At 42.3% G+C, this 65,249-nt stretch overlaps 1 protein-coding gene across 1 annotated transcript; it reads left to right on the top strand.

Annotated features, from left to right (window-relative positions):
• Positions 1–12,696: 12,696 nt before the first annotated feature.
• LOC311227715 (digestive cysteine proteinase 1) lies at positions 12,697–54,347 on the top strand. The gene is made up of 11 exons (XM_084313480.1): positions 12,697–12,878; positions 14,595–14,654; positions 14,749–14,841; positions 15,419–15,591; positions 31,026–31,287; positions 32,085–32,280; positions 34,862–35,055; positions 37,983–38,074; positions 47,911–48,072; positions 51,494–51,683; positions 52,702–54,347. The coding sequence occupies exons 1-11, from the start codon at positions 12,830–12,832 to the stop codon at positions 52,887–52,889; spliced, it is 1,659 nt and encodes a 552-aa protein (XP_084169606.1). The 5' UTR covers positions 12,697–12,829; the 3' UTR covers positions 52,890–54,347.
• Positions 54,348–65,249: the final 10,902 nt, after the last annotated feature.

Here is a 65,249-nt window from a genome sequence, read left to right on the forward strand (position 1 = left end):
AGGAACAGAGGTCCCACGGAAAAGGTAAAGACACCACTTGAGCTAGTTAACACAGATCTAGCCGGTCCAGTAAATAATGAGTCCATAGGTGGCTTTAAATATGTGCAGTCTTTCACAGATGTGTGTACAGGGGCAGTGTTTGTTTACTTTCTCAGAGCAAAGAGTAAGTTCAAGTTCAAGTTCTTTAATAGTTGTCATACAGAAGTACAGAATACTTTCATACAAAATGCTTCTTACTGTTACGCTCCAGAGACTGTGCTAGACAAGATAGTATCAAATAACATAATAACATAATATAGCATGAATTTAGAAGAAGAAAAATGAGGTCACAGTGTTCGGTATAGACATATGTACAATGTTCTGAGTTACCATATAATATACAATACACAATACTATGCAGTGTACTAATGTACAGTACTATCTAGTGCAAAGCAGAAATGGGATGAGGTACAATTTTAGGTACAATTTACAGTAAGGTGTACGAGTTGTAGTGCAATCCTTCATCCATAAATATAAAGTGTGGGGAGTGGGTGCTACAGTGTGTTTGTTTAAAGTGGGTGTGTGCTATAAAGTGTGTGGAGTGGGTGCTACAGTGTGTTTGTTTAAAGTGAGTGTGTGCGTGTGGATGTGTGTGCTATGTGCGTTTGGTGGTTGTTGTTGTTGTGTAGTGTTCATTCATTGTTCGTTTAGCAGCCTGATGGCCTGGGGATAGAAGCTTCTTCTGAGTCTTTCTGTGCTCGCCTTGAGACTCCGGTATCGCTTGCCTGACCGCAGCAGTTCAAAGAGGCAGTTGTTCGGGTAACTGGAGTCTTTAATGATTCTCTTAGCCTTGCCCTTGCAACGCTTGTAGTAAATGTTCTGGAGGGTGGGGAGCCCCCCTCCAATTGTGCGTTCGGCTGAACGTGTCACTCTTTGTAGTCTGCTTCGGTCTTGTGCAGTGCTATTCCCAAACCAGGAGGTGATGTTGCCGGTCAAGATGCTCTCTATTGTACATGAGTAGAAGTTCTTAAGGATCTTCTGGCTGACTTGGAACTTCCTTAGGCGCCTGAGGAAGTAGAGGCGTTGTCGTGCCTTCTTCACAACACTGTCAATGTGTGTGGTCCATGTCAAGTCCTCGGATATGTAGGCTCCGAGGTACTTAAAGCTGTTGACTCTCTCAACCGGTGCCCCGTCGATGCTGAGGGGGCTGTAGTCCTTGACCCCCGACCTCCTGAAGTCCACAATCATCTCCTTTGTTTTGCTGACGTTCAGGGAGAGGCTGTTTTCCTGGCACCATCCCGCCAGGACCTTGACCTCTTCCAGGTAGGCCCTCTCGTCGTTGGCAGAGATCAGGCCCACCACCACTGTGTCGTCAGCAAATTTGATGATTGTATTGCTACTCCGCTGAGCCACACAGTCGTGTGTGTACAGGGAGTAGAGGAGGGGACTCAGAACACAGCCCTGGGGGGCCCCTATGTTGAGGGTGATGGATGAGGAGGTGCAGTTGCCTGCTCTCACCACCTGGGGTCTGCCAGTCAGGAAGTCCAAGACCCACTGGCAGAGGTCATAGCCCAAGCCCAGGTCCCTGAGCTTGGCTATGAGTATGGAGGGGACTATGGTATTGAATGCCGAGCTGTAGTCGATGAATAGCATTCTCACATAGTTCCCCTGCCTCTTGTCCAGGTGTGATGCTGCTGTGTGCAGCACATGGGATATGGCGTCCTCCGTGGACCTGTTGGGGCGGTATGCAAATTGCAGGGGCTCCATGTTGATGGGGAGGGAGGAGCAGATGTAGCCCTTTACTAGCTTCTCAAAGCACTCCAGGCCATTAAGCATAAAATGCTTAAGGTCCGATAACGGAACAGAGTTCACAAATAGAGAGTTTCAGTCACTGCTGAGAAGGAACAAGATCAGACACGAGACATCCTGTCCTTACTCCCCGCACCAGAACGGGATAGCAGAGAGGGAAGGACGCACTCTTTTCGAAATGGCTAGGTGTAAGCTAATAGATGGTAACTTATCTAAGAGTCTATGGCATTATGCGGTACAAGAAGCCGCTTACACCAGAAATCTGTGTTTTAACAAGCACACGGGCACCACCCCGTATACAGCACTGACAGGAAAAAGGTGTGATCTAGCCAGTGTGTTATGCTTACCAACAGGACAGAGGAAAGCTCGAGTCCAGGTGTGAAAAAGGACTTTTTGTAGGGCATGACAAGGGCAGCCCCGCTTTTCTAGTCTATTATCCCGGTAAGGGGAAAGTGGGAAAGTGCAAAAGCACAGGTTAGTAAAGTTTGTCACAAAGACAACTGAGAACGAGACACAGACACAGGAGCCAGAGCTGGACTCCAGAGTAGGGTGAGGAAAGAGAGACACCACAGCCTAGTGTACTGAGAACAGACATGCGGACAGACGGTCAACAACCCCCGGAGGATGATGACGAGAAGCACCCTAGGGTGACGTCACGTGCCTCATGCAGTGGGAGATATCCCTCCCGGGAACATAATCCCCCAAAGTATCTGAAAGACTATGCCCAGAGAGAAAGTGATGAGGATGACAGTACACTTACCAGCATAGATTACTGCTACAGAGTAGTGAGTGGTGTACCTCAGACCTTTAAAGAGGCCATGATATCCCCTGAGTCAGGAAAATGGGGGAGAGCAATGGATGAGGAGATGAGGTCCCTAGAGGACAATCATACTTTTACTCTAACAAAGTTACCAGAGGGTAGACAGACAGTGGGAGGCAAATGGGTGTACTCAATCAAGGAGGGTATTGAAGGGCACGACAAGTACAAGACCAGGTTTGTAGCTAAAGGCTACAGTCAGAGGGAAGGAATAGACTACGGTGAGACATTCTCCCCTACAGCCAATCTGACCAGTGTACGGGTAGTGATGCAGAAGGCAGCTGAAGACAACTTGATTTTACACCAGATGGATGTGAAGACAGCCTACCTGCACGCACCCATTGATAGAGATATATATGGAACAACCTGAAGGTTACGAGAAGAAGGGAGAGAAGCTAGTGTGTAAGCTAGAAAAATCCATTTACGGCCTGAAACAGTCGGGGTGAAATTGGAACGAGATGCTTCATACATGTCTAATTGAAGATCACTTCATACAGAACCAGTAGACCCCTGTGTTTACACAAAGGAGTGAAAAGAGTCTAGTAGAAACCTAGAGCAGGTGAAAGGTATGTTCTCCACCAGATTCAAAATGAAAGACCTAGGTAGGTTAAAACATTTTCTAGGCATGGACTTCGAACAGTCTGCCAGTTGTGTAAACATTTCCCAGAAGAGATATGTGGAAAAGATCCTGAATCGTTTTGACATGCAAGAATGTAGAACTAGGGAAACACCATGTGATCAAAAGCTAGACTACAAAGAGGATGCTCAGAAATTGACAGATGTAAAAATATACAGAGAAGCTGTAGGTAGCCTCATTTATTTGACAACATGTACTCGCCCTGACCTATGTTTTGTAGTGAGTAAATTATCACAGCATTTTGCTGATCCCACAGAAGAGCACTGGATTACAGCAAAACATGTTTTTCGTTATCTCAAAGGCACAGCAGATAAACAGCTTTGTTTCAGAAAGAGTAGCGAGGGCTTAGGGCTTCAAGCCTATAGTGATGCAGATTGGGTGGCAGACGCCACAGACAGGAGAAGTACCACAGGGTATTGTGTGAGTATGGGTACAGACTAGGGATGCCCCGATCGATCGGCCAGCGATCGGTATCGGCCAATATTCAGTATAAATATGAGATCGGTGAATTCCGATAATGCTTTATTTTCGCCGATCGTGAAAACCGATCGAAAAACATGATCCAATTCTTAGCGGAGATCTCACTCGCTCTCAGACACACAGAGCTGCAAACTGCCGCTCCTTCTCCTCCTCCTGCCTCTCCCGCACCCGTGTAAACACAGAGGAGGCTCCTCTGCTCTAGTCTATAATATAGTGCATGGGACCGTGAGCTAACGTTAGCTACCTAGCTATCGTTACTGTTTAAACAGAATGACCCAGTCAACTATTCACCTTTAGTACATGAGGCATTGTCTAACGGTATCTAGCCGGCTAGCTACTGATAGCTCCTGATATCAACAAATGCTCCAGCAATAGTCTAGTAGTGCATGTTGATACCTCCGTTAGCTCACGTTAGCTCACGTTAGCTCACTGTTCAAAACGAAATGTCCCATTAAGCTAAATAGTTCACTGAGGCGTTGTCTTAACGTTATCTAGCCGGCTAGCAGTAGCTACAGATAGCTCCTGATATCAATGTCTTATAACATTGATTCGATGCGTATTCGAGCCCCTGGCTTCCATCGCATGAGGGCAGAGTATAGGGCCCAGCTGCAGCGCCGGAGAATCCTTGCTGGAGCTGGAGGCTACTCGAGTATACACAAAGCAGAGTATACACACAGTGGAGATAGCGAGCATTTTGACTTGTTGCGTGGTGGCGATGTCTCGCAGATAATACAACTACAAGTATAATTATATAATATATATATTTTATAAAAAAAGAAATATATATATATATATATTTAAAAAAAAATATATAAAACCAAAAACGATGTATCGGCCGATATGGCTCAAGACGATCGGTGATCGGTATCGGTGGCAAAAAACATGATCGGGGCATCCCTAGTACAGACAGCTCACTGGTTTCATGGAAAACAAAGAAACAGCCCACAGTGGCACTATCAACTTGTGAAGCCGAATATATGGCTCTAGCTTTGACAATACAGGAATGTATTTGAACAACTGCTCGAAGGAATGGATACCTATGTATATAAGAAAACTGTTGTTTATGAAGACAACCAGGGAACCATTGCACTTGCTAGAAACCCTGTGTGCCAACAGAGGTGTAAACATGTGGATATAAAATATCACCTCCTTAGATCTGTCATCAGAGAAGAAAGGATGACACTCGTTTACTGTCCTACAGACGACATGGTTGCAGACGCTATGACCAAGCCTGTCTCCAAACTGAAATTGAAAAGATTTGCAGGGGTCATGTTTGGTGTGTAAAATATTGCCTGTTATGTAATATTGACTGCCATGTTCTTTTGATGTTTTGAACTGTATTTTTTCTTGGAAAAGTTGTACAGTATACATGTCATTCATAAGTGTGAGTGTTAAATGTAAGTAATAATATGATTGAATATAACTGCACTGTTCCACAAGAGGGCGCTATAGGCATAAGGAGACGCAGCTATAGCAGCTGACGTCAGGTAGCAGGTATGTGTGAACACTTAAGGTAACTAACTTGCGTTCAGCGTTTCGTTCAGCGTTTCTCTGATTGGCCACACGCCCACGTGACCGCGCTAGCACGCCCCCTTACGGCCCTAGCACACTGCTAACGAATGAACACGGACGGGCGGCTGCCGCTTCACTTCCGCTCCCCATGTTAACGGACGCTACTGTGCACACTGGCCGCAAGCGGGAGGGCGGCTCGCGGACGGCAAGCTATCTTTTCCGCTTCAATCGGATTCGAGGCGGCGCGGGAGGCGTGCGCCACGCGCATTGTCACAGAAATACTCTGTTGAATGTGCATTCCTCCGTCCGTGCACCGCGGCGCCTTCCGGGAGGTGTGCCTGGCCAGGCGCGCAATCCCGCACGGAACCCGTGCGTGAAATTCATGCGCGTTCAGTGTGCTAGTGCCATTACGGCCCTAGCACACTGCTAACGAATGAACACGGACGGACGGACGGGCGGCTGCCGCTTCACTTCCGCTCCCATGTTAACGGACGCTACTGTGCACACTGGCCTCGCGGACGGCAAGCTATCTTTTCCGCTTCACGGCCCGAACTCACTGCTCACGAACGAACACGGACGGACGGACGGGCGGCTGCCTCTTCACTTCCGCTCCCATGTTAACGGACGATAGTAGGCACACTGGCCGCGAGCGGGAGCGCGCCTCCCGAGTGGCTCGCGAGCGGCAAGCTATTTTTTCGCCTCGATCCTATTTGAGGCGGCGCGCCACGCGCATTGTCACAGAAATACAATTGAATATCTGCATTATTACCACAGATATAGATGTTGTTCAACCAGCTGTGTCTGTATCTGCAAATAAACGCCTTGAATGTTTGTCTGTATGTTTGTTTATTATACCTATAACTATTCCTGATGAATTGAAAATGGGGGACCCGTCTTTCTCTGGTCTGCATCCCCTTAACAATTGTGTGTATTGAGCTGTACTGTATTGTACCCATTCTGCAATCTGTTAATAAAGTTTTCAATCAATCAATCAATCACAATGTTGCATAATAATAATAATAATAATAATAATAATAATAATAATAATAATAATAATAATAATAATAATAATAATAATAATAATAATAATAATAATAATAATAATAATAATAAGCTCTTGCTGCTGCTGGGGCTACACGCTGCTCTTTCAGGAGTACAGTCACACTGATCATCATTCTAAAATGACTGACTTCGCATATAGACTAGGCATTTACAGCTGTCCCAATGTAAATATGCCTTCCTCGGTGCGCTTCCGCACGCTCAAGTCGTAGGTCCAGTGTGCCTGACCAGGCGCGCGATCTCACGAGGGAGCCGCACGTGAAATTCGTTCGTGAGCAGTGAGTTCGGGCCGTCAATCGGATTCGAGGCGGCGCGGGAGGCGTGCGCCACGCGCATTGTCACAGAAATACAATTGAATATCTGCATTATTATTACCACAGATATAGATGTTGTTCAACCAGCTGTGTCTGTATCTTTTCCAATGCAAATAAACGCCCAACCCCCCCTGTCTGTATGTTTGTTTATACCTATAACTATAACCTACAATGTTGCATGATAATAATAATAATAATAATAATAATAATAATAATAATAATAATAATAATAATAATAATAATAATAATAATAATAATAATAATAATAATAATAATAATAATAATAATAATAATAATAATAATAATAATAGCAGGATATAGCAGTCATTAAGTCAATCCACCTTGTCACCTATAATGACAAACGTTTTATTTGTTTCCTGACAGCTAATTATGGTAATTATGATTATGATTATTATTATGATTGAACAGCAACCAGTAGGCTTGATATCAGTGTATATTTTATTAACAGATTGCAGAATGGGTATACAATACAGTACAGCTCTCTCTTTTTCTCTCTCTCTTTATTCTCCCTGCCTTTCTTTCTCTTTCTCTTTCGTTTTCTCTCTATCTTTCAATAGATGTTGTTCAACCAGCTAATGTGTCTGTATCTTTCCCAATGCAAATAAACCATATTATTATAGTTAGTACCCCGCCCTGTCTGTCTGTCTGTCTGTCTGATTGTCTATCTGTCATATTTTGGAGTGTGGTGAAGGTGAACAAAATAAAATCATCTAATTCTTTACCCTCTCATATTAAAGTTGAAAACTGTGTGATCTCTGAGCAGAGTGAAATTTGTGTTGCCTTCAATAGGCATTTTGCAGAGGCTGGTAATTTATTTAATAGGAACTATAATGGACCTTGTCCTGTTGATTCTGATTGTTTGTACCCTGGGGGCGTCACTTCCCATTTCTCCTTTCAACCTTTTACACAGTCAGCTATATTTGATGCTTTGCAATCAATTGATGCAAAGTGTTCTACAGGTGAGGATAACTTAGAGTCTTTTTTTATTAAGTTGGCTGCACCAGTTATCGCTGAACAGATTACTTATATTTTGAATCTCTCTATCTCATCAGGTAGATTTCCTCTAGTTTGGAAATCTGCACGGGTGATTCCTTTACATAAGGGAGGTGATAGGGATAACTTAGATAATTATCGTCCTATCTCCAGGCTACCTTGCTTAGCTAAAGTCCTGGAAACACTAGTAAGTAAACAACTCAAATATTACCTTTCAACTAACTCCATACTTAGCTCTCAACAATCTGGTTTTAGAGCCAAACATAGTACAACATCTGCCATCACTTTGGTTACAAATTACATTATTTCAGCATTAGATAAGAAGAAACATTGTGCTGCCCTCTTTGTTGACTTATCAAAAGCATTTGACACAGTTGATCACTACTTACTTCTAAAGAAACTATCTAACATTGGGTTGGATGATAATGCCTGTGTCTGGTTTCAGGATTATCTATCTTCTAGGCGGCAGTGTGTGAAGTTAGGTCAAGCACAATCTGAATTCTTGGCCATGACTAAAGGTGTGCCACAAGGTTCAGTTTTGGGTCCTGTCCTTTTTACAATTTATATTAATGATATTGTTTCTTCTTTGTATGGATGTCATGCCCATCTGTATGCTGATGACACAATTGTGTACTGTATTGCAGACTCTGTACAGCTGGCCTTTGAGAAATTGCAACTTTCCTTTTATGCTCTACAAGATGCCCTTACTAGTCTTAAATTGGTTCTTAATGCTAGTAAGACAAAGTTATTTTCAAGAGCAAGGAATATTAACCTTGATGATGTGAGAGGATATCTACTAGGGGTGGGAATCACCAGTTTCATCATGATACGATACGATATCGATTCTTTGGACAACGATACGATATTTGCCGATATCACAAAGTCTCTCACGATACAATACGATACGATTAGATTCAGGTGCCTGCGATCGATATGAGATGATATCATATGCCCATTTAACACAATCAGTAACATTTAGATAAACAAAAAAAAGGTAATGAAAATATCATTTGACATTTGTATTTTTGAGCTCTTCCAGACATTTAAAGGAAAATCAATCTATTGTTTTTAATACAAATATACCTCCTGTTCACTGTAAAGTGCCACGTTTTTATATATTGAGCTTTAAACTTTAAGCTAAATTTTTTGGAACTCAAAACTCACAACCTCCCTCTCCCAAACCGTTCCTACAACAATTTGTTGATGTTGCATGATCATGTATAGGCCTACATTTATTATGTATTATATTGTTTATGTTTAAATAACATTTAAACATCAAACTCCTCTGACCTCATCTGGTCTTTCCAAAGACGCGCGCACACACACACACACAGAAAGGGAGAATGCTATGCTGTAACATCTACACACACGGAGCTACTGCTGTTGTTCTTGGGCGGATATGAGACTCGCCACAGGATTTTCAAAATAAGAGTATCGATATGAATCGATCTTATTACATCGCATCGATCCGATTCGATTGTTGATAATTACATCGATGTATCGATCTGGATCGATGTATCGTCCCACCCCTAATATCTACTGTCAGTGGCTCTTGTATAGAGAGAGTCACTGAGTATAAATATCTTGGCCTGTGGCTCGACAAGAAATTAACATTTAAGTTCCATGTGGAAAATCTTGCCACTAAACTGCGACAGAAAATTGGGTTCCTGTACAGAAACAGATCCAATTTTCCTCTATTTAGTAGAAAAAAGAATTGTGGAATCAGTCTTCTTATCAGTTTTGGACTATGGTGATGTAATTTATAGGCATGCTGCGGCATCAACTCTTAAACCTCTGGATTCTGCATATCACTCAGCTCTCAGATTTATAACTGGTGACAGATATGATACTCACCATTGTGTCCTGTATGATAGGGTGGGTTGGCCTTCTCTTGCAACAAACACTGGTATTTATTTATTTTTAAAGCCCTTATTGGTAAACAACCTGTTTATATCTCCTCACTGTTAAATTGGAATATTGGAACCTATTCAACTCGATCGAATGACTGGATGGTTCTTAGGGTTCCTCAGATTTGTTCTGAGCTAGGGAAGTCAGCCTTTTCCTTTGATGCCTCTAACTCATGGAATGTCCTTCAACTCACGCTAAAATTGGAGGTTCTCCCTTCCCTTGGAATGTTTAAATGTATGATTTCAGACCATTGTGTGACTACCTGTAACTGTTTTAGTTGATATTTTAAAATTATTTTTAAATGTTTTTAATTTGTTTTACTCTGGTATTTAAATTTCTGTGAATATTGTTTTTATTATGTACTGTACAATCGTCGTTTCTGTAAATGAGGGAAACCTCAGACGCTTACGATTTTAAATAAAGGTTGAAATGAAAAATATCTGGTTGCCTGCCTGTCTGTCTGTCTGTCTGTCTGTCTGTCTGTCTGTCTGTCTGTCTGTCTGTCTGTCTGTCTGTCTGTCTGTCTGTCTGTCTGTCTGTCTGTCTGTCTGTCTGTCTGTTTGTTTGTTTATCTGTCTATATCTGGTTGCCTGTCTGTCCCGACAGAGACAGAGAGAGAGAGGGGGGGGGAGAAAGAGGGGGGGGAGATAGAGAGAGAGAGAGAGAGAGAGAGAGCGAGAGAGGGAGGGAGAGAGAGAGAGAGAGAGAGAGAGAGAGAGAGAGAGAGAGAGAGAGAGAGAGAGAGAGAGAGAGAGAGAGAGAGAGAGAGAGAGAGAGAGAGAGAGAATGAGAATGAGAATGAGAGAGAGAGAGAGAGAGATAGAGCTCTTGCTGCTGCTGGGGCTCCACGCTGCTCTTTCAGGAGTACAGTCACACTGATCATCATTCTAAAATTTAATCTCACCAAGTCCACACATCTTTTTTACATACAGTTATTGTTATGTTTGAAGACTCAAGGTGTTCCATTAAATAAACCAATTGAACACCACAGATACCACAAATTCTTCTATGAAAGAGAGACATCGAGAGGTTTTGTTTCAGATTTTTATCATCAATTACTAACGTCCTCGTATGAAACCCTCCACCTAGACTCCGTCTGGAGGAGGGATATACCAGACCTGGAAATTGATTGGCAAGAAGCCTGGGCAAATGTTCGACTCACATCAAGGAACCCGGACCATCAACAAATCAATCTTAACTATATTCACAGGACATACTTGACTCCTATAAGACTGAAAAAATGGGTCTTATACAAGACTCCAAATGCTCCTTATGTACAAAATGGGGACGAGGGGACATTTATGCACATGTACTGGGACTGCCCACCAGTTAAGATATTCTGGAAAGAGGTGACCCAGCAATTATCAAATCTCTTAACTTGGAATATACCTGTACACCCCTCTGTATTACTGCTGAATGATGTTTTTGAGTGTGCAGTACATCCACAGCTAAAGAGATTGGTTTTATCGGGTATCACAGTGGCTAAAAAGCTGATAGCATCACGATGGTTCCAACCGGAAAAAATGTGCCGAAAGGTCTGGATTATTACATATATCGATGTGATCTATCAAGAAATATCTACAGCAAGAATTTTGGGTCTCAATTAATCCAAAATGACATTGTGGTTAGAAGTGGTGGAGAAAATAAAAGCTAGCATATAATGGTAATGTCTGGTTAGGAGCGAGGGAAAATGGATGGATTATCCAATGGGGGGTCCGGGAGGGGGGGGGGTACGAGCTAGAGCATATGTGTGTAGGTTTTTAGATAACAGGTATTAAGGGTATATCCTATATAAGACAATTAACTAAAATGTGATTTCATTGGATGTGCACTGTCAACTAATGCTTGTATATCTTATTGTGTGTTGTCATGTTTGTTTATGTGTTTGTTTAAAAAATAATAAAAAAATAAAATACAAAAAAAAAACGAACTGGATAGTTGATTTAACTTCATGCTGAAGGCAGCCATTCTAAAATCAGCTATAAACGTAAACATGTGTGTGTTTCTGTGTGCGTGCCATCTCCGGTCTGGGTTCTGGAGAGGTAGCTGACTGTACCCCTGGCCCCTGGGCCCTGGCTCTCTTATCATCAGCATTATGAGATAGTAACTAAATAGTAACGCACACAGCCACTTGGAAAAGTAACTGTAATCAGATTACTGGCCTGTAAAAAGTAACAAGTTAGATGACTATTTACTGAAAAAAGTAATCAGATTAGAGTAATTTACTTAGTAACTAGTTACTGGCATCACTGTCTGTCAGATAATGTCCTTCTGCGCAGGACTGCTGACTCTGTCTTTCTTTTCCTCAAGCTGTTACTTTGGCTGAGCACAGGTCCTACACACAAACACTGAGTGTGTTGTCCCTTCTGCCTGCTCAGCTGTTGCAGTGTTCTTATGACTTGAGTTAGTGGCCTGAGACACGACTGACAGACAGAGTTCAACTCAACTAATTCACCCAGTTTGCCTGCCTGTCTGTAAGGCTATTCCAAGGCTATTCCAATATATGGATGCTAATAATAATAATAAAAAAAAAAAACTGAACATGCTGCACCTGAAACCCAGTCATTCAGTAACTAACTGTGAGGTTATAAAATAGGTTTTATAGCCTGCTAACAACCATTCCATCTCGGTGATCACTGTTGTGTGGTTTCAAGAGATATCTACGTTAATGTTTCTGATCGAAATACACTATTTTGCGTGCAAATTAGGACTTGTGTCATGATGCAAATAAAAAACAATAACTTGCTGTAAATCTAGGTGGCATATCCATACTCTGTGAGATGCTGACACCTAGTGGTGAGTTTAGCACATTTCTCACAGAATGCCCTCTTAGGCAATGCGGTGCCTTTGAGATGTTGTGAACGTGTACGTTGGCTATTTAATGATCGTATATCGATTATCTTGTCAAGCTTTTCAAGCGAGACCATTTGTTCAACGCGCAACAACTTATCAGAGAGCAATCTTTGAAATAAAGAAAGTAAAACAAAAAACAAAACAAAAACAACAACAACAACGTGATTTGTCATATGACACAAATCACATGATCGTTGGTGTCTTAAGCACCCACCTCTTCTGTCTGATTGGAGCCTATTTGTCCACGGCAATGTCTTATTGGTCAAATGAAGACGTCAATAACATTACCAATGCATTCGACGGGCGCTGCTGTATTGCATCCGAGTGCCGCATCAGCCCAGTCATATGAGAGTTGTTTGTCCAATATGAGGTTGATCGTCTGAGTTTTATTGTGCCAGCTCTCCGTCTTCTTAACGAAAAGAAAAAGGCTCAAAGTATTCTACGATAATGTGGTGGCAGTGGCACATCTCAGCTGTGGTCTTGTGGACTGCAATAGGTAAGAGACACGTCATTTTATTTGGGTATATAAAGTGGTTTTGTTATTTTGTGATGTTTTTTTTAATCTGGGTTATATTTCCAGATATTCTGTCGTTAACTTAAGTATATGAACTATGAATTGAAAATGGGGGACCCTGATGTAAACAAGACAAACGTCTTTCTCTGGTCTGCATCCCCTTAACAATTGTATGTATTGAGCTGTACTGTACCCATTCTGCAATAGTTAAATAAAGTTTTCATTCATTCATCCATTCATTCATTCATTCATATTGTCCCCAGCCGTATAATAGTAGATGAGCAGATGATCCAGCTGGTAATGAGTTTGTTCTGGGTGCTCCATCACTAACTTTTTATTTATCAGTTTGTATGGATCCAAAAGCTTTCATTGAATGATTTCTCTTGACATTTTGACACCACAGCAAACGTGTCCAATTACATGTTGTGACATGTAGTAGCCCAGTAGCAATATAGCAGTCAGTCAGTCAGAAATGACAGGCCTATTCAGACACCACCATACAGTAGCATTGGTTCAGTTGGCTACTTTCCCCTATACCTGCAAGTGCCTGCAAGCGCCTATATCTCTCTCTCTCTCTCTCTCTCTCTCTCTCTCTCTCTCTCTCTCTCTCTCTCTCTCTCTCTCTATCTATCTATCTATCTATCTATCTATCTATCTATCTATCTATCTATCTATCTATCTATCTATCTATCTATCTATCTATCTATCTATCTATCTATCTATCTATCTATCTATCTATCTATCTATCTATCTATCTATCTATCTATCTATCTATCTATCTATCTATCTATCTATCTATCTATCTATCTATCTATCTATCTATCTATCTATCTATCTATCTATCTATCTATCTATCTATCTATCTATCTATCTATCTATCTATCTATCTATCTATCTATCTATCTATCTATCTATCTATCTATCTATCTATCTATCTATCTATCTATCTATCTATCTATCTATCTATCTATCTATCTATCTATCTATCTATCTATCTATCTATCTATCTATCTATCTATCTATCTATCTATCTATCTATCTATCTATCTATCTATCTATCTATCTATCTATCTATCTATCTATCTATCTATCTATCTATCTATCTATCTATCTATCTATCTATCTATCTATCTATCTATCTATCTATCTATCTATCTATCTATCTATCTATCTATCTATCTATCTATCTATCTATCTATCTATCTATCTATCTATCTATCTATCTATCTATCTATCTATCTATCTATCTATCTATCTATCTATCTATCTATCTATCTATCTATCTATCTATCTATCTATCTATCTATCTAGATTGCTGGGGGGGGGGGGGGGGGGGGGGACATGACTTTGCATTCAAGGACAGTGAGATTGCCAGCTGGACACAAGTAGAAGGGTAGACACAGCCAGGACACATTCTGCTTCCTGACGCACAAGATGGTATTGACTTGTGCTTGTTTGCCAAAAATAATGGCATTGATTGATTGATTAATTTAACATTTTATTAGCAGATTGCAGAATCGGTACAGTACAGTACAGCTCAATACACACAATTGTAACTGGGATGCAGACCAGAGAAAGATTTTCGTCTTGTTTACATCAGGGTCCCCCATTTTCAATTCATCATAATTGTGCGTTGTGTTCATTAATACACCCCCTTCTCTCTCTCACTCTCTCACTCTCACTCTCTCTCTCCCCCAGCCACAGATGGCAAAGCAGTCCCTTCACCTCCAGATTTTGGGAATACCTATCGCGTCAAAGGTAAACAAAGGCTAAGTGGGTATAAAATACAAGTGATCCTCTCTTGTCTAGATTTCAACTGTGTCCTCACGAGAGTGTTTTGTTCGCCCTGCAGGAGTGATCTCCCTGCCCTACGCTGAGATTAAGGAGCCGTTCGAGGGCTGGTTCGACCTGGCGGATAAGTCCAGCAGAATTGACTATTACCATGGTAACGTGGCCTCCTGACCTGTGCTGCTCGTCTCCATATATACCCCTGACTCGGTGGTTTTTACCCCGTTGAATTGCTGATCTGAAACTGAGAACCGTTGTGTCAGAACAGGGTGGCTAGAGCGTGACATCTCCAGTCAGCGCCGCAAACAAAGAACTGAAACTGGTGGTCAAGCAAATGAGGAAAACCTATTGTGCAGTCATGTAACAAACTCAAACTGATCTCACTTTAGGTGGTGCGTGACTATTTTTCTGATTTCGTCTTTTAAGCTCCTTTTTTGTTTTTTTAATCCCAGATTTAAAATGAAAGGCTACAGTAGTAAACAAACACTTTGAACTGGCAAACTAGGCAAAAATAAAACCAAGGAAACTATAAAAGGACGAAGGCCGTCATCACGTCACTGAGTAGTGTGGAAAACTTTCAGTTCGGCTGACATTGAGTTGAATGGGATCAGCCATCTCCTCGTTTATGAGCATTTAAACAGGTTATTACCTCAGATGTCAGAATAATTTGCAATTAGTTGACTCGACACTCATTGAAGCAGAGATAATATTGTCTGTCCTTGGTGATAACGCAGGCCAGGTGTCTACGTACCAGCTGGGAGCTATGCAGCAGTGGGGTTCGTCCTATAAAATCACCCCTGAGACCACAGAGGTGGAGCTGAACGTGATGAAGTGCTTCCAGGTCAACGGAAGCAAGGACGATCCGATCACACCGCAGGGGTCCCTGCCCGACCTACAGGGTTTCCAGGTTGGTGTTTCCCACAGGGGTTTGTCTGTAATAATAATAATAATAATATATTCAATTTGTAGGGGTGCTTTATATTTGTGGAACAAATCTCAAGGCGCTACAGTAGAAGAACATAAAATCTAGTAAGAGGGTAAAAAGAACATAAAATAAGTAGGGCTGAAATGTGAAGGGCTAAAACTAGTAAAAGAACATAAAATAAGGGCTAAAACTAGTAAAAGAACATGAAATGTGAAGGGCTAAAATTAGTAAGAGTAAAATAACACAAAATAAGTAGGGCTAAAACTAGTAAAAGAGTAAAAGAACATGAGATGAGAAGGGCTAAAACTAGTAAAAGAACATAAAATAAAAGGGCTAAAACTAGTAAAAGAGTAAAAGAACATAAAATGCATGGGGCTAAAACTAGATAAAAATCAACAAAAGGCTCTATTAACACTTTCACTGCCACTCACGAGATATCTCGGGTTTCCGATAGTTATGTTGAAAGCCACTCACGAGATTTCTCTGAATTTTTCTTTTTAGCGATCTGAAATCATATTGCATCACGCGAGCCTACCCTAGTATACCCGAGCGCCGCCGGCGATCAGATGTGGAAAAAAGCGCCCCCTATCGTCTCCCAGATGACATAAGGGATTTTGGAATGGACTCAATGAAAATGGATGGGGAAGAAAATCCTGTACTCCACATTTTCCAGTCCACTGATGCATTATCACAGTTCATTCTGGAGCCTCTGAGACCCGCGGAATCATGTACTGCACTGTACACACGTTGGATCCATACACTTATCGATTTTTTCGAATGGTGATCAGGAATTGGAATATACCAGTTGGATACCATCTGATGTCAGGTAAGGAATCTATGTTATCAGTGTTAGGATAATCAGACTAATTTTGATGAAGAGGCTGTTTTGTGAAATGGGCTCTTTCGGTTTCACTGTAAAAGTCCAAGAGGAAATGAACACAGCGATTATCCGTGCGCGGCTCGAATGTGCTTGCGTGCACGTATAATATTGATCATCTAGCATTTATTTGAAAACGATTCATAAATAGGCCGACAAATATCAACGTTCTGGAATATTCCAGTAAAAGACGATTATCATAGAATGGTCTAGAATGAACTGTTTTTTACCTCAAAACAGGTGCTTTTCAAAATGCTCTCAAACGGAAATGAAGCGATAAAAAAACAATCTGCCTCGACAGCACTGACTGGAAAAGGATTCTTTGATAAGCGACGGGCAGATTAGACACATAGCCATAATTTAAAACATAGATTAGGCGATATTAAGCGTAACATTGGCGCCGATGGTGGCATTGAAGCGCTACCTCTGGCGCCACCTCGTGGCACTCAAAGTGTTAAAATTATGTGTTTTGAGGCCCTTTTTAAAAGCATCCAGGGTCTGTGGTGCTCTCAGATGGCCAGGGAGAGCGTTCCACAGACTGGGAGCGGATGAGCAGAAACAAGCTGTGACGGGCAAGACAAGCAGGGGAAGAGACTGCTTATATGCTGGACGAGACATTATTAAAGGTGCTATAGATAATAATAAACTTTATTTGTATAGCACCTTTCATACAGAAACTGCAGCTCAACGTGCTTCACAACAGAAAAAAGACAGGCATAAAATGAGCACATAAAGTGCAGACATAAATCACAGTTTTTCACATTAGGATCTAACATCCCAACAGGCCACCTTGTTTATGGTTTGATTCAGTTTTAAATAGACAATAATAAAAAGAGTAAGATAAAATAGACAAGAGTAAAATAGTGCAGTGCAATAAAATAGTAGAATAGAATAGATTTTTTACAGTGCAATAAAATAGTTCTGGATTACTGTTCAACAGTTCAAAGTCGTCTTTACCTTCTCTGTTTGGTATCCACAGTTTAAAACTTGACAGTCTTCCCTCCTGTTTTATACCCACTTTGACCCTTCGAACCTCCCACTCAGGGCAAACCTCCCTCTCAGGGCTCAGTTCCCTCTCTCAGGGTTCAGTTCTAGGCCTGGGTCCTACACAGTTTTAAAGCCTGACAGTCTCTTGTTTGATACCCACACTGTGTTTTTATTTATTTATTTTTTTTAATCTACTTTTTCTCCCATTTTCTATATTTTCTCCCATCCCAATTTCGTATTTAAGCATTACATCACGCGCAGGAGTGGTTTGTGAACAATAAACCATGCCTAGGGGTGGTCGTTAGACCCCCCTAGGCATGGTTTATTGTTCACAAATCACAACTGCAAGTGGTGTAAAGCTTTTATACAACTGCCAGATTCACCCAACCTTATTGCTATACAATAAACACACATTAATCGAAGATTTATTGAAAAAACCATCTGCCAGAAAAAGTAGTTCCCACAACTACAAAAAAGACAATTTGCCTCCATGTGGAAGCAGCTCGGAAGTGCATCCAACCAACTAACACATCCAACTGTGTATTATTGGAATGATTGAGAGAAGTTGCCTCATGTGGAAGCAGCTCGGAAGTGCATCCAACCAACTAACACATCCAACTGTGTATTATTGGAATGATTGATTGAACATTTTATTACCAGATGCAGAATGGGTACAATACAGTACGGCTCAATACACACAATTGTTAAGGGGATGCAGACCTACTTTCTATAGAAATTCATTCTTAGATGCTTCTATAGAAAGTAGGTAAAACAAATTAAAAAGTTTTCTTTGCCCTATAGGAAAAAAAAGTTTTCTTTGCCCTATTTTTTTATTATTTTTTTTAAACCTACTGTAGAGGGCCTAAATTTAACCAGTTGGAAACCAAGCGTACAGTAATAAAATTAGCAATCAATCAATCAATCAACTCAATAGGCCATGCTCACTTAGAACAGCGCAGCACCCAGCTCTCTCTCAGTCTGACTATCCCCCGCGTTGCAGACAGGAGTGTGTGTGTGTGTGCTTGGGGTGGGTGGAGACTGAGCCAGCGTCGGACAGTGTGAGAGTGAGGGCTGCAGTCAGAGAGAAGGGAAAATAAATTGAAAAAAAATTGCAAATTAATCAATCAATCAATCCGCGATTTTTCTTTTGTTACACAATGATTCAAGACCCATCAATTACATCATCCAACATTGTTTAAAGGACTAAGACATTCGCTGTGACAGAATCGCTTGATATTTAGTCGTTTAGTCGTTATCAACATATCCATTTGTTAAATTATTGTCCAGCATCTTGTGATCCGGCGGAGTGATGTGATGTGATTCGGTTGTGGGCGGGTCCTGGGCCAGCAGCGTGGAATTGTGAAGAATAAACACGTGTAAAATGACTTTCAGCCAATCAGAATCGAGAAATTTGCATGCCGTTGTATAACATCCAATTCAACCCTCCCCTGTCACGAACGCTGTTTCTTGCCTCCCACAAGCCGGCTGCAATGTGGACTAAGTCATACATAGCACAAGTCCCCTCCGGTACTTGAGGTAACAGCAGTCTCATCTTTTCACATGCGCAGCTCGATCTCTCAGTGGCGAGGAGTAACGCGTGGGAGGCTCACGCTGCCCCCGACACTTCCTGATTCTACTGCGCAGGCGCACCAACCGACCTGTAGGAGTCGCTGTCCACAACGCCCGATCCCCACCCATCAGTTTCCCACCCCCTAATACGGCCAATGTGTATTAGTATGAACGACCAGCTAAACTGAAAGCAATGTGGAGCGCTGGGCTCAAACAGGCGAGCCCAGCGTCTTCGCATTCGTGGCGAGCGCCTTGCCCACTACGCCACGTAGCCGCCTTTTGATACCCACACTGTTTAATACCTGACAGTTTTGAACCTGTAATAGACAGAGTAAAATAATACAGTGCAATAATATAGTAAAATTATGCAATAGAATGGACATAGTAAAATAGTGCTACAGTACAATCAACAGCGGAGTGTATTAGAAGGTGAAGAGGTAAGTTTTTAGCTTATTTTTGAAAATATTAAGATATCTAGCTTCCCTAATGTCCATAGGTAGTGTGTTCCATAACTTTGGTGCATAGTTTGCAAAGGCTGCATCCCCAATTTTCTTTAGACTGTGGCTTGGAACCTTCAATAGACCAGTAGTAGATGATCGCAATATTCTAGGAGGCACATAGTTGACAAGAGAATTTGCAATGTAGCTTGGTCCTGTTCCATTTAGTACTTTGTATATAAGGAGGAGGACCTTGAAATAAATTCTAAATGTTACCGGAAGCCAGTGTAGGTTAGCTAATATTGAACTGATGTGGTCTCTCCTCTTGGTTCTAGTTAGTAGCCTAGCTGCCGAGTTTTGAATGAGTTGGAGTCGTTCTGTGTTTTTTTTTGCGAGGCCAGTGAGGAGTGCATTACAGTAGTCAAGTCGGCTTGAGATAAATGCATGGATCAGTTTTTCAGCGTCTTTTTGATTTATAAACGGCCGTACCTTAGGTATGTTTCTAAGGTGGAAAAATTATGTTTTTGTCACATTGTTGTTGATGTGTGATTTAAAGCTTAGGTCTGAGTCTATTATAACACCAATGGTTGTAACTTTGGGTTTGATCCAAGGAGTAAGTTGCCCCATATTGCTCTGTAACATTTCTCTTTTTGTTATAGGACAGACTAGTAGGATTTCAGTTTTGCCCTCATTTAATTTTAGGAAGTTAGATAAAGTTTTTATGTAGAGTAATCTTTTTTCTTTTATTAAATAATACATCCACAGAGCTTTTATAAAGGTGTGGAATAAAAGTATTGCCCCCCCCCCCCCCCCGAAAACGATTGCTGAATGAATTTATCGTTTAAAATGTTTGTGGGTCCAAAATGAATATTGCAGGCACGCATCTCCCTTCCCATTTCCCAACATGGAATGCACCTGATTGGATAAATCACATGATGGTGCTCTAGTGTGACAATTAATGGCTGAATGTTATCTATAGCACCCATTTTAGGGGGGGGGGACTTTAGATAGCAGGTCAACAGTAGATGCCACATAGAAGTGGTGATGTCATCTGAAAGCTGGGAACCTGAAGATTCATTTGAGATGCAGTTCAGCACTATGTAAATTTTTTCTAGTCATAAATCTGTAATAAACATTATGTTTTGGTCAGGCACCCAATTAAAGATACATTTTTTTGATCCACTTTTTTCTCCTGTTTTTCTGTGTTTTTTTTCTCCCATCCCAATTTAGTCGTGCCAATTCCCCCCTCCCCTTCCTGGTCGTTGCTCGCATGTGCCCCCCACTGGTCGGTCTAGGGAGGGCTCATAGATACTATCACATGTCCCCTCCGATACATGCGGAGTCAGCCAGTCACTTCTTTTTCACCTGCCAGCGCGGACTCTCATTGGTGAGGTGTAACGTGTGGGAGGCTCACGCTACCCTCACCATCTCCCTTCCTCGCTGTGCAGGCGCCCTGACCGACCTGTAGGAGTCGCTGTTTACAACGACCAGATTACCACCCACCGGCTTCCCTCCCGCTGACTCTGCCAATTGAGCCAGTATGACGGCCGGCCAAGCCGGAGGCAACGCTGACAGCCGGATTCGATACATTTACATTTACATTTAGTCATTTAGCTGACGCTTTTATCCAAAGCGACTTACAAGTTCTGTACGACAAGACAGCAAGAAGGGTACAACTCTATCAGCTGAGTAACAATGTTCATCAAGTGTTGCGTGTTACAGTGTAGGTTAGTTTATTAGGACAAGTGCATGACAGTAAGGTTAGTCAGGGTTACATTTTTTTTTTTTTTTTTTTTTAATCATTTCAGATAATGGTTGAAGAAGTGAGTCTTTAGTCGACGGCAAAAGATTGGACGGGATTCGGCTGTCCTAACTGGGATGGGTAGTTCATTCCACCATTGTGGGGCAAGGACTGAGAATAGGCGGCTTCTCTTTGATGACCCTCCGGGAGCTTGGATAGGAGTAGGTCTGAGGCGGCCAGAAGATGCAGAGCGTAGGGGTCTTGAGGGTGTGTAGTTAGAGACCATTGACCGGAGGTAGGCGGGAGCGGTTCCCTTTGCTGCACGGTATGCTAGGTCGAGGGCCTTGAAGCGGATACGTGCAGCAATGGGGAGCCAGTGCAGGTCCCTAAGAAGTGGGGTGACATGGGCCGACTTCGGTAGGTTTGATATCAGGCGGGCCGCTGCGTTTTGAATGAGTTGAAGAGGCTTGGTGGCAGTGGCCGGGAGGCCAGCTAGCAGTGCGTTGCAGTAGTCGAGGCGGGAGATGACTGTTGATTGGATGAGGAGTTGGGTGGCTTCTTTTGTCAGGAAGGGGCGTATCCTTCTGACGTTGCTCAGGAGGAATCTGCAGGTTCTGGTTGTCGCTGCGATGTGAGCAGAGAAGTTCAACTGGTCGTCGAGGACAACACCAAGGTTCTTGGCGGTCGGGGACGCGGTCACAGCTGCATTCTCGACTGTGATGGAGAGGTCGGTCAGGGGGGAGGATTTGGCCGGCAGGTGGAGCAATTCTGTTTAGCTTAGGTTCAGTTTGAGGTGGTTGGTCGTCATCCAGGCGGAGATGTCGGACAGACAGGCCGAGATCCGCTCAGAGACGTGGATATCTGAGGGAGGGAAGGAGAGGAAGAGTTGAGTATCATCGGCATAACAATGATATGAGAAGCCATGAGATGTGATAATGTTACCCAGTGATTTAGTGTAGAGGGAGAAGAGAAGGGGTCCTAGGACCGAGCCCTGGGGGACACCCGTCCGGAGGGGGCGGGTGGCCGACAGAGTCCCTCTCCATGACACTTGGTAGGAGCGGTCGTTGAGGTATGATGTCAGCCATGTCAGCGCAGATCCAGCCACTCCCATTCCTGCGAGGGCCGCGAGGAGGATCTGATGGTTGACTGTGTCGAAGGCTGCAGATAGATCTAGGAGAATCAGGACAGAGGAGAGGCCTTTCGCTTTTGCTAAGTGAAGTGCCTCTGTGACCGCAATGAGGGCCGTTTCTGTGGAGTGGCCAGTCCGGAAGCCAGACTGATTGGGGTCTAGGAGGTCATTCTGTAAGAGATAAGCAGTAAATTGGTTGGATACAGCACGTTCAAGTGTTTTAGAAAGAAAGGAGAGAAGAGAGACAGGACGATAGTTGGCTATGACGGTGGGGTTCAGGGTTGGTTTTTTTATGAGGGGCGTGACTGGCTTGTTTTAGGGAGGTGGGGACCACCCCCGAGTTGAGTGAGGAGTTGATGGTTGCAGTTAGGAATGGGAGGATGTCCGGTGCTATGGTCTGGAGGAGTGGGGAGGGTAGCCGGTCCAGCTGGCATGTAGTCGGACGGTTCGACGTTACCAGTGTCAGGGTCTCGGCTTCTGTAATGGGAGAGAAAGATGACAGAGTGAAGGATGAGGTTCTCGATTCAGCGTTTGGAATGGGTGGGGGTTGGGAGAAGGAGCTGCGGATGTTCTCCACTTTTTCCTCAAAGAAGATCGCAAAGTCTTCGGCAGAAAAAGATGAGGGAGGAGGGGGTGGGGGGGGGAGTGAGGAGGGAGGACATGGTAGCATGCAGTTTGCGAAGATTCTTGGCAGAGGCCTCGATCCTATGGCCAGTGTCTCTGATCGCTTAGTCCGCTGCGCCACCCAGCCGCCCGCACCCAATTAAGATTTTGAAAGCTTAGAACATTATGATTGAAGTGTATGAAGGCCATTTCCATGCTCATTATGTCTCACCAGTTGCTGCAGCAATATTTGGGTCGATACCATTTGTTACACAGATTTGGTGCAAAATGTAAAAAGCTTTGACTGCTGCACGATTTTGGGAAATAATGTAATTGCGATTTTTCTGACAGATATTGCGATTGCGATAAAATTTGCGATTATAATTATTTTTTTAAGCAGCCCCACAGAGGTTTCTTGTAAAATGCGGCTTGCGGCTTGCATCTGGCCTACGCGGTGGGTCTTTTCAGGACACTAAGCCTGAAAATGTTTCTTTTTACCTGGGAATCGATACCGGTACCCAATGGTACCTTTTTTTCTGTACTTTACTCTACCTCTCTGAAGTCTAAACTTCACAACACACAATCTAAAACCCCTTACTTCCCTCTCCCAAACCGATCTTGTATCTCAATGGGACTTCCTGGTTACATTTTTTATTTTAATTTCTTTGCGATTTGATAATTGCATCATTCCAAATTTCGATTAAAAAAAAAAAAAAAATTGCTCATCAGAAACCCCCCTTATTGGGCGCCCCAGTGGCGAACCACATAGCGCGCTCAGCCGCGACACGGCCGACCCGGGTTCGATTCCCGAACCCGTCGTTATTTGCCGAATGTCTTCCCCCCACTCTGTCTCCCATTCCTCCTCTGTCTCTCTCTACTGGACTGCCCAGTAGAAATAAAGCGATAAAAACGCCAAAAAATAAATCTTATATAAAAGAAAAAACCCTTATTAAACTGGACATTGAAGAAGTCTTTAATCATTGCACACATTGACAATTTAGTCATGCAGCAACACACACATGTAATGGGTGACACACACACAGGAACACACACACATGCAATCTTTGGGTCGCCAATACAATTTTGTCTCTGCATCTTGACCCATCCCGTCGTTCTTCCCCCCAAAGGCAGCAGGGAGCAGACATCTGGTTGTGGCATGGGGACCAATGCCCACCTGGGTACCTGGCAACCTGGTCCCCAAGCTAACCTCGTTCCCAGCTTTATCTCGAGAGATAAAGCCTGGTAAAGCACTACGGCCGAAAGTGGGAATCAGGTAGGAAGTCCCGCCCCTGAAATCACGACACGGTGCTCATGAAAATGTATTCCCCCCAGAAACAACCTCGTTATCGCCTCCCTCGACAGGCTGACAGACCTGCTTGTTGTTTGTTTCGCTGGGGACTATAAACAGATCAGGGGGTGCCCGGAAACCGGAAAGCCTGTAGCCGGTATTTCTGTATTTCCGATTCACATTTTAGGAGGCATAGCTTTACCAGCCTATCCCCAAGCGGAAATCGAACCCAGGACCTTCTTGCTGTGAGGCGACAGTGTTAACCACTGCACCACCGTGCCGCGGTGTCAATATAACTAGGAAAGCCATATAATCTTTGAATGCCCAGGGCCCTCATTCATCAACGTGGACGTAGAATATGTTCTATTTCCACACGTAAGCACGGAATGTAGAACTAGTGTACGCACAGGGAAGTCGGGATTCATCACACGGTGCGTACGCAGGCTCTACGCTCCTCCGTAGAACTTTGTTCTACCGTCAATGCTCGTGCATGATTATCCATATATGGTCATGTAAGTGAGGAAACACCCCCCATGGGATGTGAAATAATGGACTGACCCGAGCGGTACTCTGAGAAACTCCACGGAGAATTCACTGCTGTCGAACCAAGAAGACACTATCGCGTATTATGGGATAAATAAAAGGCGGATTTGTAAACGGTGATGTCAGATATCAACGGCTCCCTAAGACCATTGCTGCAATTCTGCCTAGACAGCTCAAAATACTAATAAAGACCGTTCGTTGACCACTGTTTGGCGTTGGTTGTGTGTCATTATAACCGTGCTGTAATATGAATGCCTTTATTAGTTGTGTTCGATTGGCTATATGATTTTTAGAGGCATCTATTTTGTTGTCGGCTAATAAAGACCGCGCTGGAATATGACTGCCTTTTCCCGTGTTGTTTGATTAATACCCAGGGATTAAAGTTCTCCTCAATTTGATTCCAAATCGCGATGGATCTCCCGTCAATTTTCTACCTGCTGCATATGATTTCTAGAGGCATACTACAATCCATTTTGATGTCAGTATTGGGTAGCCTACATTTACATTTACATTTAGTCATTTAGCTGACGCTTTTATCCAAAGCGACTTACAAGTTCTGTACGACAAGCCATCAGGAAGGGCACAACTCTATCAGCTGAGCAACAATGTTCATCAAAGTGTTGAGTGCTACAGTGTAGGTTAGTTTATTAGGACAAGTGCATGACAGTACGGTTAGTTAGGGTTAGATTTTTTTTTTTTTATATATATTTTTTTTAATTCAGATAATGGTTGAAGAAGTGCGTCTTTAGTCGACGGCGAAAGATTGGACGTGATTCGGCTGTCCTAACTGGGGTGGGTAGTTCATTCCACCATTGTGGGGCAAGGACTGAGAATAGGCGACTTCTCTTTGATGACCCTCCCGGAGCTTGGATAGGAGTAGGTCTGAGGCGGCCAGAAGATGCAGAGCGTAGGGGTCTTGAGGGTGTGTAGTTAGAGACCATTGACCGGAGGTCCCTTTGCCGCACGGTATGCTAGGTCGAGGGCCTTGAAGCGGATTCGTGCAGCAATGGGGAGCCAGTGCAGGTCCCTAAGAAGTGGGGTGACATGGGCCGACTTCGGTAGGTTTGAGATCAGGCGGGCCGCTGCATTCTGAATGAGTTGAAGAGGCTTAGTGGCAGTGGCCGGGAGGCCAGCGAGCAGTGCATTGCAGTAGTCGAGGCGGGAGATGACTGTTGATTGGACGAGGAGTTGGGTGGCTTCTTTTGTCAGGAAGGGGCGGATCCTTCTGACGTTGCTCAGGAGGAATCGGCAGGTTCTGGTCGTCGCTGCGATGTGAGCAGAGAAGTTCAACTGGTCGTCGAGGACAACACCAAGGTTCTTGGCGGTCGGGGACGCAGTCACAGCTGCATTCTCGACTGTGATTGAAAGGTCGGTTAGGGGGGAGGATTTGGCCGGCAGGTGGAGCAATTCTGTTTGGCTTAGGTTCAGTTTGAGGTGGTTGGACGTCATCCAGGCGGAGATGTCGGACAGACAGGCCGAGATCCGCTCAGAGACGTGGATATCTGAGGGAGGGAAGGAGAGGAAGAGTTGAGTATCGTCGGCATAACAATGGTAGGAGAAGCCATGAGACGTGATAATGTTACCCAGTGATTTAGTGTAGAGGGAGAAGAGAAGGGGTCCTAAAACCGAGCCCTGGGGGACACCCGTCCGCAGGGGGCGGGTGGCCGACAGGGTCCCTCTCCATGACACTTGGTAGGAGCGGTCATTGAGGTATGATGACAGCCATGTCAGCGCAGAGCCAGCCACTCCCATTCCTGCGAGGGCCGCAAGGAGGATCTGGTGGTTGACTGTGTCGAAGGCTGCAGATAGATCTAGGAGAATCAGGACAGAGGAGAGGCCTTTCGCTTTTGCTAAGTGAAGTGCCTCTGTGACCGCAATGAGGGCTGTCTCTGTGGAGTGACCAGTCCTGAAGCCTGACTGATTAGGGTCTAGGAGGTCAACATAGGCCTACATAAACAATAATACGAGAGCTATACAAGAACAATGAATCTTACTGCCATGTATGATGTAGCAGATACGCCATGTGTAGCCTGCCTATATGTGATCAATACAAACATGAACTTGAATTCCATCATGTCTGTGTGCGGGTCACTGCGGGAACTCACAAGGCTGTTGTCACAATGTAAATAAGAACGTGCACTGAAAAGTTACAGTATGTAGTTGGTTGATCATTTGTATGACAGTCAGTAAACCCTTGCAAAAAGTATCCGTTTTATTTAATGAATTGAAAACATTCAGCATCGCCTTCCTCCCGGCATCCAGCAATAACATGTATCAGGCAAATGCGCATCGCAACATTGACTGAGTGGAATCCCTTTCTATTCACATAACTGCATTTGTGATGGAGCTTTGACAGCTACAGTAACAGTCTATTGGTCGATCCATCTCCAATATCACGATGGACCGTTCCGCGGTGGCAAAGACCCGAGGGTGGAGAGGATCTTGAATGAATTCCATCATCATATATATATGTTGTGTGTCTGTCCACTATGTTTGTTACTTTGTTATTCCCCCCCCCTATCTATGTAAAGCGACCTTGGGTCTCTTGAAAGGCGCTATATAAAATGAAGCTATTATTATTATTGTTATTATTATTATTATCATCACATCTGTGCGGGAGCTCACAAATAGACTGTTAGTCTCAGTGAAGTTTCAACGGAGGTCATCTATTCTAACCAACAAATTGAAGTAGAAAGCATTTCGTGACCAATCTTATTTGGAATCATGACACACAAAATAATTTGCTTTTTATTTGAAACAATATCTAATCGCGTTTGGAGGTTGGTGTTTTGCGTCTGCCCCCCCGTGCCAAACAAGCAGGCCAACCTCTTGTTCGCGTGTGAGCCCGTTATAATTACACTACTGTCGCTATTTTACAATGAACTATAATGAATTACGGGTCATACAGAAGTTGAACACTAATGCACGGAAGCTTATTTCCGCCTTGAAACTAATGCAGGACTGAGGAGTGCTTATGCGTAGTAACGATATTCTACCACTGGGCGCGAGGTACGCCTGGTCTGACCTGTGCGTAGATGTAAGCACGGAGTCAAGTTCAAATCGAAATTGATGAATCCCACTCTTTGCTTAGAAATGATCGTACGCACAGGGTAAGCACAGATCTGTGCGTAGAACACGTTGATGAATGAGGGCCCAGGTCTCTAGTTTGTGGTTGTAAAGTTCCATGAGGCTGTGAATATCCTAGAGCAGGGGTTCTCAAACTTTTTTATACCACAACCCCATTTTATTTAGGAATTTCTTTTTGTGACCCCACACTTAATGTATCGCGTAATTTCAATGTGGAATTAAGGAATATCAAAATGGAAGCACACGTTGTTGAACTTGATCATGCATATTTATTAGAAAATGTATCATTTTCACAATAGATGAAATTGAATATTATCAACAAAAGCAACAGAAATGTTTCTGTATACACATTTATAAAACGAGGCATATTTAGCCAAAATATGTTGCCAGAACATACATTTTTATATAAAATCCGTTCACATGCGCTTTGGCGGAGGCGGAGATCCGCTTCTACTCTGAGGTGAGATCTGTATTTATTTAGTATTAATGTCGGTGCTGAAAATCCGGCCTCACAGAGGTATGTTGATGCGAAGGGGACAAGCTTTCTCAGCGCAGCATTACACAACACTGGGTACTCGTTCCGAACTGGTATCCAGAACTTTGCGAGGGCCTGTCCACTGTCCAGTGAACTTGACTTTCAGTAGCTCGTCGCATGAAAGATCAATGAGCGCCTCCTGTTCAGACAGTGGAAGGCCTGCTGCATCATGCGTAATGAACGGATCTTGGATCCAATTGTCCGTGCTCTCCCTTCTATGTGGCCACAGATTATGGGCTTCAAATAATTTTTTGCAACATTCTGTTCCTCCAAAAAGCCATCAAGCAGACTAAATACCCCCAAATCTCTGCTGATTATCCTGTAGTGCCACAAACATAGTTTCTTAATCCAGCTCTCCATTTGAGCTGTGAGTCCAAACAGGTCTGTGTCCCGACCTTGTAGTCCCAGATTCAACGCATTGAGGCGGTCAAAGATCTCGGCTAGATATGCCAGCTGTGCCAGCCATTCATTATCGGCACATTTCTCTGCCAATGGGTTGTTTTTTGTCTGCAAGGAAAATCTGCGCTTCTCTGAGTTCAAAAAGGCGATTTAATACTCTGCCTCGAGATAGCCACCTCACTTCAGTGTGGTATAGCAGCTGGTTATGCACAGAGCCCATTTCATCGCGGCCAACCGGCACTGCTTCTGACAACTAACCTATCCATTGTGAGTGTCAGCGTTACACACAAAAGACCAGACATGGCCTCTGCGATTATACATGTGCAGGATGTAGTGAGATGTGTATTGGAATACTGTGTGTTGGCCAACGTTGATGAAGGGGCGAGACATGGCAAATACACACAGCTGCCAGTGCCAGGTGGAAAACTCGATCGGAGTTGGGCTCGTTGGTTTTTCTCAGATATATATTTTTTTAGTTGCCAATGCGTCACCTAAGTCCAAGTTGCCAAGTCACCTACCCACGACCGCACTTTGAGTCACGGCCTGTAGTTTGAGAACCGTTGTCCTAGAGGTAATTTTATACAGTGAGGTCAAGTTAAAACTACAAAAATGGTCTCACTACAATGAAATGGTTACTCTGTGGACTCTCATAATCACACATGAATATAATTGGGCTCATTGGATCCACAGGAGGCTCAGCCTTTCAGTCATACCCAATTAGTGAAATTCCGAGACTACTTAGGGATTCAAATACACAATTTTTAGAAATGGGGGAATTTGTACTGCATGCAAAAAACTGCATGGTTTTAGCCCAGATTAGCAAAGTGGCAGTGTCTGTAAAGGGTAGACTCCCTCCCTCCCTCCCTCCCTCATCTCTGTAAAGAATCCATTTCCATCCAGATATTTTGAGGTGAGAGTTCCAGGGACCCCTTTGAAAATGGCCGTGCCAGTTTTTCCCCTCACCGAAATGTAGCCTAACTTTGGAGGAGTATTATCTAGTAGTATTTTCACTCTAGCTTTAAAACAGAGCCTTCTACAGTCTCTGAAGGACAGTCTGTGAAGGACAGTGATGTCGGCTCCCCATGGGTCTCTGATGATTAATGCGTTTTTGTATCAATCTGGGAAAGTGTATCTGCGGTGGGTCTGTTTTGATATTGCAGTAGGTCGTCAACATTATGTATGGAAAACACTGCAGGTAGTTATGTGTATCTATAGTAAGATAGTTTACCCACGCCGTAACCTTGTCAATAATACAGATATCCTTTGAGAGACTGTGGGAAGTTCCATTCCAAAATCATGGTATCTGCAGTGCAGGGTATTAAAAAGTCTTTAAAATGTATTAAATTCATAATTCTCCATTTAACCTCTTGAGCCCGATCGGGCCGGTACAAGATTTATTTCACGTGAATAGATCAATACAGTCCGTATTAAGTAATGTTGCGTTTCTTTTTCAAATATAGCCAAGAGTAAAGACCCTAACCCTATCAAAACGGCAGTAAAAGTGTATGTTTTCAGCACTGTTTGTTTACCAATGATTTTAAGTGTTATTAGCTAAATATGAGCTTATAAAAATCTCTGCGCATTGCACCGGAAAACGGACGATTTACACGTGAGAAGAAGAAGCACTCATGAAATCGTTGTAGTCATAAGAAAGAGGAGACCAAGATGTATGACTTGGCCATAATAAAGTAATTTATAGGCCTGTATATACAAAACTCCCTGTAAATCATCTGCTTAGATTTTTTTTACACTTGATCTCAAGAAGGTGCTGAATGAGCTCAGTGGCAATTTTTAGCATGGTGTTTGTTATTCACAGTCAAAGATGGAAGAATCTTTTTTTAATAATAATTTATATTCTCCTTTTGGTTCATTACGATTTACTCAAGCATAGTAGTACAGTAGTTCTGACACTGGGAATACATTCCCTGAGGTCCATAGACGTCCACAGATACCTAGAACATGCATATTGACCTTTAAGGTATTTAAATGTAATTTGCACGGGTATTATATCTTTTTGGGGGGCCCCTGCTGTCGAGAGATGAAATGATATTAAATATATAAAATGTTTTCATATTTAAGTCGTTGTTTTTTGCGGGCGAGTTTGTATAGAACACGCCAGAATTGAACTGAGCGTGCAAGTTCAGTGTCGCCATGTGTTGTTTTTTTGCTAGTATGGTCGTTAAATTGGTCTTAAATAGTCTTACATTGTGTTCATCCCCAGTTCCTGAGAATGGAGTACTACGGGGGTTCTCTGTGCGAGGTTTGGCAGAATGTGACGACCGTGGGCTTCAAGAAAAACACCTACACCCTGTGGGTGACCCGGTCGGAGAGCGGCGCAGTCGGCAAGAAGGATCCCGCCGTGCCCCTCCACTATGAGATGATGGGCTACAACACGCTACTGGGATCCCATTATGACAAGTACCTCGTGGACTACAGGGAGTTCAGCACACATGTGGACCTTAAGGTCTTCTCACTGCCTGAAGGTTAGCTCCATCAGCGTCTCCAGATGTACAGTTAATAATCATATTTGTATGATCGTTTTGCCCTCTGCGATTTGAAGTTCGAGGTAACTCAAGGACTCGACTCCATAGCAATCAATGTGAGTGAAGCTTCTTAGCAGCTGGGGGCAGCTTTCTGTCATTGATATCAATGTGAGTGAAGCTTCTTAGCAGCTGGGGGCAGCTTTCTGTCATTGATATCAATGTGAGTGAAGCTTCTTAGCAGCTGGGGGCAGCTTTCTGTCATTGATATCAATGTGAGTGAAGCTTCTTAGCAGCTGGGGGCAGCTTTCTGTCATTGATATCAATGTGAGTGAAGCTTCTTAGCAGCTGGGGGCAGCTTTCTGTCATTGATATCAATGTGAGTGAAGCTTCTTAGCAGCTGGGGGCAGCTTTTTGTCATTGATATCAAATTACATTTGTTGTGTTGTGTGTCTGAGGTGTTCTTATGTTCTCTGTCTGTCCATCTGCTTGGTTCCGTTTTCTTTGTCCTGTCCATTTCTTCGTATTCTTTTTTTCTCTGGCTGCGCCCCGGACCGATGTATAAAATTGGCTGGGGGGCGCATTATAAATGCAAATACCATATCATATCATCAATGTGAGTGAAGCTTCTTAGCAGCTAGTAACTTTCTGCTCAGTTTTTGCAGTTCCGAGAGCCTCGTGTACTTGGCAGTGAACACCCTGTATGCTCCAAACCGAAAATAAACAACTCTTTCAGCCGCCTGACCTGCACCTGACACGGTTTGACTCTCTTGTCATCGTCCCTGTCCTCTGTCCATAAGGGATGAGCTGCGGAGACTTCCCTGGTCCCGGGGTGGAGCACCACATGTTGGCCAATCCAATGAAAGACCTCATACAAACGTCATCCCCGGGCCACGGCCAGCACGTGTTCGGCCACTTCAAAGAGAAGTTCCAGCGACAATACGGCGACGAGAGGGAGCATGAGAAGAGGGAGCACGCCTTCGTCCACAACCTACGGTGAGAGGAATGTGATCATCCCTATGTTCCCCCATTTCTAAGAAACGTTCCTCCCATCAAGATTAGGCCCTATGTCCCGCCAGGCCTACATCCCCACAGCACAAGTATGGCCATTCCCTAATTCACATAACGTGTTATCATCTTGGCTTCCATGAATAGCAGCCATTTTAAACTGAGGAAACATAGGGCTCGGAGAACATAGGGCTGGGGGAACATAGGGCTGTGGGAACGGAACATAGGGCTTGGAGAACATAGGGCTTGGAGAACATAGGGCTGGGGGAACATAGGGCTGGGAGAACATAGGGCTGGGAGAACTTAGGGCTGGGGGAACATAGGGCTGGAAGAACATACGGCTGGGAGAACATAGGGCTGGGAGAACATAGGGCTCGGAGAACATAGGGCTGGGGGAACATAGGGCTGTGGGAACAGAACATAGGGCTGGGAGAACATAGGGCTGGGGGAACATAGGGCTGGAAGAACATAGGGCTGGGAGAACTTAGGGCTGGGGGAACATAGGGCTCGGAGAACATAGGGCTGGAAGAACATAGGGCTGTGGGAACAGAACATAGGGCTGGGAGAACATAGGGCTGGGGGAACATAGGGCTGGAAGAACATAGGGCTGGGGGAACATAGGGCTGGGGGAACATAGGGCTGGAAGAACATACGGCTGGGAGAACATAGGGCTCGGAGAACATAGGGCTCGGAGAACATAGGGCTGGGGGAACATAGGGCTGTGGGAACGGAACATAGGGCTGGGAGAACATAGGGCTGGGAGAACTTAGGGCTGGGGGAACATAGGGCTGTGGGAACGGAACATACGGCTGGGAGAACATAGGGCTCGGAGAACATAGGGCTGGGGGAACATAGGGCTGTGGGAACGGAACATAGGGCTGGGAGAACATAGGGCTCGGAGAACATAGGGCTGGGGGAACATAGGGCTGGAAGAACATACGGCTGGGAGAACATAGGGCTGGGAGAACATAGGGCTGGGAGAACATAGGGCTGGGAGAACATAGGGCTGGGAGAACTTAGGGCTGGGGGAACATAGGGCTGGAAGAACATACGGCTGAGGGAACGTAGGGCTGGGGGAACATAGGGCTGAGGGAACATAGGGCTGAGGGAACTTAGGGCTGTGGGAACTTAGGGCTGGGAGAACATAGGGCTGTGGGAACTTAGGGCTGGGAGAACATAGGGCTGTGGGAACATAGACACGCTCTCAGAGGAATGTGTGAGTTTGAACTGGGCCTGAATATCCTCACCGTGTCATCTTACTTCGTGGCGTCATCCAACACAGGACACAACCATGTTAAAATTCCATATTATGAGCATCGCGGGCAGATGTTCTGAAGATTATATAGTAGGATAGGTCATTTGGGGGTGCATGTTCCTTTAAGACTGTGGGGACTAGCCAGCAAAGGACATGTCTGGGCCTGCCTCCTGAATCTTGTGGCAGGATACAATTTGTGTCTGTTGTTCAAGTATAAGGCTAAAGTCAGACTGCAGGTGAAAGTGGTCCAAATCAGAAAATGTTTTGCTCATATGTGACTCAGATCAGTTGTTTTCATGATAGTGTGAACAGCACAAATCACATGGAATCTGATCTTTTCAATTCTGATTCGAGACACTTTTGTATGTGGTCCTAGATCGGATAACGGGTCTGATTTCTTGCAACGCGACCAATGCAAGTCTGAACAGTCATGTGACCTCAATCTGAACAGTCATGTGACCTCGGTCTGAACAGTCATGTGATTTCCATGCAACTTTTATGTCACTTTAGATTGACCTTTGTCTCAATTTTTTATGTCCATCGGCATCTTCTCTATTGTTCATTTGCTAATGCTCATGTGCGGTGACCAGTTCACACTGGAATCTGATATTGGCCACATTTAGAAAACAATGTTAACAGCCAAACAAAATATATCAGATCTGAGCAATAAATCACAAAGGCTTGCAGTGTCACTGTCAAACGTAGCCTAAGTCACTACTTCATGTCACAGTTGATTATTTCATGCATTCATTCATTCATTCATTCATTCATTCATTCATTCATTCATTCATTCATTCACACACACACAAACACACGTGCAATGCATTTGTTGCATTAAAGCTCAGTAAATTGATCAACTGTCTCAGGAATCATTATTACATCAAATCTTGGGGGGATGATATAGTGAGTGCATTCTAACAGATGCCCACTACGCGATTATAACTGAGAGAAGCCAGCCCACAATTATCAAGCCTCCACAACAGTTTATTTTTCTTTTTTGTAGCCCTTATTTACCTAGGGGAGGTTAGCTGAGCACAGATGCTGCTTTTCAGCAATGTCCTCCGTCACACTAACAAGGACCCTTCACTGTGTACTGAGGGATGTCATGGCCCTGTGGCAGGATTGGGGAGAGTGTTATGCTTTCACTTCCTGGCCTAGATTCTTCCGTGTCACTCCGGGGGATTAAACCGGCGACCTTTCGGTCACAAGCCCCGTTTCTCTTAACCTCTGAGCCACCGTCGCCTGCCACACGCATCATGTTTCTTTTGTTTGTTTTTATGACAAAGGACTTCTCTGCCGTGTCCCCTCTGCCAGGTACATCCACTCCAAGAACAGAGCCGGTCTGTCCTTCTCCCTGGCCGTGAACTCGCTGTCGGACCGCACCATGCCCGAGCTGGCCGCCATGAGGGGACGGACACGAAGCAAGACGCCCAACAGAGGGCTTCCTTTCCCCGCCGACATCTACGAAGGGGTGCAGGTCCCCGACTCTCTTGACTGGAGGCTTTTCGGTACGTGTGTCTGAACGCAGGGGTTTACGTAAAGGGGTAGTCCACATTTTTAAGAAGTTTGGTTATTTGTCGTGAACTGAATGAGTCATTCAGTCCGAAAGGCAGAACCTGGACATGAGTCGGGGTGCGTCATGTCACCATTGATTTTCTCTTGCATTGTTAACCAATGCTAACATTTTCTTCTTCCATTATCTCAAAAACAGGTATGGGCAGGGTAATAGTAGAAAGACATAAATAATAGGCAATAAAATGTGATATGAATATAAAAATATGAGAGAAATAGACTAAACAATATAATTAACTGTGTAAACAAAGGTGCAGATGAGGGTTTGTGTGTGCCCTATCAGTTATATTATACGTTACAATAAATATAGGCACAATCATTTTAATCTTAATACATGTATATACTATAAGTTTAAAAATGTTTTAAGTAAAAACTGTTAAGAGTTTTTGGATGTGTGTGAGATGAAGTGTCCCTTTTAAAGAGAATGTCCCATCAGCCATTACGATTCTGATACCGTACTTGTGCTGTATAATGACACTACGTTTTAATCTAGTCTAAAACGGATTGAAAAAGTATTGAAAGGATTGCAAGGATTCCCAGATGAGCTTCTGGAAAATGCCAACTGTCGCTTTAACCCCTTAACACATTGAGTGCCACGGCCCTTTGACCATATATGGCCGTTCCGTGCCAGCGCTGAAGTAAATGGGAGGTCCGGGAAATTTGCGAAGGCTTAAACTATATCTTAAATTATGGCTATGGGTCTAAAACACCCCTCGCTTATCAATGACTTGCTTGCAGTCAACATGTACGAAACGGATTGTTTTTTCATTGGTACATTTCCGTTTTATACTGTTTTGAATACAAGTATAGTTTTGGAGAGTTCTAGTAATTCCAGAGAAATTCTGCGATAATGGCTCTTTAGTGGAATACACAAAACACGTTGTAATTTTTCGGCTGATTTATTAATCGTTTTCAAATAAACGCTAGATTATCGATAGTATATGTGTACTTATGCACGCTAGAGAAGCGGGCTGAAAAATCTATTATCCATGACCTGGTCAGCGCTAACGTCATACACGCACACACACACACACACACACACACAGACATGCTGCGATGGCTGAGAAAAAAACATCTGATTAACCCAATACTGGTAAAAAATAGAGTCCTTACCTCACATCAGATGTTCTGCAAAAAGATTAATCCAATTCCTGATCGCCATTCCAAATATTGATCCAACGTTATAGTCCGAAACACATAATCGACGCTGCTCTGAGGGTCCTCAGTCAATCTGGTAACACGATACTGCTTGCCAGAGATGGGAAAACCCCGGACCGGACTTTTTTTCTGATGCACATGGCCACCCAATCCAATCCAATGATGTGCATTACCATCCGGGAGACGATAGGTGGCGGTATGTGCCCTTTTCGAGCTCAGACCCATTCACAATGATAACGTCAGGCTGGATGGATGAAAAATGAATGGATATCGCTAATAAAAGAAATAACGATTAAAAGACGAGAACTCAACGCATGGCGAGTTAGCACGACTAATCTCGTCGTTGGCACTCAAAGTGTTAAGCCCGACGCTACAGGGCCGAGATTCATACCACGCCATAAATCGATCAATACAGAATGTATTAATTCATGTAATGTTTTTTTTCTAATTTAGCCAAGAATAAAGACCCCAATCCTATGAAAACAGCAGTCAACGTGTATATTTTCAGCACTATGTTTGTTTACCAATGATTTTAAGTGTTATATGAATACATATATGATTCTCAGCGCATTCAGTCGGAAACCGGCGGATATTGACACGGTAGTCTTTTGAAAGTAGAGACCCAGGGCTTTCGATGGGCTTTCAAATTTCATAAAACTACACTACTGAAGTGATTATGTCTCATGGGTCAAACAAACCTGAATGTTATTGCCATAAAATAAAACCTTTTACCTTTCTGTGAACGTCTAGAGAAAAAAAGCGCGTCACAATCTGATTTAAAATGGCGGAGCTATTTACATGTAAAAGTAACTGTACTTACAGTAGATTTCATTCACGGTATTTGCTGCCCTGTTACGGGCGCCTGGTGGTACTAAATCCAGATTGAACAGATTGAAGATTTGGCCCGATCCATATATGTATGACATGGCCATAATAAGCCGCGAGATGATTAAAAAAATAAAATAAAAATAATTATTTTTTATTTTTTATTTTTTATTTTTTTTGTCAGGCCACTGAACTTAGAAGCAGGCCAGGACAGTGTTTCTAGTTGTATTCTAAAATTCTATTCTATTGTATTCTAAAATGTGACTATATGGTTTTATATTAACTTAATAAATAAACAAAAACGAAAAATCTACTTATTTCAACGAACATTTCAAACTAAATAACTAGATTATGCTGAAAACAACCGAAGCAACAATAGTATTTTAATGAGACTATTATTATTATTTTGCAACAAGTTAGCCCTCTCATAAATAGCACATATAAATGAATAACTAACTTGAACTAACTTAATAGGATTGAAGTGATATTTGGCTTAAAAAATCGGTCGCATGGCAAAAAAAAAGAAAAAAGAAAAAGCCTGACGATGTGCATTGGGCCGCGGATCTCTGACGCCTTATTTTCTGGCCTGAAAAGTTTGGGAACCCCTGATCTATTTTCTATAGGCCTGATATTCTATATTCGAATTTCAAATAGCATGTGTCCAGATGTCAAAATTCAGTACTGTATCTACAAAAAAACCTGTAAATCATCTGCCCTTTATTCTTTTGCTTAGATTTCTTTGTACACTTGATCTCAAGAAGGTTATGAATGAGCTCAGTGGCTCATATTTCACGTCTGGTCAATGTTAGCATGGTGTTATTCACCGTCAAAGATGAGTGTGTAACTAACGAAGACTGAACAGCGAGGTGCTCTGTTGTAGGTGCCGTGACCCCCGTGAAGGACCAGGCCATCTGTGGCTCCTGCTGGAGCTTTGGCACCACTGGAGCAGTAGAGGGCGCTCTCTTCCTGAAGGTAAACAAACACAGCAGACCGCTCCACAGCCACACAACCAGTTGTTACAATACTTAAGTACTGTTTTTGGGGATTTGTACTTTACTAGAGTATTATTAGGTTTGTATACTTGTACTTTTACTCAAAGTGTTTGTTTGTACAGTGTCTCCTCCCCCCCCCCCTCAATGTACAGTGTTACTTGTTTATACAGTATGCCCCCCGCCCCCCCCCCCCCCCCCAACCACCTCCAATGTAAATTACCCAGTATGGTTGTCAATATCCCAATGTACCCAACCCCCCCCACCCAACCTCCAATGTACAGTTTCTACGTCAAATGTATATACTCCCTTTTCTTGACTCCTTCTGTATCACAAACAGTACTGTATTTGCAAATCTGGTATGTCATAAATGTATAGATGTAGCAGTACTGACTATCTGTATGTCATGTATGTCATATATGTCTATATGAATTGAAAATGGGGGACCCTGATGGAAACAAGACAAACGTCTTTCTCAGGTCTGCATCCCCTTAACAATTGTATGTATTGAGCCGTACTGTATTGTACCCATTCTGCAATCTGTTAAATAAAGTTTTCATTCATTCATTCATTCATTACGTTTCAGAGAAAAAAAACATACTTATTACTCCTTACATTTAAAAGGCAGACCTACAAAGTACAAATCTCGCAGGTCCAACAATTTCAATTAGTATATTTGTTTCTCTGGCCGAACTAACGTTAACGTTATTAATCCTGCGGCCGCACTTTATTTAAAAACAGCCAATCAAATCCCCATCAATGGAAAATTAACCAGCCCATACCCATGCTGATTTCTCCTTGTGCAAGACTATAAAGCAGGGATCTTTGATTAAACACTTGCTATCAGAAGAATAGACCGTCAGAGTGACAAGCTACAGAAGATGGCCACAAACGATATAGTACGAGTGATGAAGAGGACGAAACGGTTGGCATGGACGGACAAGACGAGCACCCATGACCCTATCTCCATGAAATGTTCTCTTTGGCCGCAGTCAACACTGATTCTTATAGAATGACGTTTTTTTACTTTAAAGGTGCTATGCATTATAAATGTCATTTTTCAGTCTCTAGCATTGTATTATAGTAATAGGAGTTCGTATCAATGTGTTTTTGGGCCTAAATACTATATTGGCGAATTCCTCAGCTACAGCACATCCCCTCTTTGCCTCTAGTAAATCAGGTCATGTTGATTTGACGACCTGGTGCACGTCACAGGGCGCTGTTTATAGCGCACAGTGATGTGATTGGCTCTGTGGTTTTAGTAATGCCCGCCTCCATTCTTCGACAGACAGACCGGCGTTAGCTCTCGGGACTCGGGAGCGATCGCTAGCTAGTTAGCACCAGCCGGGGCCGGCGTTAGCAACCGGGAGCGTCGCGGAGCATTCAGCCTGCTGGCTACCTAGATCCACTTCAACCAGCGTCGCGGAGCATTCAGCCTGCTGGCTACACAGCTTGTCGGTGTGCTAATAGCCTCTGCAAGCTAACGGTAGCTGGCTACACAGCTTGTCGGTGTGCTGGAGCCTCTGCAAGCTAACGTTAGCTGGCTACACAGCTTGTCGGTGTGCTGGAGCCTCTGCAAGCTAACGGTAGCTGGCTCCAGGCTATTAGCACATCGACAAGCTGCTGGAGCTCCCGACGCTCGGCTGGTTGAAGTGGATCTAGGTAGCCAGCAGGCTGAATGCTCCGCGACGCTCCCGGTTGCTATCATGTGCAGGTCCTCTTCTCAGACCTGTGTGGCAAAGCACTGCACACGCATCATGCAAGCTACACATCGCTGCATGTTGATCAATGGTGGCCCACTCGGTGCATCACAGTGGGCTACTATTGTGCTAACAACAACCGCGGTGTCCGGCTTGTCGGCCGGCATGAGTGCTCGATTTGGGGTGGTTCTCTCCTCCTTGTGTGCCCCCGTTCTCGCGGGTGTCCTGCCGGGGAGCTTGTGGACGCGACAACAGCGGCGGCCGTAGCGTTAGTTAGCTCATAGCTATTGTGTACCACTAGCGTTACGGCGGGCTCGAGCACCCTACGGCTGCCGCCGTTGTCGCGTCCATGGGCTCCCCGGCAGGGTACCCGTGGGGACGGGGGTGTACAGAGAGGAGAGAACCATTTTGTGTCGGGCGTGCATGCCGGCCAGCGAGCCGGACGTCGGGATATGTTGTTAGCACAATAGCTACCAAGCTAAGCTATGTTAGCTTCTAACGGTGTATACACAATATGTACAACGACACAATGATTTACATTATTACAAATATGGTAACGTGGTTGTGGCTTTTACAAATAGTGGTAACATATATATAGATAGACAGTACTGCTACATCTCTATATTTATGACATACCATATTTGTATTGCTACAGTACTGCTAAATACCAACAACTGCTATGATGGAGACCAGAGAAAGACTTTCGTCTTGTTTACATCAGGGTCCCCCAATTTCAATTCATGGTAACATATATATAGATAGACAGTACTGCTACATCTCTATATTTATGACATACCATATTTGTATTGCTACAGTACTGCTCAATACCAACAACTGCTATGATGGAGACCAGAGAAAGACTTTCGTCTTGTTTACATCAGGGTCCCCCAATTTCAATTCATGGTAACATATATATAGATAGACAGTACTGCTACATCTCTATATTTATGACATACCATATTTGTATGTAACCTGAAACCTAAGACCTCCACCTGGATGGAATGACGGGGAGATGGGCGGAGCTATTTGGTGGGTGGCTGTCACTCAAAGTATGGGTGGAGCCAAGCCAATAATAGCCTGCTTTCATGAGGCTGAAAAATGCTGGTTTTGAGTACAAGATTAGAAATATAAAACAATGATTATTTTTGGAATAAAAATTACACATGTGTTACATAGACTCACAGGAAGTGTGTAAAGTTGCCCAAATAGTGCTAGGAATAGCAGTGCATAGCCCCTTTAACTTTTTAGTACTTAAGTACATTTAAAAGTAGAAACTTTTTTACTTTTACTCTAGAGTGTTTTTAGCCAGATACTCTGACTTTTACTTGAGTACGATTTTGAGACGGTACCCATACTTTCACTTACGTATAATTTCTGGGTATTTTTTACACCCCCTGCACACAGCCTCTGGCTCCGCTCCAACCCTCATCATTCCCACTTCCTTATTCCATTTGAAGCCACGGATGTCCCAACATGGCATTGTATCTGCTTGGCTCTCCGATTGCTTTGCATTTCAGTTCTCTTCCCGTGTTATCTGTCTTCCTATGTACCTTCTGTGTCATTGCCCTCTTCGCTCAGACACTAATCTAATGTGGTACAGGTACGAGTAACTGGTAACTGGACTTATATAGGGCTTTTATCCAAAGCGCTTTACAACTTATGCCTCACATTCACCCGTCCACACACTGACGGTGGAAGTGACCATGCAAGGTATTTGTATTTGTATTTATTGGTTTAAAATACAGAGACAGTGCATTTGGGTGCCATGGGTTAAATTCATGATATACCATAGATTGCCAGCTCTATTTGTCTATGGTGAAGTACCCCTTCTTTGCATGGCTATAACTTTTTAAATTCTATTGCTACATTGCCATTATTAGGGCCCATTCAAAGTCCTATATGTATTGTTCATTGTGTAGCAACGTTAAACTTTTTCATTCACATATTCATAGTAAAGTATGGTCTAATGTATAAGTATGTTTTCATCTCTTTCTGCAGCTTTCTCCAGAAAGTGATCTATAGCCCCAAATGCATTATATTGATGATGAAATACAGTTTGATGGCAATCGGGGTGATATAAAAAATTTCAATTGGACGTACTTCTAGAATGATCTACGTATGATCTGATGATGACCGGATGGGCGGGGGATCGTTTATAATTCCGTGGGCAGCGTTATATCATTCATCTAGTGTGGGTCATATGTTCATCATAACAGTTTATATGGAACACGTTCAAAAATAACGCTGAATCTTACCGGATCTTCCTCGCGCCGTTGGACGATCAGCGTGGTGTAGACCGTTTTCGATTATGGGATGTTTATCCTGATGAACCATTTCCAGCTTGTATAATACTATATACGTCCAAATCATGTTGTTTATCGAGTTATTGGCAATGGATCGCTATATATTGTGACGAGCCAGAGTGCCGGCAGCCAAACCGAGTGCCCGGAAGTAATATGGCCGACCAGCACAACCTCCACAGCACTTCCTGTTTGGCGATTGCGCCGATCGGCCACCAGATGGCGCTCCTGAACCGCCAGAGAGCTCAGTGGGTCCTCCTGGTGGATCTCAGGCCAGCGGAGGGGAAATATGAATCCGATCACAGATTTTTGAAATATTGATATTAAAGACGCTGTAAAGCGTCCTTCGGCAACTTGAGCATGGCCGGGAATGACGCTGTAAAGCGTTTCCCGGCACCCAAAGTGTTAAGGAACATTTGACTGTAAATATGCCAGTTTAGCCAAGTTGGCTAATTTTCAACTGTAGTCTCTGGGGCAGGTGACATGAGCACAACAATAATTAAAACATAGTACAATAATTAAAACACAGTAGGAATCAGTATAGGTTACAATACACTAAAATACATACAAATAAATACATTAAAATACAACCCCTCAGTTAAAAAACATAGTACAATAATTAAAACACAGTAGGAATCAGTATAGGTTACAATACCCTAAAATACATACAAATAAATACATTAAAATACAACCCCTCAGTTAAAATGGTCACACACTTGACCATCTCTCAACCATGATTTTAAGTTAGTTTTAAATGAGATGTAACTTTGATACTCCCTGAGCCGTGTTGGCAGACTGTTCCAGGTGTGGGCTGCTCTCACGGAAAAGGCTGTCTGACTAAAAGCAGACCTCCTGTTTGGGACTACACAGTCCCCTCTGACTACAGACCTGGTATATCTATCAGCAGATGCTTTCTGTTTTATGAAAGTACAGAGGGGGGGAGGAGCCAAGCCATGTAGGATTTTATAGGTAAGGCAGGCATCTTTGAATTTGACAAGATTGTCCCAGCTCAGTAGGTTCTGGTTGCCGACCTGCTGAGTGGGAATCGAACCAGAAACCTTCCGATTACCAGACGACTGCTCTACCGGTCTGCCATGCTAGAGAGGGGCTCAGGAAAACCAGCTACTGAAAATAAATCACATGCAGTTCAGACAACAGACAGTAGTGAACTCAATTGAAGGGGAATTGTCCTTATTGACTAGATATGTAAACAACATGTGGTTCTCGTATCTAAATAACAAACAACCTCTGGTTCCTTTATCTAAATAACTTTGTTTTTCACAATCAGTTGTGATTGGAGGATCAAGAAAAGAGGGCGTGTTTGAGATAGGTCAATTGCACCCCAGTGACGTCACCAAATTAATTCTACGGCCCTTTCTCTCATACACTTTCATCGAGAATCAGTAATGGCTGATTTAATGGCTGAAGAAGAAGAAGTCTTTATTTGTCATGCAGATTAACACAGACATGCGTGATGGGCGACACACAGGAACACACGCATGCATTGAGTCGCAGATGAAATGTCTCATCCCGTCATCCAGCCGGGAGCAGACATGGGCTGCGGCGTGGGGCTGCGCCCGGCCACCAATCCATGTGCGCCTCTCCGTCTTCGTCAGGGATGCGACAGCGTTAGCGATCTGTTCTGCATGTTTTCCCATTGGGTTTTATCATAATCGGGAGGGGAAACCCTTGCGAGCACGGGGAGAACATGCAAACTCCACACAGAAAGGCCCGGGAGACGCGGCAACCTGGCAACGCGGCAACCTGCTCCCCAAGCGGGAATCGAACCCAGGACCTTCTAGCTGTGAGGCGACAGTGTTATTCTCTTTAACCCTTCTCTTGCATTTGGTCATACCCCCCTTCCCATACTATTCTCAGTCAAAATTGACCGGTGTGTTTTGCACAGTGATATCTCTGGAACCCCTTTCTCGAGGGGCACAGAGCTTGCACATGTGAGAAGATATGATACATTTATATCATTGCAGCATGAGAAAGTGAGAGGTAACTTAGAGTACATTGTTTTGTGTGTGTGTGTGTGTGTGGAGATGTGTGTGTGTGTGTGTGTGGATGTTTTCCATCTGCAGGATGAACATAATATATTCATACCCATTAATTTCCTATGGCGGTCAATTCTGACCGAAAACATCATAGGTGTGTCACTGTTGAATAAATCACTCAAAATTCAATGCAAGTGGTGATCATCAATTGTATATGTTCAGAGGCCTAGTGTGGAGGATAACATAAGGACTTGAGGCAATTGGATGAAAAACACAATATGTATGATTACAAAACGAAGTCACTCTGTCAGATTTGACCGGAAACGCAAGAGAAGGGTTAACACATTGGGTGCCAACGACGAGAAATCTCATTGTTGGCCGCCATGCGTTGAGTGCCAATGACGAGAAATCTCGTTATTTAATCGTTATTTCTTTTATTAGCGATATCCTTTACATTTTTCATCCATCCAGCCTCACGTTATCATTGGGACTGGCTCTGAGCTCGAAAAGGGAAAATACCGCCCCCTATCGTCTCCTGGATGGTATTGCACCCATTGGAATGGAGTCAATGGGAATGCATCAGAAAAAAAACTCCGGGCTCCACATTTTACTTCTGAGGCATGTAACCTGAGACTATTGCATCCACTGAGGGAACTGGAAGAAGCGTCGATTATGTGTTTCGAGGTATAACGTTGGATCAATAAACGCGATCGATATTTGGAATGGCGATCAGGAATTGGATTAACCTTTTTGCAGAACATCTGATCTGAGGTAAGGACTTTATTTGACCAGTATTGGGTTAATCAGAGTTTTTTTTCACAGCGTTCACAACGTGTCTCCTTATGTGTGTGTGTGCGTAACGTTAGCGCCAGGCAGGGCATAGATAATCGATTTTTCAGCCTGCTTCTCTAGCGTGCATAAGTACACATATACTATCGATAATCTAGCGTTTATTTGAAAACTATTCATAAATAGGCCGAAAAATTACCGTGTTTTGTGTATTCCAGTAAAGAGCTATTTTCGCGGATTTTTCTGGAATCACTAGAAATCTTCAAAACTATACTCATATTCAAAACGGTATAAAACGGAAATGTACTGATGAAAAAACAATCCGTTTCGTACATGTTGACTGCAAGCAAGTCATTGATAAGCGACGTGTGTATTAGACACATAGCCATAATTTAAGATATAGTTTATGCATTCGCAAATGTGCTCGTCCTCTCATTGACTGAAGCGCTGGCACTCAAGCGATAAATCGCGCACCCCCTGCTGGCAACCAATGTGTTAAAGGGACACTCCACCAAAAAATACAATGCTGATTAATTTTGCACATAATGTCACACACATCCAAAAACTCACTTTTGCACACATTCATTTAGTTTGAATATGGCCACCATTAATGTCAACAGGGACACGGAATCCTTGTGTTGTGTTATTTACAGCTCCATGAAATGATGTAGAATCTACATTGTAGATGAACAAATAGTAATACCTCGTCTTATAGAAACTGCTACCTTATCATTTCATTGAGCTGTAATTAACACGACACAAGGATTCAGTGTCCCCAATGACATCACTGATGGCCATATTCAAACAAATTTACTCTCGATAACTGTCAAACTAAATAGGGCTGTACCGAATGTAATTTTTTATTTTTTTTTACATTCGAAGCTTCTATTGAAGTATTCGAATGAAGCTTCGAATATCTGTCGTCATATTTTATGACGTAATCATAAAAATATATATAATATCCTCAAACTAAATCCTCAATTTGAATAAAGTGATTAATCTGATTACATTTGTATTTATTTTTGTTAAATCAACTTTCTTTAATGAATATAACTCGTCAGTTTCATCAACATAAATAATCCAATAAGGGCACGGTTGGTACGAAAATGATGGTGACGTCTTGATGGAGCGCCAAGCGGATAAATGTTTTATTCAAATTCTTATGACGAGTCATATACTATAATAGTATAATACTATAATATCTTTATCTGCAACTGTGAAGAAACAGAAGTAATAGACACATTCAAAATATATATTTCTGTATATAAAAAAATAAATCAAATGTTGATTTAGAATTTGAATGTCAACGTTATGAATGAAGCTTCGAACTATTCGGTACATCCCTAAAACTAAATGAATGTGTGCAAAAGTTTAGAGTTTATGCATGTGTGTGAGATTATGCGCAAAATCAGCATTGTTTTTTTGGTGAAGTGTCCCTTAGAATGACCTAATAATCAGCCATTAAATCAGCCATTTATTACCGAGTCTGATACTGTACTTGTGCTGTATAATGACAATAATCTAATCTAATGTAAAATTGACCATGGTTTAGTATCGTATCGATGTTTTTAGTTGTAAATGCGTTGTAGTGTGTTCCGTATGGTCGGAGCATAAGAATAAAATAACTCCTGGTCCAATCAACCAGCTCCAGATCCCTCAGATCAAACAACCAAATCTGCCTAAAAATCCCCCACACAAGACTGGTGACGAAGGGAAACCGGGCTTTCGCAGTCGCAGCACCGACACTCTGGAACAAGCTCCCACTCAACTTGAAATCTGCAAGCACTCTACGGACCTTTAAGGCCATGCTCAAAACCCACCTTTTCGCTATAAACAATCCATGAGCTAGTTTTTGTATTGTAGTATGTCTGGTGTATTATGTCTGTCTGTTCTCTATCTGCTTGGTTGGACTGAATGTATTTTTTTCTGTTTTCGTATTGTTCCGTCTTTTTTTGTTTCTTTATTTCCCAGGATGCGCCCCGGGCTGATGTAACTATTGGTTGAGGGGCGCAATATAAATAAATGTATCATATCATATCATATCAAGAACTACAGGCAGACTTCACCAAGCTCAGTACAAACCTGAGGGACTAGCTCCGAAAGCCAATCATTAGAATGAGTTTGATCCAGGTCCAGTCTAGCGTAGTTGTGATGTAAAATGGCAGATAAGGGCCTTTACAGGGGTTGGGGTCAGTGCTGTGAAGCCACAGTGGCCTCTCTTTGTGCCTTTGCCAGCACACAGGAAGCCAGCGTGTCCAGCAGCAGGAGATGACCCACAGGTGTGTCGTCCCCTGTTCCCCCATAGGCAGATTTATAAACACAGCCGCTCCCCAGGGACCAATCATATACCTCCCTTCCATAACCTCACAGCATCTACCTAGCAACCTGTAAACAACAGCTGGTGTAGAAATGGTCATTAGAAACCAGTTTGTTCTCGAGGGTCTTGTTCCCGACTCAGACTGTGTCCGCTTGTCTGTTTTTAGACTCTTGACCTTCTGCCCCACTTGTTCCCATTCGTAAAGTCTCTCTGTTGAATGTAGAGAGATCCACAAGAGATGATATGATGTGTGACGTATTGTAGGTTCAGTGGTTCATCTCTTGTTTTGTTTTTTAATAAATCTTTTGGAACTTTTCACAGCAGTTTCACAAGATGCAAGGGTGGTGATATATAGAGTTTCAGAGTGTACAGTTCAGGTTCTGCATGACCACGACCAGTTATTCATGACCACGACCAGTTATTCATGACCACGACCAGTTATTCATGACCACGACCAGTTATTCATGATCACGACCAGTTATTCATGATCACGACCAGTTATTCATGACCACGACCAGTTAACGACCAGTTATTCATGACCACGACCAGTTATTCATGATCACGACCAGTTATTCATGATCACGACCAGTTATTCATCCCCACGACCAGTTATTCATGACCATGACCAGTTATTCATGACCACGACCAGTTATTCTTGACCACGACCAGTTATTCATCATGACTGGCATCCATCTTGTGTGTCCTTCCTCTCCCAGACGAGCTCTCTGCAGGTCCTGTCTCAGCAGATGCTGGTGGACTGCTCCTGGGGCTTCGGGAACAACGGCTGTGACGGAGGGGAGGAGTGGAGGGCCTACGAGTGGATCATGAAGCACGGAGGCCTCGCCACCACGGAGACCTACGGAGCCTACATGGGAATGGTAGGACGAGTCCGGGAGAGAGGGAGAGTAGTAGGGGTGGGAATCACCAGAGGCCCCACGTTACCATGGTATCATGATATTAGAATCACCAGAGGCCCCACATTACCATGTTATCATGATACTATAATCACCAGAGGCCCCACGTTACCATGTTATCATGATACTAGAATCACCAGGCCCCACGTTACCGTATTATCATGATACTAGAATCACCAGGCCCCACGTTACCATGTTATCATGATACTATAATCACCAGAGGCCCCACGTTACCATGTTATCATGATACTAGAATCACCAGAGGCCCCACGTTACCATATTATCATGATACTATAATCACCAGAGGCCCCACGTTACCACGTTATCATGATACTAGAATCACCAGAGGCCCCACGTTATCATGATACTAGAATCACCAGAGGCCCCACGTTACCATATTATCATGATACTATAATCACCAGGCCCCACATTACCATGTTATCATGATACTAGAATCACCAGAGGCCCCACGTTACCATGTTATCATGATACTAGAATCACCAGAGGCCCCACGTTATCATGATACTAGAATCACCAGAGGCCCCACGTTATCATGATACTAGAATCACCAGAGGCCCCATGTTACCATGTTATCATGATACTAGAATCACCAGAGACCCCACGTTACCATGTTATCATGATACTAGAATCACCAGAGGCCCCACGTTATCATGATACTAGAATCACCAGAGGCCCCACGTTATCATATTATCATGATACTATAATCACCAGGCCCCACATTACCATGTTATCATGATACTAGAATCACCAGGCCCCACGTTACCATATTATCATGATACTATAATCACCAGGCCCCACGTTACCATGTTATCATGATACTAGAATCATCAGAGGCCCCACGTTATCATGATACTAGAATCACCAGAGACCCCACGTTATTTTGATTTGATTTGATATTTTTTATTTTCGTGTCTTACATACAGATGTATGCCCAGCCCATATGGGCTTACAAGACACATAACAATAAGTATATAATAATATACTTTACCAATTACTTAACAAATTACATAGACCAAGATGGCCATAAGAAAATACAAGAAAATACAATAAAACGTAATATAACACAAGCTGTACTCAATGTAAATAAACAGAAAAACAAGGTGAATTCAAATACAATTATATAGGATACAGTGTGTTTTGTCTCAGGTGCCATGCCTTCTCCAAAAATCCTGCAAAACTGAAGATGTCCTCTACAAAAAAACAACTCAACATACAACTCTCAGACTGCCAAAACAAATCTGGGTTTACAATTTGATACATGATACTATAATCATGATACTATAATCACCAGGCCCCACATTACCATGTTATCATGATACTATAATCACCAGAGGCCCCACGTTACCATATTATCATGATACTATAATCACCAGGCCCCACATTACCATGTTATCATGATACTAGAATCACCAGGCCCCACGTTACCATATTATCATGATACTATAATCACCAGGCCCCACGTTACCATGTTATCATGATACTAGAATCATCAGAGGCCCCACGTTATCATGATACTAGAATCACCAGAGACCCCACGTTATTTTGATTTGATTTGATATTTTTTATTTTCGTGTCTTACATACAGATGTATGCCCAGCCCATATGGGCTTACAAGACACATAACAATAAGTATATAATAATATACTTTACCAATTACTTAACAAATTACATAGACCAAGATGGCCATAAGAAAATACAAGAAAATACAATAAAACGTAATATAACACAAGCTGTACTCAATGTAAATAAACAGAAAAACAAGGTGAATTCAAATACAATTATATAGGATACAGTGTGTTTTGTCTCAGGTGCCATGCCTTCTCCAAAAATCCTGCAAAACTGAAGATGTCCTCTACAAAAAAACAACTCAACATACAACTCTCAGACTGCCAAAACAAATCTGGGTTTACAATTTGATACATGATACTATAATCATGATACTATAATCACCAGGCCCCACATTACCATGTTATCATGATACTATAATCACCAGAGGCCCCACGTTACCATATTATCATGATACTATAATCACCAGGCCCCACGTTACCATATTATCATGATACTATAATCACCAGGCCCCACGTTACCATGTTATCATGATACTAGAATCACCAGAGGCCCCACGTTACCATGTTATCATGATACTAGAATCATCAGGCCCCACGTTACCATGTTATCATGATACTAGAATCACCAGAGACCCCACGATACCATGTTATCATGATACTAGAATCACCAGAGGCCCCACGATACCATGTTATCATGATACTAGAATCACCAGAGGCCCCACGATACCATGTTATCATGATACTAGAATCACCAGAGGCCCCACGATACCATGTTATCATGATACTAGAATCACCAGAGGCCCCACGTTACCATGTTATCATGATACTAGAATCACCAGAGGCCCCACGTTACCATGTTATCATGATACTAGAGTCATAATATTGCTATATTGCGATTTATTACCTTTTTTCAACTGCAAATTATGTCGCCAACGGAAAACCTTGAGGGGTCAACGTCTGCAATAAAGATATATACACATCGTCTGTTTTATCTAACGGATAACATTATCAGTCATTTCACCTCACGTCATTTGTATTGCAGCAAAATAGAACAGAGTGACAGCTGGCTACTGTGAATATGATGAGGAATGATTTAGCTTCATATCTGTGTGTTCTGCCATAAAGACTGAATATAGTTGGTGATGGATACAGAAGTCCATAGGGACAAGGTGAGTGAGAGAGTGCATAAATGATACAGGACAGAATGCTGGGTAGGAAAGCTTCATAATGGGGTGCTCCAGTGGCACACCATGTGCCGCGCTGCGTTGCGGAATACCGTGCTGCGTCACGGACCTGGTTGACTCCGAGTTTGATTCCCGGACTCGCCGTCATTTGCCGAATGTCTTCCCCTGCTCTCTCTCCCGTTTCACCCTACATCTGTCGGTCATGCTTGACCAGAAAAGCGATAAACGCTAAAAAATGAAGTTTAAAAAAAAAAAAGGAAAGCTTCATAATACGTGCAGCACTATACCGAAATATGATCACTCACTAGTATGACTGACTGTTGCTGAACATGTATAATAAACAGTGGTTACAGCAGTATGAATAAAACGAAGTGTTGCTGACTAATAATTGATTTCATGTAATTTATCTTAAACGCTACAGTCAATGTAACCGGTGTCCAGGATCAGATCAATAACTCATTGAAACTCAGAAGTTACTGCACTAAACCACACCATCGCTATACTACAAGAATCATGTTTCATGTCTTGTCTGTTCGTCTACAATTCAAGACTTGGGGTTTATGGTCGGATGCAGTTACTGGATTTGAACGTCGTTTTTTTCTCTCTGAACAGAATGGTCTCTGTCACCTGAACGCATCCCAGCTGACCGCACGCATCCAGAGCTACACCAACGTGACGTCGGGAGACGCAGAGGCCCTCAAGCTGGCGCTCTTTAAAAACGGACCGACAGCTGTCGGTATCGACGCGGCACATCGATCCTTTGTCTTCTACAGCCATGGAGTCTACTATGAACCTGCCTGTGGTGAGAGCTGAGGAGTGTTCAATATAATCTACTATGAACCTGCCTGTGGTGAGAGCTGAGTAGTGTTCAATATAATCTACTATGAACCTGCCTGTGGTGAGAGCTGAGGAGTGTTCAATATAATCCTTCCATCGTCCAGCAGTGTTATATCAATATAATCCTTTATCGTCCAGCAGTGTTATATCAATATAATCCTTTATCGTCCATCAGTGTTATATCAATATAATCCTTTATCGTCCATCAGTATTATATCAATATAATCATTTATTGTCCATCAGTGTTATATCAATATAATCCTTTATCGTCCAGCAGTGTTATGTCAATAATAATCCTTTATCGTCCAGCAGTGTTATGTCAATAATAATCCTTTATCGTCCAGCAGTGTTATGTCAATATAATCCTTCATCGTCCATCAGTGTTGTATCAATATAATCCTTTATCATCTGTCACTGATATATTAATATAATCCTTTATCGTCCAGTAGTGTTATATGAATATAATCCTTTATCGTCTAGTACTTATATCAATATAATCCTTTATCGTCTAGCAGTGTTGTATCAATATAATCCTTTATCATCTGTCACTGATATATGAATATAATCCTTTATCGTCCAGTAGTGTTATGTCAATATAATCCTTTATCGTCTAGTACTTATATCAATATAATCCTTTATCATCTGTCAGTGTAGTGTTATATCATATAATACTTTATCATCTGTCAGTGTAGTGTTATATCATATAATACTTTGTCAGTGTAGTGTTATATCAATATAATACTTTATCATCTGTCAGTGTAGTGTTATATCAATATAATCCTTTATCGTCTCTAAATGGTCTTGTTTTTGTAAATATCAACAATGCCACTGTTGAGACCAAGCGGCACCAGCACGTCTTCCCGCCAGTTTCGCTATTGGCTATCAACTGGCAAACCGACGCGAGTGAAGCGAGACGACATCGCCCTTCGCGTTGCGTCTGAACCCTGCTGTGACACGGAACGTTTTGTTATTCTGTTACCCAGGCAACACCACCGACGACCTGGACCACGCCGTGCTTGCAGTGGGCTATGGCGCCCTGAAGGGGGAGCCCTACTGGCTGGTGAAGAACTCCTGGTCCACCTACTGGGGCAACGACGGCTACATCCTCATGTCCATGAAGGACAACAACTGCGGCGTCGCCACTGACGCCACATACGTGACAATGGCGTAGACACGACGACGCGTGTCCCCACACGGAGAACTGTTTATTCACGCTGATGATTTCTTGCTTTAATGTGATTTAATGGTCGATGCCACTACAGTGACGCGAGTGCCTGAGGGTCATTAATAGGGATGGGCATTTCAAGTATAAAATATTATTCTCTATACACCGGGAACTATTCAACTGCTCTTCGAAGAGCCGAACGAGGAGGCGGTTTTGTGGTTCGTAGTTTCACGTAGCCAGACCTCTCTCTCCACACTACGTTAGCGCTGTGCCAGCGCCGGAGAGAGGTCTGGCTGAACCCGTTATCATTCCGGTATAGGGGGACGACGCTCTGGCCTGTTTTGTATTTCTTTAAACCAATCACAATCATCCTGGACAGCACTACGCCCAGGATGCAGCGACGGTGCCCTTGCAGAATAGTGGAGCAGATAGCGGAAGGGGAGGAGAATCCTGACTGAAATAGTCGGCCAACGGCACGTTTATACCCACTGACTATGTGGTTAGAAACGTTTTGCTTCAGAAACCTCACGGGACATAAGAATTACGATGCCACCAGCTTCTTCTTTTGTTGTTTTAATAGCGGTTGGAAAACAGCTTTTAGGTGCATTACCGACAAGGGAAAATATGTTTTAAGACAAAACGATAGTCGCATAAACAAACTATTTTAAATTTTTTTAATCACTATGTGAAAATCGATGCCCATCCTTTGTTAGATGTGTGTCTGTGTGTGCACGATGTGATGTTGTATGACGCTGTGGTGAGTGACACGTGAGGTTATTGTTGTAGGTAGTGTTGCATAACCCTGGGAGACCTGCGGTACGCTGTGCGACCTCGTCTTCCAGCGGCTGCGGCAGCCGCGCCTTTAACCCTTTGTCGTGGCAGTGAAAGGGTTAACCGTCTGTAGTGTGATAGTAAAGGGTTAACCTTCTGTAGTGTGGTAGTGAACGGGTTAAAGCTTGAACATACTGGTATCATGTGAAACTACAGCGTTTCCCAAACAGTTTTTTGCCCAAAGGCACCCCTGAAAATATATATTTTATTATTTTATTACCCCATGGCAGCCCAAGTCTTCAAAGAAATAAATTAAATAAATACATGTCTTTTTAAACTCACTGTATAAAATGACATTATGACCTCTAGGTTAATCACAGCCTCATGAAACTACCTGTGGCATCAGGCGACGGTGTCGTCTGGTAATCTGGAGGTTCCCGGCTCGATTCCCGCTCCTCCCGGGCAGCGTGTCGAAGTGTCCTGGAGCAAGACACTTAATCCCTAATTGCTCCTGATGAGCAGGTTGGCACTTTGCATGGTTGCCTCTGTCGTCAGTGTGTGAGTGAATGGGTAAAATGTGAGGAACAAATTGTAAAGCGCTTTGTATAAAAGCGCTATATAAATGCAGCCATTTACTGTTGACCTGCTATCTCCCCCGACCTAAAAAGAAAAAGACCCCCCCCCCCCCCCCCCCCTCCTAAAGAAATACAGAAATGGGTCTATGGTTGGTCTCGAAGAGTTAACAGTATGAGGATCTTGTGCAATTGACAATGCAGCTTTTCCTGGTTTTGAAAGTGTTTATTGCTGGTAGTTGTACATACTGTATAAGCACAGTGCCTTTTGTTCCATGATCGAAAACAACACATTGTGACGTCCACTCATTCTTGTGCTTTATAATGTGATGCACTCAACTGCACCTTTGCGCCTCGAACATCTCAATAAAGTTTGGAATGTTTTTTTTCTTCTCTTTTTAACTTGTTGGTCTCTGTGCCATCTGTACGATCATCGTGCCGATACCGGTACCTGCTTTACTAACTCATGAGAGTAATGCATCTCCTTCACACACATATTCAGGAATATGAGGCATACAAACATTTAAGGGAAACATTAAAAAAAGAAATTTAAAGGGGCACTTCACCAAAAAACAATGCTGTTTTTTTTTGCACATTCAAAACCTCTTAACAGTTTTACACATTCAGTTAGTTTGAAACTTGAGAGTAAGTGAGTTTGAATATGGCCACCTGTGATGTCATCGGGGTCATTGAATCCTTGTGTTAATTACAGCTCAATAAAATGATAAAAGTAGCAGTCCCTATAAAACAAGGTATTGCTATTTTTGTTATCTACATGATTTTCAACACAACACAAGGATTCAATGTATCTTATAAATATGCTGGTGGACATATTCAAACGTATTTACTCTCAATAACTCAAACTAAATTAATGTGTGCAAAACGTCAGAAGTGTGTGAGATGTGCAAAATCCACAGTAATGATTGGTGAACTGCCCTTTTACAAAATCCTTAAATAGTCCACATCATTAAATGCCTCAATAATAAACATTTAGGTTATCAAATGCATTTTTAGAGCAACATAGCCAATATATAGAAATATTTCTTCACAATAAATTGTGCAAGCTTTATAAAAAGGACTAATTCAAATACAAAACAGAGTGGTAAGGTGCAGAATAGATTTCACAAAAGTCTTCTTGCTGAAGTTATTCGAGTTTGGGCACAGTTTGGTAATTAAACAAAAACCCAGCATAAACTAGGCCAAAATACAATAAACACTATAGAAGAGCTACATTAATAGCCATCACATACACTACAGCAGGGCTACATTAATAGCCATCACAGAAAACTACAGAAGAGCTACATTAATAGTATCTACAGACACTACATAAGAGCTACATTAATAGTACCTACAGACACTAAGAGCTACATTAATAGTACCTACAGACACTACATAAGAGCTACATTAATAGTACCACTACCTGCAGAAGAGCTACATTAATAGTGTCTACAGAAGAGCTACATTAATAGTGTCTACAGAAGAGCTACATTAATAGTACTTACAGAAGAGCTACATTAATAGTGTCTACAGAAGAGCTACATTAATAGTACTTACAGAAGAGCTACATTAATAGTGTCTACAGAAGAGCTACATTAATAGTACTTACAGAAGAGCTACATTAATAGTGTCTACAGAAGAGCTACATTAATAGTGTCTACAGAAGAGCTACATTAATAGTGTCTACAGAAGAGCTACATTAATAGTGTCTACAGAAGAGCTACATTAATAGTACTTACAGAAGAGCTACATTAATAGTACTTACAGAAGAGCTACATTAATAGTGTCTACAGAAGAGCTACATTAATAGTACCACTACCTGCAGAAGAGCTACATTAATAGTATCTACAGAAGAGCTACATTAATAGTACTTACAGAAGAGCTATATTAATAGTACTTACAGAAGAGCTACATTAATAGTACTTACAGAAGAGCTACATTAATAGTGTCTACAGAAGAGCTACATTAATAGTGTCTACAGAAGAGCTACATTAATAGTACCTACAGACACTACATAAGAGCTACATTAATAGTACCACTACCTGCAGAAGAGCTACATTAATAGTATCTACAGAAGAGCTACATTAATAGTACCTACAGACACTACATAAGAGCTACATTAATAGTACCACTACCTGCAGAAGAGCTACATTAATAGTATCTACAGAAGAGCTACATTAATAGTATCTACAGAAGAGCTACATTAATAGTGTCTACAGAAGAGCTACATTAATAGTACTTACAGAAGAGCTACATTAATAGTACCTACTGAACGGTTTCTGAAAGACCACAGAGAAGTAGAAAAAGAGGCAGTTTCTTGTACAGCATAGATAAACCACAACATAGATATGACAACTGAACTGATACCTTCAAAGAGGTATGTAGAACATAGATATTCAACAAAGAGTACACAAGTACAGTTGCAGTACATTGTACAGTAAACTGATTTGACTAAGATGTTGTACACTTGTCTTGTTCCATATGACACTTGCTGCATCCAATATTTCTGAATCCATTGTGGTGCATGTGTCCAATCAGGAGCCTTATCTGCTGCAAGCTGTCCATTCAGCCCATTGTCATAGAAACTGCAGAAACATCTGCATATCTACAAACGTGTGAGTATGAAATCTGTGTCTGAGACTTCATAGTGTCTTCCTACATAGTCAGAATATATTTAATATATATATATATTCAATCAGCTAATGAAATAACCACTATTTATTCCTGATTTGGGCGTTTTACTGTTTTGTTTATGACAAAACACACAGTAAGGCAGTCGATGTGCCTTGGCAGAAGAATAGAAGGGCCTCCTGTGTGTGTGTGTGCGTGTGTTCTTTCTTAGGTTTGCATTGCATATAATTAAGCATTACATCACGCGCAGGAGTGGTTTGTGACCAATAAACCATGCCTAGGGGTGGTCGTTAGGCCCGAGGCGCAGCCGAGGGTCGTTAGACCCCCCTAGGCATGGTTTATTGGTCACAAATCACGACTACAAGTGGTGTAAAGCTTTTATACAACTGCCAGATTCATCCAACCTTATTTCTATACAATAAACACACATTAATCGAAGATTTATTGAAAAAACCATCCGCCAGAAAAAGTAGTTCCCACAACTACAAAAAAGACAAGTTGCCTCCATGTGGAAGCAGCTTGAAGTGCATCCAACCAAACTAACACATCCAACTGTGTATTATTGGAATGATTGAGAGAAGTTGCCTCATGTGGAAGCAGCTTGAAGTGCATCCAACCAACTAACACATCCAACTGTGTATTATTGGAATGATTGATTGAACATTTTATTACCAGATGCAGAATGGGTACAATACAGTACGGCTCAATACACACAATTGTTAAGGGAATGCAGACCTACTTTCCATAGAACTTCATTCTTAGATGCTTCTATATAAAGTAGGTAAAACAAATTAAAACGTTTTCTTTGCCCTATAGGAAAAAAACGTTTTCTTCGCCCTATTTTTTTATTTATTTCTTTTAGCCTAAACTTAACCAGTTGGAAACCAGGGGTACAGTAATAAAATTAGCAATCAACCAATCAATCAATTCAATAGACCATGCTCACTTAAAACAGCGCTGCTTCTCTCTCAGTCTGACTCCCCCGCTGTTGCAGACAGGAGTGTGTGTGTGTGTGTGTGTGTGTGTGTGTCACAGTGTGTGTGTGTGTGTGTGCGTGCGTGTGTGTGTGTGTGTGTATGTGTGTGTGTGTGTTTGTGGGTACGCCAGCGTCGGACAGTGTGAGAGAGAACGCTGCAGTCAGTTGCAGCGTCCTAAATCAATCAATTAATCAATCAATCAATCCGCGATTTTTCTTTTGTTCTTGATTGACTCAAGACCCATCAATTACATCATCCAACATTGTTTAAAGGACTAACACATTCCCCTTGACAGAATCGCTTCATATTTAGTCGTTATGGTGCTTTCAACCATTTGTTGTCCGCGATCTTGTTTTCTCCCGGAGTGAGCCGGGGAGTGATATGTGATTCGGTTGTGGGCGGGTCCTGAGCCCAGGACCGTGGATTGTTGCCAATAAAGACGTGTAAATGGCCAATCAGAATCGAGAAATTTGCATGCCGTTGTATAAAGCTCAATAAGACTTTATGTATCACATGTAGTTGCATTGAAAATGTTTTGTATGCTGTAATGATGGGGGATTTGCATAGTGCGGGATGTCAGTGGTGCTGCTGCTGCTGGTTATATGAGGCGTGTGTGTGTGCGTGCGTGTGTGTGCGTGTGTGTGCGTGCGTGTGTGTGTGTGTGTGTGGGGATGATCAGGAAGCTTGGCTTGCTAAATGTTGCAGCTCATGCCCCTCTGTGCTGCTTGCTGTTTGGCTACTGTCCTTTGGTATTTCCGTGTTGGGAGAAAACCTAAAGAAATGAAACAAGCAACATGTTCAGGAACATTCAGCATAGAAGGGTTGTGGCTAAAAACACACATAATAATAATAATAATAATAATAATAATAATAATAATAATAATAATAATAATAATAATAATAATAATAATAATAATAATAATAATAATAATAATAATAATAATACAAAATAATCCAGAATACGATATCAGTTATATGACTGGGTTTCTGAAACTATAGCTATAATAATAATAATTATATAAGGGCAACGTAATAAAGATGAACAGGCAGAGCTAAAACGCATGTAATTAGTGACAGGCTGTAAACTATTAGGCTGTCTTGATATGTGCTTTAAACCCAGGATTGTAGCTGCCATGATACAAGTAATGTAACCCTAACCGTAAGCCTAACTCGATATGGCGGACATGTGCAGGTCCAAGTTCGAGTTCTGTATTAAAATACACCGCCAACGCCAACAGGCGAAGTTGTAGAGCAAGGACAGCTTGATTGGGGTAATATTCTGTTGTGAAGCATTTGCACACCAGTATCTATTATTATCTTTCATGATTGAGTTTCATGTCTCTATAACATCTCCATCTGGCCAAAGACATCTTCTTCTCTTCAGTGAAACATACAAAAAAGGTTTGAAGGAACATCTGATTATTATATTGTGTATTGTAACTTGTGTATTGTAATCAGTGTGTATTGTATTTTAACTTGTACACTCATGTATTTACACAAACACTCTCTCACTCACATGCATGTGTGCACACACACACACACACACACACACACACACACACACACACACACACACACACACACACACACACACACTTACTCATACTTAATTCTTACTCTCACACACTCTCACACACTCCCACAAGGTCCTTACATTGATCTTGTTTTCCAACTTGCTATGTATAATAATTATGTTAATTAGTATAGGTGGAGGTTTCTTATAAGCCTTCTGGGCGTTTCTAAAGATAAGATAAGATAAGATATTCCTTTATTGATCCCCTTGGGGAAATTCAGGCATCATAGCAGCATGGGGGAGGGGGGGGGGGGTACAGGTAGTAAAACAACACAGTGTACAGGTAGTAAAAAACAACACAGGCAGTGTAAACAATTTGATCAATATGGTCAATATAATTTAATATCTGACTAGCTGAAGAAATATTCACATTATTCACAGTGTCACATAAGGTGCAGTATGCATAAGGTAGTGTTATAATTTACTATCTACTGAGTATACATTATTCACAGTATCACGGTATCCACTGAAATATACATTATTCACAGTATCACAGTATCCACATAAGGTGCAGTAAGCCTAAGGTAGTGTAGGTTTCTGCCTCTTCCTGCACTGTATATCTTTTGTACTTTACAGTTGCTGTTATTGTGTTGTTGTTTTTTTAATATTATTTTTATACTGTGCGAAAACTAAACTAAGCTAAACTAAATGGCAAACAACGTTTTTAGAAATGTTAGTAAATGGATTAACCCTAAACCAGTTTAACTGACTACAAACAGAAGGCAGTCAGTCATTCTTAGTCTTATACACCGTAGTTGTTGCCAAAATCAATGAATCTGGAAAATCCTCCACGGAGGTTCAAAGGTCATCTTACCTGGTGTCCCATGTTTCTGCATCCTCCACTGTATCAGGAAGAGGTCTGCCTGCGGTTTCAGGCAACGCCAGAGCCAAGATGGCACCCACCAGCGGGGAGGCGCCAAAGATGACCATGGGCGTGGAGGGGCTCCGGCTGTGCAGCATGTTGATAACGGGGGCCAACACGCCCCCCGTCCTCGCAAACATACTGGACACCCCTATTCCCGTTTGCCTGTGGAGACCGTTCATTTAGGACAAACGTTCTCACGGACAAATGAACTGTGCTCGTTTTAGAAAATAAATCCTAACATACACACATTTACTTACCGGAGTACAGTGGGGAATATCTCAGCAGTGTAGATGTAGAGAACAGCAAATGAAGCTGTTATTCCAAACTTCCCTACCATGGCTAGACCGGTTAGGAGGTTGGGATGACCTGGGGGAGGGGGAGGGGGAGAGAGAGAGAGAACCCGCATTGTCTATCCAACAGTCCCATTGGTACAAGAAGTAACAGGTAACTCATTGAACTCCAAGTCAAAGTTACTGTTACTGTTTACCCGCTCTGGTAAAATAGTCAACGATCCCTCCCACCCAGCACACCACATATTCCAGCGCATGCCCTCAGGTCGCTACAGGTACATTTTGACTAAACACACTGAGGGATGCACCGATATGAAAATTGGCCGCCGATACCGATTGTTCAACTAACACTATCGGCCGATACCGATATTTGTATATTTGTATATAAGTATTTGTAATTTTTTTTTTTTTTTTAAATGAAACTACTGTATATTTGTATGTGTATGTTTGTATTTGTAGGCCTCTTTACTTACTTAAAAAAAGGAAACATCAAGAAATATGTTTATGGTATCCAGTGTTGGGAAAGTTCACTTTCTACATGAACTAGTTCAGTTCACAGTTCAAAATTTTTAAAATGAACTAGTTCAGTTCATAGTTCATAATTCAAAATGTTGAACTAAAGTTCATGGTTTCAAAAATGAACTAATTTAGTTCTTTTTAGTTCTTTTTAAAAAAAATTTTTATTATAGATTTTTCACGTACAGTTACTTACATTACAAAAACACACATTGGGACAAGGGGGGGGGTCCGCCCGTTCATCTCTATGCCATCATCCACACCATAAGCAAGCAAAAACTAAACAAAAAGAAAAACAAGCAAAAAGGAAAGCAGACCAAGACAGGCACTGTACAGTATTGCACTTGCCTCAAGCGCATTCACATGTAGACATACATATATTTATTTTTTCCTATCCTAGGTCTGTCCATACAATGGGGCACTGGGCCTTTAGAAGGATCCGATACATTTCAGCAGGAAAATAGTCTAATAGTGGGGCCCACACATCCTGAAAGGAAGCGTTGTTGACTCTATGCATTGCACAGTGTCTTTCATGGGGTAGGAGCACACCGAAGATCCCTCTATACCACATTTGTAAAAATGGAGGCTTATCATTAATCCAGTTTATCAGAATGCATTTCCGGGCTGAAAGTAGAAGTTTATCAAATAGTTTGAATTGAAAAACTCTTTTAAATGCATACGCCGACGTGACGTCTAGAGGTAGAGTCTGACTCCGACTGAGAGAGTGCTGCTGCTGCTGCTGCTGCTGCAGCTCTTGGCTTCTAATCTGCGCGCAGATTCCTGTTCCACTGCTTGTTGTGAGGAGGAGTCTGATGACGTAGCAGGGGGTGACAGGCTGGTTGCCAGATCGGGTGGTTTTACGCATAATATTTAAGCCTGTTTACAGTGTTTTAACTGAGTTTTCGGCTGAAATGCATTATGAAATATGGCACATCTTTGAACGCCGTTATAATAGAGTGCTGAGAATGAACGCACTTTTGAACTCCGTTACACAGGGCTGAGAATGAACGCGTTTTCAATTACGTTCATTTAGCGGATATACAGTACGTTCAGTTCAAGTTCGCCCAAAATACGAACGCGTTCATGAACGATCGTTCATTGAACGCGTTCAGGTACATCACTGATGGTATCACTATCTCTCTCCCAGTATCGTCTTGCGGCCTGCAGAGGGATACTATTTTCTCAACCAGAGCTTTCAACCAATGCAATGGAACCATTCTTGCGGCCTGCAGCGGGATACTATTCTCTCAACCAGAGCTTTCAACCAATGCAATGGAACCATTTTGATTGACAGTCGATTCGGCCAATTACGCCACACCGCTAGCACCCACCTCCTGCTGTCCTTACCACCAATCGGCAAGCGTTTATAATTTTTTCTACTTCCGGGCATGCCGCCATTGTTCTGTTTGCGAGAGCAGAACACACTTAACGTAGCTACGTTAGCTGCCCGGCCCGCCGACCGGCGCTCCACGCATGACCAAATGAGACATAATGATTTTACTGCAACAAATGTTATAATAAAACAAAGCCTTTCTATACATTTGTCTGGTTGAAAACTTTATTAACAGATTGCAGAATGTGTAGTTGGGTACGGAATGAGCAACGGAATGGAACCGAGCTATGAACGGACTAACGGAGTAATGCCTTGTTTACTGCTATCTTCGGGTAAATAATATGCTTGTTATTGAACGTGTAACACTTCATTTTAACAGCAGATACTTTCTTAAATGCCATCTTCCCGAGAGAGGGTGTTGACGGGGAGTTGTGTTATTAATAGCATTGAACAGCTAACCGAAAGCTAGCGTTAACTATTGTTAAAGGTTTAGCCATAACGTTACCTTGGCTAAAGTTGGGGCTATTCATAATGCAGCAATAATGACTGCAGACCTGCAAGCAAAGTACAGCAAGTTGACAAAGGAGTATTCCAACGCAAATCACATTTTCACCAGTAACGTTAGTCTTGCATCTAATAGCTAATAACGTAGCTACGTTAGCTGCCCGGCCCGCCGACCGGCGCTCCACGCATGACCAAATGAGACATAATGATTTTACTGCAACAAATGTTATAATAAAACAAAGCCTTTCTATACATTTGTCTGGTTGAAAACTTTATTAACAGATTGCAGAATGTGTAGTTGGGTACGGAATGAGCAACGGAATGGAACCGAGCTAATGAACGGACTCGGAGTAATGCCTTGCTGCTATGGGTAATAATAATATGCTGATGTTATTGTCCGTGTAACACTAACTATATAACGCTAATGCCACAAAACGAATGCCTTGCTAATCATAAGTAGTTACTTTGATGCAGTAGATTGTGTGTGTGTGTGGGGGACGGCGGGCGTCGTGCAGGTAGGTCGCGAGTGAACTTTTATTTTTTTGCCTTTTGACGCTACACAAATTGATGGGTATTTATCGGCGACTGCTATCGGCACATTTGAGCTTATCGGCCGATAGGCCGATAGCAGTCAACAAGGCACTTATCGGCCGATACCGATACCCGACCGATATATCGGTGCACCCCTAACGCTTCACAAGCAGTTTTTCCCCACAGCAGTCCGAACACTAAACACCCTCGCCCGCCCCCCCCTTGCACAGACGGGCAAGCATCCGACACTGACTGACACTGTCACATGTGACTGTCCTGTATGTATTTATGTATTTATTGTGGGGATTGTGAGTTGGGTGGGGGGCGTTTTATGTTTCATGTTGATGTCCCAGTGCTAACTTACATGCTGTACCGAAAGCAGTTACCACCAACCATCGTTGTGTGGCATTAAATTATCTTAGTATCTTGTGTTACTTTTTGTGTGTGTATGTGCTGCTGTAGAGAAAGGTTAATCCAAGTAATATCGCACATAAGAATAAGAATAAGAATACAGATGTAGTTAAGTGTGTTATAGCCCAATTAAAAATAGAATAAGGAGATAGACCAGCAGAGAGCCCACATGAAAAGGAGGTGTGTAATGGGCAGTGTCTATTATTCTTTACTCCATGAAGCACTGTTGTGTCCTAAAATAGACCAAGTTGCATTCCATTCCAGGCTAATGCAAAGCATCATGGATAGGGCTGTACCGAATGTAATTCTTTTACCAATATAATTTTTTTTAACAAACAAACAAAATCCTCAATTTTAATAAAGTGATTAATCTGATTAAATTAGTATTTTTTTCGTTTATTAAATCTACTTTCTTTAATGAATATAACTCGTCAGTTTCGTGAACATAAATAATCCAATAAGGGCACGGTTGGTACGAAAGTGATGGTGACGTCTTGATGGAGCGCCAAGCGGATGCAGATAGGCTACATCATTTATGATAAATGTTTTATTTAAATTTTTATGACGAGTCATATACTATAATAGTATAATACTATAATATTAGTGTAGCCTAATCTTTATCTGCAACTGTGAAGAAAAACCCCATTGGTTTAAACAGAATGAATAGACACATAAAAAATAAAATGTGAATGTTGATTTAGAATTAGAACGTCAACGTTATGAATGAAGCTTCGAAGCTTCGAACTATTCGGTACAGCCCTAGAGATGGATCATAGCTTCTCAGTTAATGGTAGCTCATATATTTTAGTACCTGAAGCCAGTGGTCACTTGATTCTCTATGACGTCGGGAATCACGTAATGTCTTAGAATCCATATTCAGCTTCATCTGAGTAGACGGGAATTCAGTTGAATTTAGCTCTTTCTGTCTCATCCATCTCCATCTCCTTACACTGATTACCCTCAGCACGCGTACTAGGGCTGTACCGAATGCTTCGAAGCTTCGATCATAATGTTGACATTCGATTTCTAAATCGACATTCTAATTTTTCTTTTTTTATAATTTTTTTTATATTTTTTACTTATATTTTTGTATATTTTTTTATGTGTCTATTCATTCTGTTTAAACCAATGGGGGTTTTCTTCACAGTTGCAGATAAAGATTAGGCTACACTAATATTACAGTATTATACTATAAGACGTCACCATCACTTTCATACCAACCGTGCACTTATTGGATTATTTATGTTGACGAAACTGATGAGTTATATTCATTAAAGAAAGTTGATTTAATTTTTTTTAAAGACTCATTTAATCAGATTAATCACTTTATCCAAATTGAGGATTTAGTTTGAGGATATTACATTTTTTTTTTTTTTTTATAAAAATAAATTGCTT

Source organism: Notolepis coatsorum (genome assembly GCF_963971535.1).
Source record: "Notolepis coatsorum genome assembly, chromosome: 4".
NCBI classification, from domain to species: Eukaryota; Metazoa; Chordata; class Actinopteri; order Aulopiformes; family Paralepididae; genus Notolepis; species Notolepis coatsorum.

Coding starts and splice junctions, on each gene's coding strand:
- LOC311227715 (XM_084313480.1), top strand. CDS start 12,830: ATGTGGTGGCAGTGGCACATCTCAGCTGTGGTCTTGTGGACTGCAATA. Junction 14,842..15,418: donor CAGAATTGACTATTACCATG/GTAACGTGGCCT, acceptor GTGATAACGCAG/GCCAGGTGTCTACGTACCAG. Junction 48,073..51,493: donor ACGGAGCCTACATGGGAATG/GTAGGACGAGTC, acceptor CTCTCTGAACAG/AATGGTCTCTGTCACCTGAA.